This window comes from Helianthus annuus, chromosome 16, assembly GCF_002127325.2.
Source record: "Helianthus annuus cultivar XRQ/B chromosome 16, HanXRQr2.0-SUNRISE, whole genome shotgun sequence".
Lineage (NCBI taxonomy): Eukaryota > Viridiplantae > Streptophyta > Magnoliopsida > Asterales > Asteraceae > Helianthus > Helianthus annuus.
In genome coordinates, this window is record NC_035448.2 from 52,802,067 (window position 1) to 52,874,155 (window position 72,089).

Genomic DNA, 72,089 nt, shown 5'->3' on the forward strand with positions numbered 1-72,089 from the left:
GGGGTCATAGCAGTGATTGTCTTTTACTCGAACGTGATCTTTTCACTCCTTTCTGAATCCTTATGAATCTCGATACTATCGAGTATTACCTGAACATACGTCCGCACGCCTAGCGAAATGCGTAGGGTGTTAGGTCCTTGTACGGATATCCCTGAGTTGAATGCTGCAACGTCAAATGATTGGTTTATACCTCCCTCACTTCTCTCTGTTTGCTGGAACTTAGTGTATTGACGTCATAGATTCTGAAATGCCATCACTTCTGCAACACTCCCGCAACATACTGCGTATTACTCGAACCACTTGCAACATCGATGGGTAGGAAGTTGAGTGTAGTATTTTACCAAGCCTAGTACTTTGACGACCCTTATTACCGGCAACGAACGTCAGCGGATTGATTTCAATCGAGTCCGTAACTCTAGTCAGCGAATTGTGGGAGTGAACTCTTACGAATCAATCGAGGCATAAGTGATGATAATTGACCTTAATGTGGTGTGCGTAACCGCCAGCACAGTGAGTAGCGCTTTAGGACGTGGCTTAGAATGTGAAAAGATGGAATATGAGGGTGAAGAATCGTAGGGCTTTGTTTCGAGCAACGACTTCGGGGGCAGCAGTCACAGCGACAACAAGGTGTTCGTAACCCTAGCCTACAGTAAGGAAATAAAGGTGCCTACAACATGGACTGCTCTTGGAAGGGCATTTAGAATTGGCGTGGGCGACGTCAAGACTTTAACGACTTGGTAGCTAGTATGAGTAGCAATCCGCTTCGTCTCTGTTCCGTTTGACCCTGATGCTCCTAAGAGTTTGAACCTGTTGTGGAATCGGCTGATGGTTAGACAATGGAAACCTCGTATGATCGTTGGGATGCAAACACGACCTTGTGGGACGAGTTTTCGACATCGACCTTTCTGTTGTTATTTTTGATAGATGTACCCTGTGAGGAGACAATTTTACGTATCCCTCTCCTTCGTGGAGGATTAATATCTGTTCTAACGCGACAGAGTGGCGCCATTGTTGGTGTTATTTCAGCAATGAGAGCCAGGAGTGTCTATGGAGGGATTACCCCGCTATGTTAGCAACTGTTATTGACATTAAGGTTAGGAATAAGAGGATCGAGGATCCACCAGTTGTTCGTGACTACCCTCAATGTGCTACCTGAGGAACTTCCAGGATTATCTCCATAACTGCTAGGTAGGATCCCAGTTGACCTCACGCCAGAGGTAGTTCCAGCTACTCGTACTCCTTACCGTTTTGCACCAGGAACGTTGCAGGAGCTGTTTAACCAACTACAGGAACTGTCAGGACATGAGTCTTCGCTTTGAGGAGCCCTCGCTATACCCATGAAGAGAAGCCTTTGCGTATGTGTACTGATTATCGAGAACTCAACAAGGTGACAGTCAAGAACTGTTTGCCTCGACCACGTATTGACAACCCGTCGACCAGTTGCAAGGAACAAGTTTCCATTCGAGGATTTGCTAGTGAACGAACTATCGTCAGATGGAAGTCCAAAGGGAGATTGCTCTTAGAACAGCATGCCGAATGTAATGCAGCCATTTCAATGTTATACACCATGATCATTGAGTTGACCAACACACCAGCAGCTTCAGGGACCACATGAATCGACCGCATTTGTTGATAACGTTCTGAATCCTGGCCAGGAGAATGGAACGCCATGGGCGGCATTTATATCTTATTTTAGAACTCTTGACGGAGGAGCCACTCCGCTCAACGTCTTGTTAAATGTAATTTATGGGTTTGAGAGGTACCTTTTGGATATATAATCAACGAAGTGGGAATGCACGTGGATCTCGCAAAGATCTGTCTTGGTTGGAAACTGATCGACACCAAAGAGTCCCTCGTGGATACAACAATTTCTTGGTCTCCCTTGATACTATCGCAGATAAATAACAGGATTTTCGAAGGTCGCGTAGCTTAAATCTCTCTAGCACAACAAGGTGTTGTGTTCGTGAAAGACAGAACAGGAGGACGTCTTTTCAGCTTTCGAATCCTTATGGTCCGAATCAGTGTCCCGGCTGCACATCGACGCAACACGAGAGAGTGATGACATACGTGATGGAGTTGCAAAGAGGAACTGCGCGACATACACAACTGGCAGTGAAAACCGTGGCTTTGGGACTTTGGATGGAGGCATCACTTGGACGGTACCAGACGCGTTATTTAGACCGATCACAAGGGCCTTTCGTGTATCGTGGTTCAAAAGAGATAAAGCATGCAATGACATCGCTGGATGGAAATTATGAATGAGTACGACTGAGAAACCTAAACACACGCGAGCTCTGCAGCTCGCTATCGACTCTAATTTACCTGATCAGACTCGCTCTGCCCAAACTGGAGAACTGAGTGAAGAGGATTTTCAAGTCAAACCCATACGGGGCTTGGAGAAGCAACCTTTGACCGGTCGGACGATACCCGTTACTTCATGGAACAAATGCGCGTCTCATTACACGACAACGGTAGGGAACTCGTGTTGAGCAAAGCACAACGGCCTCGATATTCTAGTCGTCTTGGTTTCGATGAGGGACGTTAGGATTTATAAACTTTGTGCTGGTAATCGGACATGAAGGCTCACCTAGTTAGGTATGTCAATGATGGATCGACTTGCGGAAAGTCAAGGTGTAGTATCAGCAACCAGCAACACTCACATGGAAATAAAAACAGACTGCCATGGATTTGGTCGATAGTCTACTTACCAACTCGAAACGGAAATAATATCACTTGGATGCTCATTGATTGTCTTGCGTAACCAGCACACTTTCTAGCCATCAAAGAAACGGATATGTTTGCTACACTTGCAGTCATCTACCCGAAAGAAGCAGTTGCTAGGCACGGGGTACAAACCTCCATTACCTCTAATCGCGACCACGATTTGCATCTGATTTGTGGCAAGCGGTGCACAAATCCTTTGGCTAGCGTTTAGACATGAGCACAGCATATCATCAACAAACGGATGGGCAGACTGAACGCACCATCCAAACTCTTGAAGACATGCTTCAAGCACGTGAAATCGACTTTGGCAGCGGTCGGGGAAAACACCTCCCTTTAGTGGAGCTTCCGTATAACAACAGTTACCACACTAACATTCAGACTGCTCCATTCGAGGCAATCGTACGGACGGAAGTGCCAATCATCTCTTTGTTGGGCAGAAGTTGGAAATGGCCAAATCACTGGCCCAAAACTCGTCATAGACACAGTAGAGGAGATTGCTCAGATGCGACAACGAATGGCGGCAGTTCATGACCGCCAGAAAATCTACGTGGATAAGCGCAAGAAACCACTCGAGTTCCAAGTTGGGGATCGAGTACTACCTAAAGTCTCACCTTGGGAAGGTGTACTTCGTTTTGGTATGCGAGACAAAACTCAAACCGCGATATGTTGAACTTTTCGAAATCACGGAGAGAATTAGCAAGGTGGCATACAGATTGAATCTACCCGAAGAACTCAGTGGAGTTCACAACGTATTCCGTGAGTCGAATATGAAGAAGTGTCTGTCAGATGAAACCCTCACAGTTCCTTTCAAGGAGCTCACCATCGATGATCGGTTGCGATTTGTTGAAGAACCAGTAAAAAAAAAAAAAAAAAAAAATCTTGGATCGGGAGGCCAAGATTCTCAAACGCACCAGGATACTTGTTGCTCGAGTTCGTTGGAACTCCCGTCGTGGCCCAGAGTTTACCTGGGAATGAGAAGATCAAATGAAACACAAATATCCCCAGTTGTTCCAGAACAATGAAACCACTACTGAGGCTGAAGCTACTGCGGAATTTCGGGACGAAATTCCAAACCAACGGGGGGATGATGTGACACCCCAGGAAAAACCAGGAAAACCACACAACCTAACTAGCTTCCTCAGTAGCTACGTGCTAAATTTCGGGACGAAATTTCTTTCAAGTTGGGGATGATGTAACAACTCGAACTTTCAAGGGCAGTGTCTCTTAGTCATGTCACTTATAGACACTCGTAACTATATTATATTTGGATGTGACAACTCGAACTTTCAAGGGCAGTGTCTCTTAGTCATGTCACTTATAGACACTCGTAACTATATTATATTTGCTAAATGTAACGTGATTGAGTATGTTTACGTGCGTGGCCTGATTAACTACAATAATACCGTTAAACGTTGTTATGGGTCATTAGTTAATTAAGAGAACCAACCTTTTTTAGGCCACGAGTTACTTGTTTCCTTTCCTCGGCCAAATTACATCGACTTGACTTAGGAGCTCAAAGGTAGCTTAATATATGTGATTTACTAAAGAGTGGGCCGACTAAAGTTATAGTGGGCCGGCTATGTTGGGGTTAGTAAATACGCACACACAGTGAATTATATGTTAACAAAACACATAATCTCAAGCCCAAATCACGCTCACGAAACCCTCCAGTGATCGCACAATTAAAAGAAAACCATATAAATACAAGCATAGCCGTCATGTAAAGAAGGTTGACAATCAAACATTCTTTTCACAAATCCCAAGATCCTCTCTCTCTCCTTAAAACCCTTCCCTCCTCGTGAAGCAGCCTGCAACTATTTTACACTCCGACCAAACCTCCCGGTGTCGCTTTCCATTCCGACTATTCGACGACGGTGCTCCGTCTCTTCATCTCCTCGTAAACCTCCGGCACACACCACCTCATTCCGACGAGTCTCCGACGATCGCTACTCGGAACTTAGAACTCCGTTTCTTCCACTCAACTCACACTCAGTTCCGAAACCGAACATCGAACCAAGGTTAGTGCATCAATATGTTTGAACGAGGATGTATGTGTGTGATAAATGTTATACATGAATAAATGTTAAGATGTAAACACTAGAGAATGATGTTTCGATGTAAAACTTGTTGCCATAACGTTAATATTCAGGTTAATGATTGATGTTGATTCCGTGTAAAACTTGATGTTGATGTTCACTCTGAATCCGAGTAGGAAATCTAGGTTTCCATGTTTGAACAATTGCTTGTTATATGTTTTGAGAATGATGTCACTACTGTTCACTTAAATCACCATAATAGTGTATAGTTTATAAAGAAAACAGGGTTTTCATTTAATGTACAACCATATATGCTGAGCGTACAACCTGGTTAAGCATGCTTAAGTGTTTAACATGGGAATAATGATGTATGTGTGTACATGAGTATATGTTAAAGATGTAGGTGCTATTATGCTCAAAATAAATATTCTTATAAACAACGATCTCATGAAAAGTTTGAATAATGTGTTCTTAAAATATGCTCACTATGGTTGGATTTCGTGTATATGAACGATGATTGAAATTCACTTGTCATAACACGATTACGTTTGCTCGGTGTACAACGATGATGGCTTCTTGATGTGTAAATGGCGATTCAAAAGAAAATGAATTGATAATTGGACTATGCACTATACTGGGTAATAACAAAAAGGGTTATACATTCTTGGACCGGTCAGGTTTGGGCCGAAGGGAACAAAAAGGGTAGCAAGTAGGTTGAATAAATTGGTTGTAAAACTGGATTGGATTACATGATGTGTAAGCACACATTTGATTGGGCTAGGGACCCCTTGGGCCGCACGGTGAACACTAAACATACTCGGGCCCTACTGTACGCTCGGGTTAGGGCATTGGGTCTAGAATAGTGTCTGTTACACATTGATTAAGTTGCATAACCCGATAACTTGTATGGTATTGTTTTGGTGCTACTTGTGGAATGTGGTGTATTATATATGTAAAATGGTTCATGTGTTGGATAAGCAATATGTAAATATGATATGGTTAATACGCGATTCATAGGTGCTATGTGTTATATATTTGTGAATGTGACCATACTTGAATGTGAGCCTAATGTTAAATGGAATAATAATAGGGCGTGGTCGGTTCAATAACTAAAAGACGTAAAACACTCTGCCGAGCAAACCAAAGGTGAGTTCACTACATTCGAGCATGTGTCCCAGTGGTTGGGGACAGTCAGTGGGTATCCCATAGGGGGATAAGTCTTTGGGTAAAAAAACGGGTATATTGGTTAATATTCTCACCTATCATCTTTTGTAAGTCCCTCATCGGGTATTAGTTAGTAGCGCTACTTAGGTTTGGCACCCTCACCCCGTGCCTGTAGAGGACGGAGGTGAACTAATGACCCAGTCTGGCCCAGTACTAGATAGGAGTACGTGGGAAGGGCAGTCGTGTATTTCAGGAGCCGTCATTGTTCGGAATTGAGATATTAACAATATTACTTGCATTGGTTATTGAACTGTTTTACATACAACTGGTAACAAAACGTTTTCTTAAACTGTGAACTCGCCAGCTTTGTCTGATACACTTGTTACATGCTCGCAGGTCGTTAGGTATTTGGATTGGGAACTTGCTGTCTGGAGGAGCAGGAGTGGTCATGGGTCGACTGAAGAGACTCATGTGATTATTTGTTTACTTTTACACATTGGCTTTCGAACAACTTAATTATGGTTTATTATTTGCTTCCGCTGATCATATTGAATTTCGTATAAACTTGTGATGGAATTGTTATTAATAATTGAGAATTTTATTTTTAAACTTATGGATTCAATGTAATTGGTGGCTCATTAATAGTGGTCACACGCCTAATAGGGACACTCCCTAGGTGGTAATTTGAGGGTGTGACAAAAATGATCCTTGCGAGTGGCATCATTGAGTCTGCGATAGTCTATGCAAACTCTCCAACCAGTGATGGTCCGGGTGGGTATCAATTCATTCTTCTCATTGACGACCACAGTCATTCCCCCCTTCTTGGGGACCACCAGGACGGGACTCACCCATGCAGAATCAGATATCGGGTAGATAAGCCCTACATTGAGCAGTTTTATCACATATTTCTTCACAACCTCCTGCATATTAGGGTTTAACCTCCTCTGAGGCTGAACCACCAGCTTGAACTCCTCTTCCATTAGAGTCTTGTGCGTGTAAAACGAAGGGTTAATACCCGTTATATCCATGAGCTTCCACACTATTGCGCCTTTATGCGCCCTCAACACGCTATCAGCTTCTTCTTCTCCTCTTCCGTCAAACTCGAAGAGATGATGACGGGTAACTGAGATCCCTCGCCCAGGAAAACGTACTCCATATGAGACGACAACAACTTAAGGTCTAGGGGATGGGGAACCTCAACTGATGGTTTCTCCTTCGGAATCTCTCTCTCAATAACCTCAAAGATCTCACCACACACAGATTTAGGGGAAGGCTCGCCATCCTGTGACTGCGAGTCCTGCTCAAGGTCAAAAATAGTGACCCCTCTCCCCTGATCATCCACACTCACAAGCTGCGTGTCAGAACAAAACTCGCTGAGGAGGCCACCCATATGTGACATGAGAGTATCGATAAACTAAAGAGTGTCATCATGTTGTCGGGTGTGCCTCATGGAACGCTGGATATAGAAAGTAACTTCATCCTTATCGACACTAAGAGTCAATTTGCCATCATATATGTCAATGACTGCTCGTGCAGCGGCAAGGAATGGAGGGCCTAAGATCAACGGAACCTCAGAGTCCTCATCCATATCGAGAATGACAAAGTCAACTGGAATTACGAACTTGTCGACTTTCACCAATATGTTCACCACGATGCCCCTCGGATACTTAACCGGTCGATCGGCGAGCTCAATACTCATGCGCGTAGGGGACGGCTCTCCTAGGTTAAGCTTAGCAAAGATGGAATTGGGCATGAGATTTATGCTAGCACCTAGGTCAGCAAGCGCATTACTGACAATAAGATTCTCAATCCGACATGGGATGGTGAACTACCAGGATCAGTCATCTTCGTTGGTAGCTTTTTCTTCAAGACAGCAGAACACTCCTCGCTCAGAACCGTTGAAAGATCCTCTAATTTCTTCTTATTGTACTTCGGCATCTTGGCCAAAGCCTCGACGAACGGGATGTTCACATGCAGCTTCTTAAGCATTTCCATGAAACGACCATAGTGTTTCGCGTCCTTACCCTTCGCTAACCTACCTGAGCAAGGGGTGTTGGCTTATACACCCTCGTCGGCTCCTTTGTTGCATCCTTCTTTTCTCCTGAAGACTCGGTGGACTGTGCGGTACTTGCTGGACGCAGCCTAGAGTGCACTTTGCCAGCCGGTGTCTCCATCTCAATCTCCTCATCGACCGGTTCCTCATTAACTACGGATTCGACCTCCACAGCTCCTCGTCCGCTCCTAGTAGTAACAGCCTTCGCAGTGGCATTCAGATTCAGAGTGGTGTTGCTAGGAAGATTACCTTGAGGTCTTTGACTCAACCTCTCCGACATCGCACCTATAGTCCTCTCAAGATTTTGCAAGGTTGTGTTCTGATTCTTCATGAAAGCCTCGTGCTCCATGAAGCTCGACTGATTTTCCTGATGTCGTGTCTCCTCTCTAGTCATGAACTGAGTCAGTAGTTGTGTCTGCTTGACCAGGGTCTTTTGGTTCTGCTTCATCGTCTCCTAATTCTGCCTCAGCATCTCCTCCAATGTGGGGTTCTTATCCCCACCACTCGACCCTGCACCTGTGTCCTAGAACAAGTTTTGACGCGGCTGAAACCCCAGCGGGTTGCTGTTCTTCCAACTGAAGTTCGGGTGGTTCCTCCAACCGGGATTGTAGTTATTTTCGAAGTTATTTTGATTCCGGTTGCCCACATACTCTACCTTCTCCTCAAAGTCCTCGAGAGCAATGGGACACGCAACCGTGTAATGTCTTCCCATGCAGATCTCACATAGTTGCTCCTTCTTTGCTTGCATATCCCTCACCTGCTTTGTCAGTTGGTCAATCTAAGCTTGCATAGCGGTGTTAGAGTCGACTTTGTGTACGCCTCTCTATGCCGTAGTCGTGTCTCTAGAATCAGGAAACTCATAGTTGTTCATTGCTATATCCTCAAACATCTCAGTGCACTCCTCTGGTGTTTTGGCGGTCATTAGATTGCCACCAGCAGTGGTGTTCAGCATATTCCTTGTGGTGGGCGTCACTCCATGATAAAACTTCTCAATTAACGCCCAAGTCTCGAACCCATGATGAGGGCACTTGATCAATAGCTCTTTGAATCGCTCTCACGTCTCGTAAAAAGATTCTCCCTCCTTTTGGCAGAACTCCTGAATCATGCTCCTTAGACTAGCAGTTTTGGCAGGGGGGAAATATTTGCCTAAGAACTTTTCCTGCATCCCGGCCCAAGTGGTAATGGATCCCGCAGGAAGGGATTCCAACCAAGCATGGCTCGGTCAGCAAATGAGAATGGAAACAGGGCAGCTTGCAGGCGTCTTCGTTAATGCCATGCGTCTGGAACGTGTCGCAGATTGCCGAGAATCGGGAAAGATGAACATTCGGGTCTTATAAGGCATCCCGTGGAACTGGATGGTGTTCGTAACCATCGTGATGATCTGTGGCGGAATCTGCCAGCTATTAACACCGATACTGGGTTGGGTAATGCTGGATTGAGCATTGCCCGCGTTTGGCCAGGCGTAGTCCGCGATAACTCTCCTAGCTGGGGCATCACCATCGCCGTTCATGATGAAAGTAGGAAGAGAAAAGTGTACCTTATTAGCTCAGGTAGCGTGAAGACGCTCGTGGAACTCTCGCTCAGGCTCGAAGGATACGAAGAATGAGGGCGGTCCCTATGAACGAGTTTGTGGCATACACAATTACTAAACTAAAATTGAAAAGCAACTAAACCTAAAGGCACAAATTGCAAGCAAAGGCACCTAAAGGCGTAGTGTAGTGCAGATGCAAGACCGGATGTCAATCCGTGGACACTATGGGCGAAATTTGGATACTTAACTTCTATCAAAAACCTAGCTAATTGTAATTGGTTTTGTTTTGAGAAAAATATTTTTAAACTAAAAAGTAATTTAAATAAATAGACGACCAAATATCAGCAAACGCAGACAACTAGAAACTGGACTAAAACTCAAGTATGCGAAAAATAGGTTACCTAGGTAAGAATCCCTAGACTCATGAATAAAATCCTAACCTTGGTTTTAAATGAAGACTCTGCCTAACCCGATAAACCCCCGGAAGGTAAACCGAACCGAGCCGTATGACAACTGATGAAATGCTAAAATGGACTTACTCGAGTTATCGACCACCAAGTCCCACAACTATCAGGTATAAATTATGAAGCAGAAATAACTAAGAACACCGAGACCCTAGGAAACTCTAAACGTGAATAAACAGATGAGCCCGAGTCATCGGCCACCTAAACTGCCAAACAACGCCCAGCTAATAACCTAGCAATTCTAGATTAGATTTCTCACTTCTAGAAGAGATTGCACACTTGAAATAGATTTCTCACTTTCAAGGCCTAGACTGAAAGATTAACAACCTAGACTGACTCCCGGCTCTAAAGTATATTTCTAAGTATCTAGAGCAATGGAACCAACAAACATATTATTAAGCCAATCAATACCAACACACAAATAATTAGAATCGGGTTCAAAAATTATAACTTATAAATCATCACATTCATTCAAAGCCAAAAGTTAAACAATTATCTAGTTCATCAACCCTAGGCAACCATAAAAAGTTTAGCTACTCATAGTAAATAAAAACAAATAAACAATGTTCAATATAACCGCATACATCATGTTTAATAATGAAAAGAACAAAGTTTAGTGTTTAAATCTACCTGGGTTGCGAACTAATATATTCAAAATAAATTAAACCTCCCCTTATATTCTTTTCTTTCTTCTTGTTTCTTGCGCAGCCGTCCAACTGTTTCTCTTTCTTCTTAATTGTCGTATATCCTCCTCTGCGTCTATGCTTCTTTCCTTTTTATATAATTTTTTCAAAACCCTAGCAGGTTTTTAGAGTCAACTTGGTGGGCCCTCTTTTTTTTAATCTCGTTTGGACTTCAACCCTTTTATTTAATTCATGTTGAATATTGTGGCAGTAGATATATATTCCTCCAAAGTCAACTACCAATGTCTGACGATTTGGACTTTCATGCGGACTACGAAACAACACAATAGGCCAGGTCCCTACGATTAATTTGTAAAGCCAACCCCCTTTTTATTGAATCTCGAGACCTGCATAGACATATGAAAATAAAATATCTTTAGTTCATCATTTAATGGCCATCAATTACATTCAATATTATTTAAACCTTTATTATGTTTTTCTTTAAACCTGCATGTCTTCATGACACACTAAAATCATCAACACTTTATTTGGGCTATGTTGGATCTAGTGGACCCCACAAAAGAACAGATGATTGGAAAGCCAAAATTGTCTACAACTTCTGATCTCAAATAATAGTGCTTTGAAGATCTGCTTCTCCCAATGGCAAAGACTTAACATCTGCTACTCAAAAGTCTACTAAAGCCAAAGTTCTGCCTTAGAGAAACTCTGATGAAGACAAATTCTATTGAAGCCAAAGGTCTGCCAAAAAGAACCACTGCTGATGAAGACAAAGTCTGTTGAAGCAAAGGTCTGTTCATCCTATGCTGAGAAGACTAAAGTCTGATGAAGCTAAGGGATGCTGTGGATCAACAGGTGATAGAGTTCAACAAAGGATCTTCAACAATTGATTGATCAACAGAGTTTTCATGTATTATCAATGTAACAGTGCTTAGGCTCTAGCAGATGTTAGGAGTTTGTTAGCCTATTAGATGTCACTGTCTAGGTGACGTCAGCTTAAATGCTTCAGATGTTTCGTTTGTACTATAAATAGAATAATGTCTATATTGTTCTATTCATCATTTTCCTCTTAACATTTTTGCACGAACAAGGGGAAGTTGTAATTCTTCATGCATACGTAAACATTGTAATTGCAATTTTATTAAAGTATGATGATGAAAGCAATCTCTTCATTGTTGTGATTGAAAAGTTAATTATTCCGCTGCATATTTTATCTTTGTTTTATCTTCTTCCATTGTTATCATCTTAACTGTCACAACAATCAAACTCAGATCCTAACAATTGGTATCAGAGCTTAGCCTATCAAATTCAATCTAAACAATCAATTTGATATAAATAGATAAGCTCCTACTACTGATATCGTTTGTTCGTTGGATTGAAAACAGAGTAAAAGTTTATTTACGTTCAAAGTATTTTAAACAAAAGCACTGTTTGTAAACAATAAAAAATGTCTCAAAATTCACAAGATCCACATAACACTGGTACTCTGTACAAACCTCCGATGCTTGTCAGATCGGAATATAATATCTGGCAACGTCGGATGGGTCACATAGTTGCTCAGCAGAACACGGGTTGCTGGAAATCGGTTATCTTTGGACCTTATGTTCCGATGCTGCCAAGTGCTAAAGACCCCAAGGTTCAAGTACCAAAGAAGCTTGAAAACTACTCTGAGCAAGATTTTCAGAAAATCGAGTTAGATGCCAAAGCATTTAGCATTGTTGCTACGGCTCTACCGAATGATATCTACGATGGCCTGTTGCATTGCAACAGTGCTAAGGGGTTGTGGGATGCCTTGAAAGAGTAGTTTGGTGGCATAGAGGAAGTCATTGAAAATAACCGAGAAGTTCTAAACCAACAGTATCAAACATTTTGTCACGTTAAAGGAGAATCATTAACTCAACAATTTGAGAGGTTTAGTTGTCTAATAAGTTAATTAAAACTGGTAAATGTTGATTTTCCTAATTCAACCTTGAATAGCCGATTTCTAAGATCATTACCGGATAAATGGGACACTATTGCCTTTGTAACAAGAAACTCTATTGGTTTCAAAGAGATGAGTTTGACTCAGCTTCATGGTAGGCTCCTAACTTATAAAAGAAAGCTTAACCAGAATTAGAAGCTTCAAGAGTCAGGAAAATTTGCTCTAGTTGCCAATTTTGATAAGAAACATGATGATTTTTGTTTTATGGCACTAGAGACAATATTGGAAGGGGTTGAGTCTGAGGAAGTGGTGTCCAATTCTGATGAGGCTTGTGATAATGGTGAAACAAATGTTCAGAAGAAAAGGTTAGTGAAGAAAGGGTGTAACCTCTGGCAGACCCATGGGAGTCTAGTGTTTGTGAAGGAGAGTGTGATTGTGCCATGATGGTTGCTGCTAAGGTATCGCCTCAACTCCTTAAAGACTTATGTTCTGAAAAATGTGTTATAGCTTTTCCAAACATGGTTTTAACTACCCATTCAGACATCCGACCCATTTCGGATTTTTACCATAAGATCCTTTTTCTTACGTATTTAACTCGTTTTAGCTTACGCCATGGGTATCTTTTTAATCTTAACTTACATTTAGTCGTCACGTGACTAAATTACCATTTTACCCCCTTTTTCCCATTACTAGTTACGCTATAAGGTAACCTTAAAGAAAACTTACTAATTCATAGACAATTCATGTCTAAATTACCATTCTACTCCTTTTTCCATTAATCATGGTTTTGGTCATTTTTATTCGTTCCGACTTATATTGTTTCGTGTCGGAACCCATATTCGGATACAATCCGTTGTCATATTTATCATCTATAAAATAAATACGTACACTTAAATTGGGTGTAAGCTTTACTTACCTCGCGTCCGCGTAAACATTCTTCGCATCCATGATCCGTTTGACCCGTTCATTTCCAAGCTCCCACCTAGCTTGTTTACAGTCAAACTATATCATAACATCCATAAGATGGTTAGATTGGTCATTCTATACAATGGCCATCACCCTATGGACCCCGTTTTTTGCACACTTGTCAATCAAAGCATGCCATATATTCAACAACTAGTTTTATACCATAAATCTTTTCATTCACTAACCGTTTGACCCGTTAGTGAAGTTACTTTTATAAACTAGTTAGTAAGTGATTTTAAACACTTTAAGCATGTCACATAAAGTGCTATTTGTTCCCAAAAATCTATACTTCATGCCAAAAGCAAGTATATACAATCCTATGCCTTTTTCTTAGTTAATAAGAACATTATTAATGTGCAGCGATTTTCTATTTAGCTGCTGTAATTGACCATTTTGACCCATTTAAAATCTGAATTAGATCAACATGTTCAAAGATGGATCGTAGAACTCTCAAATACCTTTCCAAGCATGTATGGTACGTCTTCTAACGATGTTTCTATGATTTATATGATTTTTTACAAAATCAGGACTACAGCTTATTTTTAGCCCAAACAGCATGTTGTCTTTTCGAAATGCAGATTACTCAGAGACCTTTCTAGGCATATAAAAAAAAAAGGGTAGTTGCACGGTACCCCTGACCGCGGAAGGGATCTCCCTTCCCAGTTCACCACCCGACAAGGATCCCTGGCGGCAAATACCCATAGCCATCAAAGAGGGGTAAGAAACATGTTTCGAACCCGAGACCTCGAGTGTCCTCGGTCCGGCTTTAAAGCGGGTGTCGGTGGCCACCAAAGTGGCACTAATGGGAATTGAACTTGGGTCTCCATTGGAGAACCTAAGTCACTCCACCACTAGGCCACTTGTGGTGGTTATTTCTAGGCATATAAAGTACACACCCATACGATTTTTTTTGTAATTTATTGTGAATTTTCAAAACTCAGTTCTGCACCATATTATTTAAGCATTTCATTGAACACTTGGCGGGTTTCACATTCAAGATTACTCTTTAACCTATCTCTTGAACACCTTACCCCAAATTTTACCAACATATCATTAAAATCACACATATGTCACTAAGTTTTAGCATCAAAATCAAGCCCATATGTCTAGTGTACATGAACGACATCAAGAACTTGAATTATAACATCAATTTTTCTCAAACTAACATTCAAATTCATGTGTTCATCACATTGTTATAAAAACCCATTTAACACATATATGGGTGTTCATCAAATTCCTAGTTTTCAACATTAATACATCAAATTTTCAACTAGGGTTTGCTCCTAAACAATCATACTTCACTAATTCGGCCATAGCTTCTACGATTCATACATAAATCAAAACATGGCAATGTAAACCAAATTTCACAACTTCATCAACATCAAAAATTTGACACACCTTACGATCCCCTAGCTTGGGTGATCACGAATTTGTGTTCGTGAATTAAATTGAAGCTAAATTTGACCTTTAATTTGGTGATTTTGAGTGAATTAGGGTTACACCCTTTTTCTTCACCTCTGATGATCGACCGTATACACACACTATGTGTGTGTTATGAGTTAATTTTATGTTTTAAAATACAATCTCACCTCTTAGCAACCTTAGTACCTCAAGTTTAGTTTTAACTAATTATGATCACAACTCCATGTTCTCATTACTTATTTACATATTAAATAACTAGGTAAATTTATTCCTAGTTATTTTGTTTGCGGGTTAACTTTTCCCACCTAAGGTACTTTACTCGTCTTTTAATATTAACGTGTTTGATTACCAAACCCGTTTTCGGGATGTTACAAATCTACCCCCCTTAAAGAGGTTTCGTCCCCGGAACCTTCTTTACGTAGTTCATTTCATTTGTAATGACGCGTGCGTCTTTCATGCGTAAGTCCTCACGGACCGTAACTTTCATCTCGTATTTCTTATCTTTGTCGCCTATCTGACCGAGTTGTCATCTGATCACTCGGTCGTATTAGTCCGTCAACATGTTTACTCCGCGCTAGTCTTATATTGACAAGCGCTTTGTATAAGTCATGACACTATCTTAACTTTCAATAGTTTTACCGGCTAGACTAATTAGTCATCGTCACTTCATGCTCCTCACTCGGGTATACCATATTGCCATCTCCGGCCTTAGGTGTGTTTACTATTTCCTAAACCACCTCATACTACTTGTGTTTGCTAAAACGTTGCTTTTGACTAAAAACTGAATTTTAGTTTAACGTTTTCTCTTTGTCTTACGTCATTTACTCATATCAAGGAATTTTTGTCCAAAGTTTTATTCCTTTCCGTTATTATTTTATACGGGGAATCGTAACCAGTTTTCCACGCTTTACCCAAGTGACCCGTAGGTTATTTCACTTAGCCTCGTAGGCTATTTCTTTAGATTTTCATCTTTTTACCTTTTTAAGGTGAGACCTCAACAGTTCGTTTCTTTATATTTGTGACCCAAGGGTCTTTTTGGTCCCATAGACCTTAACACCACTTATAATCCTGAAGGTTATGATGATCCCGTAGATCATCTTTTACTCGTGTCTTTATTAAAGTGTATATGTATATATATACTTGCATAGCATCAAGGCACCCCTTTTTTATGTTTAGAATTATTTATTTTTGCTTTTGCATTTCATTTCATTTGACCTTGACCGTAGTCTAAGGCTTCATTTGTTTTCTTTCGAATTATCCTTCCGACTCTATGACTTCTTACGTCATTTACGCGTCGGTTTGTTCTTCGCTTACCGTTATCCGGTTCATACTGATATTCTTTTACAGACCGTTACCCGGGTTCTTTTATTTTAACGTTTTTAACTCTCCCGTTGCCTGGTTTGTGTTTTTCCTCTTTTTATTATCAGACATTATTCTTTATTCTACTTGTTTAACCTCCAAATAGTTAAACATAATTATCAAAATTTCTGTTTGCAAAATTTTATCGTTTCTTAGTCATAACTCATGACCTGAATCTTTTGACCTTCTAATCCGCGTTCCCGTCTCTTGGTTTACGCATATACTCAAAATTCTACCCATCTATCGGGTATCTGTACCGAAGTCATCTTCAAAGTAACCATTCTGATAAGGTTTTAGACTTCGTTTTAACTTATTTGGTCATCTTAGCGAAATCCATCGCTTTTATTCAACCAAGTCCTCATTCTTTATTTATTCTGTTTGACTTGTTCGTGTGAATTTCATCACTTATTACAGTCAAACTTTATTCCTATGCCTTAACATTCTTATAAGTTGGTCTGTATTTTTATTTACTTTGATCTTTGTCCCTTATCTCTGGCTCGTTATTCTAATGTAATACGCTTCCGTCATTAGGCTTACATTTACGTTTATTATCAAACATCTTGCTTATCTGATTCATTTGGGTACCTTTTTAGTTCGTCCCATTCACCCCGTCCTTACTGCATCGGACGTAAATGTGCCCGTCATAGGAAGTTCATGGTATCATGTGTTCACTACTTACTTGGCCAGAGTAAGCGATCAACACATGACACACATGTCCTTTTTATAATTTTCGCATCACGCCCTATGTAAGTAACTCCTCTAATAATTTCCATATTCATGGTTTCAGTTGGTAAAACTTTATTTAATTGTTATTTAACAATCATTAGTTTTACCCGTTTTATTCTTGAACATATAAAATGTTTTCCTTTTATCGAACTATTATATAATCACATTCGTTAATGTGATCGCTACTTTTCTCAATAGTATTATGTTGAGAATTATTCACTTGGATAATTACTCCCGTCCAAGTTTCCATATAAACTAATCCTGTTATTGCTTTGTTATTCATCATCGTGAATAACACATGCTTCTATTTAATTTCTCTTGGAAACATCATCCTGAATAGATATCCTTTTCAGGTTTTCCAAGTTTTATCCTACATATGCAACAGTCATTCTCTACGTGTTTGTTGCATATTACTACTTGTGCGATTAAATTTAAAAGAGTGCACCTGGTAATGCTTGCCCTAACGGGCTTTCCATGCCATTAACCTTGTTCGCGATCGTTACGCGGTTTAGGTCCTTGTTGAGCATGCTCTGCTTGTCATACTTTGGACCGTTCCTTCGTCAGATCCGCAATTTGTTAAACTCCCGCTATCTTTGGATGCGACTATCCTTCAACTAAAACATTTATAAAAGTTAGTAATTTCAACATTAATGAATGCCCGTATTATAATACAAGGCTTTTCCACTATACGTGTCAACACACGTAATTTTGTTGACTATATCGATCCTTTATCGATTTAATTGGGGTAATGTGTATTACACGATAACCCTATGTGTTGTTCACAACACTTTAATCATACTAAACCATTAATATACATGTACTTACCGGATTTGCGATCAAGCCTTGAACCGAACACTTTACTCTTTAACCTTGAGCTCTGATTACCAACTTGTAAGACCCTTACTATTAATTGACGGTTTTCGTATAGTTTACGAAAATAAACATGTAATTATGATTACATATACGTTGAAATACGGGTAAATTAAAAATTTTACAATTTAAAAAAATAATACAACATAATGTGATTGGGTTCATCGTTTAAAAATAATGACGAAACAACGTGTGGAAGCCTCGTTTTCATGTGTTCGGTTCTTGTACGTCGCTTGATCTTCATCTGAGTACTCCTGATATTCACCTATGATCAAAACCAACTTAAATGTTAGTTTTGATAACTTAAATAATAGTTTAAACAAGTCTAAGCATCAAACAACAAATAAAATCCTATTTTGTCAGCTGTTGTGTCTCTCGCGGGCCGCGGGAGACTGAGCAAACGTCTTCGTGGGCCGCGACCCGCGTCGCGTGGCGCGGCCGGACCATTTTACTCCCTTGCATGGCGCGAGGGTCCCTGTTTTCCAGCAGGTCCGTTTTCTGGACCTGCATTTTGCCCAGCTCTATTTTTTTTACCAAAATTCAACTTCAAATTGCCATAACTTTTATTCTACAAGTCCGATTTGCGTGATTCTTTTTCCTATACGATCGCAATTTGATTCTCCATCATATGGAGTTATAAACCGACATCTGAAATCATAAAATATTAGATTTCAAGCCCTCGGATTGAAATTAATTTATAAAGACTTTTGACCCGTTCAAGTTTAAAGCCGCCAACTTGTTTCTAAATGATCGAAATACATACACGAATGTATTTGACTCAAAATCTTTAACTCGGATTCATAACTTTGTGAATTACGTGACAAATATCCAAGATATGCGCGTAATCCGTTTTGACCCGTTTAGAGGATTTTTATGCATTTAAGAATCTAACTCGCTCCTCTCATTTCACACTTCGCATTCCCATATTTTAATAACTACTTATATTCCGCCACCACTATTTTTGTGGTGGATTTAACATATTGAACCCATTATCCTAAGTTTTACCCTTCGGTTAGTCATTTTACGCTAATGACCCATTTTTAGGCATTTGACCCACGAAAGTTTATGCCTATAACTCTTATACGTATCTAAGGGTTACAAAATCATAATACAAGTTCCTAAACAACCTCTAGGGGTCGTTTACCCGGTTTACCCATCAAAGGCTTTTTGATCAATTTTAGTCCCTCATTTTACGACGAAGGACTTTCACTAATTATTTGACCAAAATCGCATTTTTAACTGTAAACTTATTTATGCGTACTTGGCTCGGGTCAACGTATAGACCCGTTTTATACCTTACTTTATTTAGCCGCTACTTAATAGCTACGCAATTATCCACTTCTCGTTCACTCCTGTGAACATATGACTTGACAACCAAACGTTAGTCGATTTTGTCAAATGATGTTACCATTTGACCCGTTTGGCCTATATGACCAAACATTTACATTTATAACAAAACATGGTTTTAACTACCCATTCACACATCCGACCCATTTCGGATTTTTACCACAAGATCCTTTTTCTTACGTATTTAACCCGTTTTGGCTTACGCCATGGGTATCTTTTTAATCTCAACTTACATTTAGTCATCACGTGACAAAATTACCATTTTACCCCCTTTTCCCATTACTAGTTACGCTATAAGGTAACCTTAAAGGAAACTTATTAATTCATAGTCAATTCATGTCAAAATTACCATTCTGCCCCTTTTTTCCACTAACCATGGTTTTGATCGTTTTCATTCGTTCCGACTCAAATTGTTTCGTGTCGGAACCCATATTCGTATTCAATCCATTGTCATATTTATCACCTGTAAAATATATACGTACACTTAAATTGGGTGTAAGCTTTACTTACCTCGCGTCCGCGCAAACATTTTTTGCATCCATGATCCGTTTGACCCGTTCCTTTCCAAGCTCCCACCTAGCTTGTTTAGAGTCAAACTATATCATAACATCCATAAGATTGTTAGATTGGTCATTCTATACAATGGCCATCACCCTGGGGACCCCTTTTTTTACACACTTATCAATCAAAGCATGCCATATATTAAACAACTAATTTTATACCATAAATCTTTTCATTCACTAACCGTTTGACCTGTTAGTGAAGTTACTTACACAAACTAGTTAGTAAGTGATTTTAAGCACTTTAAGCATGTCACATAAGGTGCTATTTGTTCCAAAAAATCAATATTTCATGCCTAAAGCAAGTATATACAATCATATGCATTTTTCTTGGTTAATAAGAACATTATTAATGTGCAGTGCTTTTCTATTTAGCTACTGTAATTGGCCATTTTGACCCATTTAAAATCTGAATTAGATCAACATGTTCAAAGATGGATCGTAGAACTCTCAAATACCTTTCCAAGCATGTATGGTATGTCTTCTAACGATGTTTCTATGATTTTATATGATTTTTAGAAAATCAGGACAGCAACTTATTTTTAGCCCAAACAGCATGTTGTCTTTTCGAAATAGCTACTGAATTCGACATTTTTGACCCATTTAACATCTGAACCAAGTCATCATGTTAACTAACGAAATGAAGATTACTCAGAGACCTTTCTAGGAATATAAAGTACACACCCATACGATTTTTCTGTGATTTATTGTGAATTTTCAAAATTCAGGTCTGCACCATATTATTTAAGCATTTCATCGAACACTTGGCAGGTTTCACATTCAAGATTAGTCTCTAACCTATCTCTTGAACATCTTACCCCAAATTTTACCAACATATCATTACAAACACACATATGTCACTAAGTTTTAGCATCAAAATCAAACCCATATGTCTAGTGTACATGAACGACATCAAGAACTTGAATTATAAGATCAATTTTTCTCAAACTAATATTCAAATTCATGTGTTCATCACATTGTTATAAAAACTCATTTAACACATATATGGGTGTTCATCAAATTCCTAGTTTTCAACATTAATACATCAAATTTTCAACTAGGGTTTGCTCCTAAACAATCATACTTCACTAATTCGGCCATAGCTTCTACGATTCATACATAAATCGAAACATGGCAATGTAAACCAAATTTCACAACTTCATCAACATCAAAAATTTGACACACCTTACGATCTCCTAGCTTGGGTAATCACGAATTTGTGTTCGTGCATCAAATTGAAGCTAAATTTGACCTTTAATTTGGTGATTTTGAGTGAATTAGGGTTACACCCTTTTTCTTCACCTCTGATGATCGACCGTATACACACACTATGTGTGTGTTATGAGTTAATTTTATGTTTTAAAACACAAGTTCACCTCTTGGCAACCTTAGTACCTCAAGTTTAGTTTTAATTAATTATGACCACAACTCCATGTTCTCATTACTTATTTACATATTAAATAACTAGGTAAATTTTTTCCTAGTTACTTTGTTTGCGGGTTAACTTTTCCCACCTACGGTACTTTACTCGTCTTTTAATATTAACATGTTTGATTACCAAACCCGTTTTCGGGGTGTTACAAACATGGCCAGATGAATTTTATTCTCGAAAATTTTAAGCCAATTGACTTCTCAACCATTGAGGGTGTGAAAGCACCTAAAGTGAAAATCATTCCCTTAAAAGACCTTCCAGCAGATCTTACAACATCTGTTGACAAAAAGGATGAAAAAGGGAAGAAAAAAGAGAAGATATCAAACTAGTTTTGTGACTTTTGCGAAAAGAAAAACCATGTTACTAAAAACTGTTTTCTCTTAAAAGCATATGACATAAACAAGACTAGTATGATTGTTGTTACACCACCTTGCACTATATGTGGCAGAAAGATCACAAAACTCAAGAGTGTGTATATCTCAAAAACTTTGATGTCAAAAGAAATGAGTATAAATAAAAAACACTTGAGAGTCCACGGGCTAGTACTGAAAGAGAAAAGTCCAAACAGACCCTCATCCCAGTCCAAACATCTGTTACCAAATAGCTGAATGCAACCTCTGCTCCCAGAGAGGTTCAGGTAACAGATGCAGCACCAGCAAACCAATTTCTAAGAGGATATGGCCAACCACTTTATTAAAGAGTACCATATGGTTATGAGGCCTACAAAAGACCTTCAAAACCAAGAGTGAACAACCATCCTCATGGTTACAACCACTTGACAGGAAATGGTCCACGACAGATGTAAAACTCTGGCCATTCTCCTGAACTTGAGGTTGAAATGTCTATGACCCCATCCAAAGCCATTTTGTTTTTGGACACTCACCAAAACTAATCTGTTACTGATGTGCAGGGAGCTTCTACTTGCTTTGATAGTTTATGGTATGTAGATAGTGGAGGCTCCAAGCACATGACAGGATGTAGAGCCATTCTCAAAGATTTTCTAGCACATGGAGGGGGTGATATATCCTTTGGTAACAACTCAAAAGGAAAGGTGTTGGGATCAAGGACAGTCCAAGCAGGGAAACTCAAGTTAGAACATGTCAATCTTATTGACAATCTTAAATTTAACCTTCTTAATGTGTCTTAAATGAGTGACAAAGGCTATGGGTCATTCTTCACTAAGGAAACTTGTAAGATTGTTGGGCCAGATGTGGTGAAAAAGATTGAAAAATCATAGCCGAGAACAAAACACAGCTTGTTGCTCAAAGGGGTGGAAATGTGTATGTGGTTGATATGTTGAAAGATAATCCAATGTCTGATGCTTGTCTGTTCTCAGATGCCTCTACCAAAGAGACAGAACTATGGTATAGAAGACTTGGTCACAAAAATCTTAAAACTATCACCACACTCTCAAAAAAGGTCTTGTAAGAGGGCTTCCACCAAAACTATTCACATGTGATGAACATTGTGTTTCCTGTCTAAAAGGTAAACAACATAAAAGTTCATTCAAATCCATTGATGAGTCCAAAACTAGTCAGTGTTTACAATTGTTACACCTGGACTTGTTTGGCCCTGTTAAAATCATGAGTCTTAAAAAGAAGAGGTATTGTCTTGTCATAATTGATGATTTTTCAAGGTTTACATGGACTTACTTTTTGCACTCCAAAGATGAGACTGCAAGTATTTTGCAGGACTTTGTAAGAAAAGTTGAAAAGCAATTTGATCTGCTAGTAAAAATCTTCAGGAGTGACAATGGAATAGAGTTAAAAAATAAGGAGTTGGATGACTTCTGTGTGTCAAAAGGGATTGTAAGGCAGTACAACATCCCAAGAACACCAGAACAAAATGGGGTGGTTGAAAAAAAAAGAACAGGACCTTAATTGAGGCTGCAAGAACAATGCTTGCAGATTCAGGTTTACCATTGTCTTTTTGGACAGAGGCTGTAAACATTGCTTGCTATGTGCAAAACATAGTTTTAATCAACCCTAGACATCAAAAGATTGCTTATGAAACTCTGTTCAAGATCAAACCATTGATCTCTTATTTTAAAATCTTTGGCTGCCTATGTTACATTTTAAACTTAAAAGAGTCAATTTCAAAATTTACAGCCAAAGTAGATTGTGGTTATTTTCTGGGATACTCAACTACTGTCAAGGTCTACAAAGTGTTTAACACAAGGACTAGATGTGTAGAAGAGACTTTAAATGTAAAGTTTAATGAATTTTCTTCTTTAAAAATCCCAGCAAATCCTGTTGAATTGTTTGATTTAGATAAATTTACATTTGAAGATGTGTCTGTCAAGACTAATAATGCAGGTACACCACAGTCTTCCCATCAAGATAATGGATTTGACATTGTGATCCCACAATATAAAGTTACTTCCATCACCAGAGAAACAGATGTTCAAAACAGCTGTCAAAAACTCTGCCACTACTGCATCAACAATTGTTAATCCTCAAACCTCTGCCGCCTCATCCAGTTAATCAACTGCTGACAAAAGTCCATCTCTGTGGACAAAAGTCAACCCATTTTTGCACCTATTCCACCTATACCTCCACCTCCATTCCAAACATCTGTTGACTCTTCAAAATTGCCAACAGATGTTAGCTCAGATGATTCACATCTACAGCCTTCAACTCTAAATGCCATCATTCCATACAAGGGAGATCTAATCTACCTTAAAAGTAGGGGTGTGCATGGGTCGGTTTGGGTCTATTTTGACCAAAAACCATAACCATAACCGCGATGTTGGTTATTGGATAACCATAACCATAACCGATCGGTTATGGTTATTTGGTTTTGATGGTTATAGTGGGTCGGTTATGGGTGGTTAACCGTGTATTTAGCTTAGCTAAAAATAGCTTAATTTTTTTTAACATGGAATAAGTTGTTATTGCATATTTATATATATTAGCATATTACATAGTATTAAAAAAATATATATAATCTATAATATTAATATCAATTATTATTATTATTGAATATTCAAATAAAGTGATATGATAGATTCCATAAATTCAAATAAACATTCAACCAAAACAACAAAATGATATGAAAAACCCATAAATACTAAAAATCTTCAGTCAAAAACATCAAATATTAAAAATATGGTGAAAAGTCCTAAATCCTACAAAGATTTATTACATGTCGGTTCGGTTCGGTTATGGTGGGTATGGAAAAAATGATAACCATAACCGACCCGCTGACGGCTGGTCCGTTGGACAACCCTTAAATGCTTTAAAAACACTTATTCCTCGCGCATAATCCGGTTAATTTGTGGAATACGATGACTACGGTGTGCTTGGTCTTGCAGGTATTAAAGGGCATAAACAAGGGAATTTATGGTGCTTGGATAGGAGCTCGGACCTTGCGGAAATAAATTGGGGCATTGGAGATTAATCAAGAGAACAAATGAAATAATTTCAGGCACTGCCGTAGCTTACGGCCAGGGCCGTAGGCTACGGTGATAGTTGGTCCTCATGCACATCGTAGGACAGCTTCTATCCACCGTAAGTTTCACATCAGCGCCGTAGCTTACGGCTGGAGCCGTAGGCTACGACGGTCAGCAACGAAAAAAGTGTAACTTACCCATTTAAAGCGGTTTTATGGTGACTTTTCAGAGACAATCATTGTTTTTTGTTTTGGAACTCATGAGAGGCGAATTAGGGGTGTTCTAAGGTGTTCTTGAGTGATCAAAACATGAAGACTTTGTTTTTGATTCCAATGGACAAAGATTTGATTGCGATGATGGTTCATAACACTATGAGCGGCTTGGTTTGCTTGGTGATCGTCTCGGATGTAAGGTTTTATTTGTGACAATTATGTTTGTTCTTTAATTTCTGGAATATTAGACTGTGCATGTGTTGTTAGTTTATTATAATGTTTGATTGGTTGTTTGTAAATTGTTGATGTATGTTTGATTATAGTTCTAAACCATACGTTCTTAGTGCCGTTGGCAATCGAGATATCATGGGAGGGATTAGGGTTGGATATATGTTGATTGGTCATCGGGTAACAACCTCGCGTTCTAGGAATCCAAGTACTTAGTTCCCTTTCATCACAAACAATTGATCTTACATGAGCCATGTCTATGTGGTTCTTTCCAGTTGAACATGAACGTTAGTTGTCACTTAGAACCTGAAACTCGGGATGATCACTATCCTCTTATCTTGTTACAAAACTTAACCTTGATTTGTAATCTAATTTAGTTTTATTTAGTTAATTAAAACCAAACAACCAAATCAGTGAATTTACTTTTCTTGTAATTTAGTTTAACTTAGTTAATTTAGACATACATTTAGATAACATACATTCCACAAACTCCTTGTGTTCGATACCTACTTACCGCTAGCTATCTAGTAGTATTTGGATTAAATTTGATTAAGTCTTCGACCTCACGTCAAATTTTGGCGCTGTTGCAGGGGAGTAGTGCGCAACATGTGTTATCTTGTGTATTAGTTTTGAAAATTAAAAATAAATAAATAAATATAAATAATTAAAAACGCAAAAATATTTTCTTTTATGTTCGTTATTTACACCTTGTAGTTGAGTTGTGTTGTGTTGTGTTGTGTTGTGCAGGATGACAGAGCATTACACAGATTTCAGCTTCTCTACGTGTATATTGTGCGGGGGTCCACGTCATCCATGTATCAGGTGCCATGAGGCCCAATACAGGAGGGCATATGGGAAGCCGGTGTTTTATGTTTCACAGCTTCCACCTCCATCACACTTTGATGATTATGACTTAGAGATGGAGGATGATTATTACTCGGATGGAAATGCTCAGGACGAGGATGCTTATTATGAAACAAGAATGGATGGACTATGTGTCTGTTGCGGTCATGATCATACTTATGATTATGATGTGTGCGCGGTGTATTTGGAAAACCCAAAGTATTGGAATAAAAAAATGATGAATGCGCACATCTTAAGACCGTATCAGGGATATCGACAGTACCATCCCGAGGAATATTATGAGCCCGAGGGTGTTTATACTTATCAGACCGAGCAGGAGAAAGAGCTTGCTATGTTGGAAGTGACTTTGTCCAAACTCGAGCAGTATTTATCAGCACCCAACCTTTCCGATGAAGATCGAATCAGCTGTTTAGTTTCTAAGTTTTAGGAGTTAAAAACGAAGATAGAAATAGTGTTGGTGCATATGTCTGTCGACTTCGTCTTGTATCGAGTCTTGCATTCGTTTAGATAGATCAGGGCACGCAAAACGAGAAATGTAGGTGTGAAGGTATTTCGCACGAAATAGCAAACAACTATTTCGTTCGAAATCACATTGGTATATCGCACGGAATTACTATTTCGTGTGAAACCTGATTTCGCATGAGATGATTTCATACGAAATCACTTGCCCTATATATATGTGTTGTGCCAAGTCATTTGTAACTTTCCGGTTTCAATACCGAACTGCTGCCGAAGTGTCTACTAGCTGTAAAACTTTATCAAATCAATCAAAAGACAGTTTAAAGTGTATATCAAGCTGAATTGACTTGATACATTTGTTTCCGCCTTTCGTATCGAGCAAAAACTCTTCTGATCAACTCATTCGGGTCAGAAAACGATCCTACAAGTGGTATCAGAGCTCAGGAGGAAGAGTTCATACCAATTCAGCTGCAAATTCTGATTTCTACACCTTCTTTTTCAAAATTAACAAATTTTCACGGTCAAAATGTCTTGAATTTCACACATTATACGCGCAATAGTGTTTTAACAAACCCTTGGAAGTTTCAGACTTAAAATTGGACAAAAACCTGATAAATTTTGACAAAAAACAGTTCGAGATGATGACATCATCAGTATTTCGTACGAAATAGGAGTTTTATTTCGCACGAAATAGCATATTCTGGGTGTTTTCGCACGAAATCAGTAAGGTTTTGTTTATTTCGCACGAAATCAAAAGGGTATTTCGTACGAAATCAGTGTTTTCGCACCAAAGGTATTTCGTTTGAGTATTTCGCATGAAATCAGCCATTTCGTTTGAAAGTTTGTTATTTCGCACGAAAACTGTTATTTCGCATCAGTTGGGTATTTCGTTTGAAAAGCTTATTTCGCACCAAAAGTGTATTTCGTTTTAAGTTGATTTCGTTTGAACATTCTGATCTTGTGAAATTTTGAAAACCGAAACATGGAAGAGGAATTTTATAACGCCTTTGCTACTCCGATTAGCATTGCCCAAAACAAAATGTTGGAAAATGAAACGGGCACCATGCAAAAACCGCCTAAACTCATGAATATTGAGGAGTATAAAGGAAATTACTTGGATGCTTGGGAATGTGTTGAAACGCAATATGTTAGACCAATGAATGATAATGAAGAGATTATTGCAATTAAAGATCTTAGTGCTAAAGAGAAAAAGAAATATAAAGATGAGAAAATGATGACTAGTCTTTTACATCAAGTTGTGAAAGAAGATATCTTGGTTTTATTGCAACATAATGGGACTGCATACTCTATCTGGAAAGCATTAAAATCAAAGTTTGTTGGAAGCAAAGAAATGATTAAGAACTTAAAATTACTTTTGAAAAAGGAATTCGATCTATTTCATGGTTTGAGAACTGAAAGCGCCAAGCAGATCATTGAAAGATATTGCAATCTGTTAGTCAACATGAAGAGGGTGCGCATCACAAAAGATAATGAAGAATTGATTGAGAATTTGGCTGATGCGTTGCCACATGAAACTTGGGGCACGTATCTGATGATGTTGAGAAACAAGAAAGATTTTGGGAATCTAACACTGAGTAAGTTCATTGAAAAACTTGAAGCTCAGGAGATGGAACAAAGGAAGATTTCTAGAATGAAGGATTTTGATGGTGAATAAGATATCGGTCTTTATTACAAAGGAGGTATCAGTGACAAGACTAACATGTCACCAAAAGTTGAGACTGCATTCAATGCAAAGAGTTCGTCTGAAGGCTCATCTAAAGGATCAAACAGCAAAACGAGCTTTTCTTCATATCCATCATTTGATCCAAACTTGTCAACAACCAAGAATGGCAAGATGCTTCAATGCAACATTGTATTAAACCTTGAAAATGATCAGAATTTTTCGGAAGAGGTTGCAAAAAGTCACATGTCTTTGTTGGGGACTGTGCTAGAATCATATGGAAGCTTAGTAGCAGGAAGGATCGGGAATCCAATGCTGACAAAAGAGGATTACGATCAAATTGATGCTGAGGAGATGGAATTGATGGATATAAAGTGGTGTTTGGCGAGTGTATTGAGAAGAGCTGAGAAATTTAAACAAATTACGGGAAGAGATGATTTCCGTGATGCAAATGTTTCTACTTTAGGTTTTGATAAGTCTAAAGTTACTTGTATTTGTTGCAGGGAAAAAGGACACTTCAAGAGAGAGTGCACGAATCACGAAGCAAGTGGAGCTCAAAATCCGTTCAACAACAATGACTATTATCGGAAAGCAATCTATCATCAAGTTGCTCAACAATCACATCAACAAGAACCAAAAACTGCTCATGCTAAGAAGGCAATCGAGGAGTCATCAAAGAGAGCTTGTATGGTGAATCAAGATGATAAAAAATCAACAAAAGGATCCAGTTGGGATAAATATATTTCAGCTATTAGCAAAGCATGTCTGATAGATCAAGATGATGAAAGACTACCAAAAGGCTTTAGCTAGGAAAATTTTAGTTGGGATACTTATTGTCCAGATAAAGAGATTTTAGAAGCCAAAGCTTTTGTTGCTAAAGCTGCTGAAGACAGTGATAATGATGATGATTATTATGCAAGAAGAATGGAAGAGCATTTAAGAATGATGGATGAGAGTGACAGTGATGATGGAAAAGTTAAAAAGAAAAAGAAGAAAGTTAAGAAACAAATCAGCAGTGATGATGAAGAAGTTTCTGTGATCAAGAGAAAGGTAAAAGAAGTTCTAGCTTTCAAAGTTGAAGCAGAAGCTGATGCACAAAAGATTCTAGTGAAATGTGAAAATTGTGAAGCAGTGAAGAAGCAAAACAGTACTTTGATTCATAACATGAACAGATTGAAAGAATCGTATGATGTGCTAAATAAAGCAATGAATCAGTACAATCAATCAAGCAGTGAACAAGCAACAGCTATGAAAACACTTCAAGGAGCTTTCATGACAAAGCAGAAAGTCGTCAACAATTACATTGAGAAGTGTGTTGTGCTGGAACAAAAACTGGAAACCCAAAAGATTGAAACAGAAAGAGTAAACAGGTTGTTAAAAAGTTACTCATGCACTTCTTATGTCATTGACAAGATTTATCCAACCGTTGAAGGCATGAAGGCGTTCGAAGAAGAAACATCTGAAGAGAAGAATTCCGAAACAAAGAAGGATATTGAAGTAAAGATTTCTGGTAAGAAACAAGGTATCAGTTACAACAAGTGTCCACCCCCGCTTGAAAATGGATATTCGCCATGAAATCCAAATTCAGAAAGAGTCGAAAAGGCAACCAATTTATAGTGGGAGTCTGAGCCTTCAGATAACTTGCCAGAAAACATTGATGTCGCTTTTACATTATCTGACACTGATCATGAGTCCGAGTTAATAAAGAAAGTGGTCGATCAGGTGTTGGATAAAGATGAAACCGAGGAGTCAAAGTCGGAGTCAAAAATCAGAGTCAAAGTCTGAATCCGACATGTCAAGTTCAAAAGTCAAAAAGGGCAAAAGAGTTTACAATAAAGAATTTATGTTATCAAAATCTAATTTGAATGATGAAACATTCAAAGTGGCATATACTTTGAATGATTCTGACAAATTATATTCTGATGAAGAATTTCTAATAAGAGGTGTCAAAACTGAAATGATAAAAAAAGGTTTTCAAATTAACAGAAATCAATATTTTTGAAATAAAGGATGTAAATCTTACTGATAAACCTAAAAAACACACCTCAAGAGTTCAACAAAGAGAAAACAAGAAAAAAGGTTACAGTTCTGGTTCTGATTATCGAAAGAAACCAAACCATAACGGTAATTTCAAAAAGAAAGGTCTTGGATTTATTCCACCAGAAAATCATAAAAAGGAAAATACATATAAACCAAAAACTGTATTTGTTTCAGGAGCAAGCTCGGAAGAAGAGAAGAACAGTTCATTCTGGAAGCAGACCAAAAGAGAATTTCTTGCGAAGAAGCAAGAAGAAATGAAAAATGAAGTAGTTCAGGAGAAAGAGACAAGAACTTGTTTTCAGTACAAAACAATTGGTCATATTGCCAGGAATTGTCCAAAGGCAATCAAATCAAAACAGGGAGTGTCTCTTAAAATGAAAGAAAAGATGGTTGAAAATGAACCACCAACTAAACCGTTTATAGTTTTCAAAAACTCAAAGTTTGAAGTTGGTGAATGTTCAAAAAGGTTTTATAAAAGAAAAGCAAACCTTGACAACCAAAATGAGTTGTTAAGAAATCTAATGATAGTTCTAGCGACGATTCTGATTCGACAAAATCAGAGGAGTTATTTTCAGGCAATGAATCTGATTCCACAAAGTCAGAAGAGCCACAAGTTGAATCAAAGGTGAAAATCAGTTCCTCCAATGGATGATGCAAATTTTCCACCATCGAGGGCTGAAAATTTTAAACAAAAAGTTGGTAAAGTTGAGATTTCAGATCAATTTTTTTCTGAAAAGAAAGAATTTGATGTTGAAAAAGCCTTTAACCCCAAAGTGAAACATATTTTTGGCAAAATGATTGATGGGAAGGTAAAAGGGGTAAAGGAATATAATGAGAAGAAGATGAAAGGAAAGAAACCGAGTGTTGGTAACTCGGAATCTCCCAAGGGCTGTCAGGCTTGGGAGGATCTCTTTAACTGAAAAACCTGACTTTCCGGAACTCCCAGGTTGGTAATTGGGGAGTAGGAATCGGCATCTTTCTTGAGAAATTCACAGGTTGGTAACTGTGATATTTCGTCTCTCAAGTGGTTAATCAGGGACATTAAGTTGTATTTGATTTTCTACAAGTGGTATTTGTTGGTAGAACTTAAAATTGTTAAAATTTTCAAAGTGGTTAAGAAAACAAAATGATGAATGAATCCCCAACCTACAAGTGGTAAAAATAACAAAACTGATTTACCGGAAAAACCATTTTGATTAAAACAAACTTAAGGTTTTGAAATCATAATGGGAAAATAGTTTGTTGTAAGGGGGAGTTCTGATTGTTTATGTCAAGTGGATGGCGAATTAAAGCATTTCACAACAATTGTCATTTTACTTGTACAGTTTGTTTTCAAATTTGTATTAAATGTTTTCGAATTTTAGGGGGAGTAAAAATTTCAGAAAATCCAAAAACATTAGAAAATTTGAAAAAAAAAATCCAAAAACATCGAAAAATAAAAATGACTTTGTTGTGAAAAAGAGGAAATAATAGTACATGAGTGGACTATCACAACACGCTAAAGAATTGGAAAGTCAAAAATGTGATAAACGATCTCACTACGGATATGCCAGTAGGTTTTTATACATTCAGTAGATTGTTTTCGAGATATAAACCTAAATATATATACTTACTTATTTCATGGGGAACATCTCTTGGATATATGGGTAACCCCCGAAATCTTGTTTGAAAGATTCTATTTCTGACATACTAGGTCTTTGTGCGTGGTGATATCTGGGGTATTATACCTGGACTTCTGATTTTGCGAAAGCAATAGCCTAGTCCTCGTATAATGCTTTGCATATGCTTTAATCTTAAAGCCAGCCCTCAGTACAAAAAATGATGAAACATTGAAAAATGCTAGTCATGTGTTGTTGAAGAAAAGATCCCCAAACGGGACACACCTAAAGTCGAACCGTCATCTCTTTGTACGAACGGAAGTTTTAGCCTGAGCTCTCACGGTTTCGCATTTACCCGTTTACAGATATCATTAGTGTACATTCACCTGTAAGACTGAATATGGAAGTCTGGATACGGGAGTATATTCTGAGGTGGGACACGCGAATAAGTTTAAGTCATTAAATCATTAATCTCGTATCTCGAACAGTTGAACTTTGTGTGAAAATTTAAGTGGATCTGTATACTGACTATCTAGGTGAATTGTTTAGAACTTAAAATGTTTAAAGCTTAACGGTGTTAGTGATTTATCTCATGAACTGATATGATCCTCGTACACAAACTCACAAAATTATTGTATGTAAATATTTCTTTATTTCATCTTGTTAAAAACAAAAATTCAAAAAGATTTTAAGTGTGTTTTAGCATAAATTTTTTAAAAAATACAAAAAGATTTTCGACAACTGATGTTGACAAGCTGATTTTCAAAATTCCGAGTGCTAAACATGATGGACATTTTGTGAGGGGGAATCTTTGTATAATGAAAAAAGATTTGAATGTTTTGTCTTCGTGATCATCAGAAGTTTTTAAATGATTAAATCATTTAATCTCTACAAGTGGTTCATCAGAGATTAAAACTGTAAAATCATTCGTTGATTGATAGATACCTGCAAGTGATTTTAAATCATTTCTTGAATTCGTTTTTCTATAAGTGGTAAGCAGAGAACATAAATTTGTCAAATTTTAAATTTGTGAAATTTATTGTGAGGTAGAGGATGTGCAGGTAAGCCAGGTTTCTATCCTAAGCAGGATGTAAGCCAGGTCACGATCTTGAACCTGTGAAAGCCAGTCTACGATCTCAAGCACAACTTAAGGGGGAGTCTGAACTTGTGTAGAGCCAGGTTTTGATTCTGAAGTTGTATTCACGCTAGCTGATGATGCTAATGAACTTAAGGAATCGAGAGATCTGATCAAGAGAATTAGAGTGAGGTAATAGCCAGATCGAGATCCTGGAAATAAAGAAAAGAGCAGAGTTTGAGGATGCTTTACATTGTTAGATACTTTGGAAGAGTTTGAGAAGACTGATAAAGACTGAAGATTGAAGACTCGACATCGAAGACTTCATCAACATCCGAGGGGGAGTCTGTTGGTGCATACGTCTGTCGACTTCGTCTTGTATCGAGTCTTGTATTCGTTTAGATAGATCAGGGCACGCAAAACGAGAAATGTAGGTGTGAAGGTATTTCGCACGAAATAGCAAACAGCTATTTCGTACGAAATCACATGGGTATTTCGCACGAAATTACTATTTCGTGTGAAATCTGATTTCGCATGAGATGATTTCGTATGAAATCACTTGCCCTATATATATGTGTTGTGCCAAGTCATTTGTAACTTTCCGGTTTCAGTACCGAACTACTGCCGAAGTGTCAACTCGCTGTAAAACTTTGTCAAATCAATCAAAAGATAGTTTAAAGTGTATATCAAGCTGAATTGACTTGATACGTCTGTTTCCGCCTTTCGTATCGAGCTCGACTCATTCGGGTTAGAAAACGATCCTACAAATAGAACAACGCCTCTCACCATTACTTGATGATATTAGAGATTATTCTCACATGAAGGAGGAGGTTGTGGAAGATAATACTACACCAATGAGTCCTTTATCTGATGAAGAGTCACTAGTGGATCAGATGGTGTGTGCAGATGATGAGGCAGAGCAGTCTGATGGGATGAATGTGTGTACCGAACCTCTTCCCATATCAATCATTCAAATTAACAAGTGTGGGGAAGAGGGTTCGAGGAAAAAGATGAGAAGGGCGAAGCTACAAGACATCACGGTAAATCTCATCAAGTGGATTAGCGAAACCCGCAGGTGCTGTCTAAACATGCCAATTATACCGACGAGCTTATGAGATGGCATGTAAATTTCCGGGCATTCATTGGAAATACATTGGGTAAGTGTGCATTGAGACCACCGTAACGCATATCAGGTACAATTTGGCTGAAGATCTAAAACCTAGCGCTCTCGGGAGGCAACCCGAGGATGTAGAGTTGTTTATTGTTTGGTTTTGTTTTGGTGTTGTGTTTGTGTTTTGGCAGGTTACTACATTTCAATCCTCGCAGATGCAATGATTCAAGTGTGGGGATGTTTGGCAACATACCCGATGAGATACGAGCGAATCCAAGAGATGTTTACGTCCCTGTCCGATCACCACAGCTGCATCACTGCCGACACTGTTGATTTACTGATCAGGTCGTGTTTTGCTCCATTTTGTACATTTTTTGTATATATTTGTGTTTTATGTTTATGGTTGGGCGGTTGGGTGGTGTTATGAAGTGTTGAGGTTAACGGGTTGTGAAAGTTGGTGGTGTTTTTAGTAATTTGCATTTAAAAAAAACAAAAAGAAATTTGGGGTTTGAGTGGAAAAACAAAAATTGATGTTGTGATGATTTAGCGATCTTTCCCTTCAAAGCCATACATTAGGGATAATGTATCCCAAGTGTGGGGATGGGGGAAGTTTTTAACACTTATGAAAATTCAGAAATCAAGCGAAAAATGGTCCAAAATTTGAACACTTAAAGTACTAAGCCGCATGACACACCGGCAACCCATATTCCCTTTTTCTTGGTGAGAGTTTGAGCCACTTCTTGGAATTATTAGAATATATCTTTCTTGATGAGAGTGGCAATGGATGGTGGTATGTTAGAACTTGTGCTTGAATGCGGTTTAAGGCCTTAGCTTGATATGCATGTGAAGATGATAAGGGCAATTAGGTAGCCTCGTCTTGGTGTGTGCGAGTGTGGGATTTGGGGGGTTGGACCTCATAAATTATATATATGAGCATGGTAGCGAGAGGGGTGGGGGTTTGGACTTTAGTAGCCCATGTGAGCTTTGAGCCGATCTTTTGTTAACCCGTGCCTACTTTCTCTTAAAAATTTAACTCATATTTGACCCGGTCTATTAGTATAATCATCTTGTTCTAGTATGCTTGTTAAATCGAAAGAAAAAATATATATATGAAAAAGAAAAGAAAAAAAAAGAGAAAAAGCAATGAAAAATGAAAGAAAAAAAAAAGAATGAGATAGTTTATATATAGTTGTTTATGTTTTGTTTTCGTTAGAAATAAAAGACCGGGTTGAATCATTAGCTACTTTTCATATATATTTCCATTTCCTACCCATTTGCCTTGCTACGTTTCAACCTTTAAGTCCCTTTGATTCATGTGCATGTTTAAGCAAATAATTTAGGCGAAGGACCGATTCAACTACAAGCTTATTGTCGTGCAACCACCCGTGTGCTTTAAGTGTGATCTAGCTTATCTTAGCTAGTTATTACTTGCCACCGAGAGGAGAGTTATTATCAGGGGTGTGTTATGTGTGGTTTTATGAAAGAGTTAGTAAATGAGGACATTTTGTTGGTGCACTACGTCTATTGACTTCGTCTTGTATCGTGTAATAGGATAGAATAGGTTAGAATAACCAGTGCACGAGGTTCGAGAAACGAGAAATGGTGAATTAGCATTGAGGTCCGCTTTTATGGACATTGTCCATAAAAGCGAACCACACTATCATCACAGTTCGCTTTTAAGGAGTCCATATCAGCGAACCAGGAACATTATAAATAGGTGCATTGGTTAGTTCATTTGTAACGGCTCGGAACTTGTAACGAAGTGCTGCCGATTTGCTTCCAGGTTGTAAACATTGTCAGAATTAATACAAGAAGCATTATATTTAGTTTGAGCGTCTGATTCATCGATTCCGCCTTTGAATTAGATAAACGACTCTTCTGATCGACTCATTCAGGGTCAACGACGATCCAACAAGTGGTATCAGAGCACAGGAGGAAGAGTTCAGCTCAAATTTGATCCGTTTTCTGTCTTCTACACCTTCTTTTTCTGTTCGGACAAGTTTCCACGGTTAAAATCGGACAAATTTTTTACAGGACATGTATTATTGAACATAGACAAACCCTTGAAAGTTTTAGACTCAAATTCGGCCTAAAAGTGGTTAAAAACTGAGATCCGCTTTTACGGACATCGCGAGATTCGCTTTCAAAATTCATGTTCAGTTCGCTTTTACGGACATAGTTTGGTCCGCTTTTAGTTACATTTCTGGTCCGCTTGTATAAACGATTGCTGGTCCGCTTTTAGTGACATCATCCGGTCCGCTTATTCGAACAGTTATCGGTCCGCTCGAACGAACATAGTAAGGTCCGCTCGAACGGACATCACTTGGTTCGCTTATACAAACAATTTTGGTTCACTCGAACAGACTGTAGGTTCGCTCATCCAGACATAATCTGGCCCATTTATTTGTCATCAAGGATTCGCTTATTTGGTCCAACAAGGTTCGATTATTGGTAACTGATTTGGTCCGCTCATTTATCAAAGAGTTGGTTCGCTCATTCAGTCAAGTTGATGGTCCGCTTATCTGTCCAATAGGGAATTCGCTTATTTGTCAAGTCTGAGTTTCGTTCATTCGTTCAGTCTGGTTTTTGTTCAAGTGTCAAGATTATTTCACGACAATCGAGTATTAGTGTATTTCAAAATTACTTGATATTGTTTAAACTGATTAAGTGTGTTTGTTTGCTTCCAGGTTATTGACTTTCAGGTAATCAAAAATGTCGAACAACGGTGAAGAATTCTACAATACATTCTACAACGCGTTCACTTCCGAATCGTCAGATAGAAGATCTGAGTTGAAAGAATATTCAAAAGAGATTTCGGATAATCTGAAGTTCGAAAACATGTACGGAAGCCAACAGAAGCCACCAAAGTTGATGAAAGTCGAAGATTATAATTGGTGGAAAAACAGATTTGAGGGATGGGTGAAAGCTTTTGCTTCTGAGAGCTGGTTAAAGTTAGTAACTGAATATCAAGCACCAGAGAAAGCAGGAGGAGAGTTAATCGAGGAGAAAGATTTTTCAGAAAAAGACGTAAAGAATGTTGTTGCTGAATACAGAATAATAACGTTGATCAAACAGTCAGTGAGAGAGGATATTATTTCATTGCTTGAACAAGAAAAAACGTCAAAGAAATTGTGGGAAGCATTGGAGAGAAAGTGTGTTGGGAGTAACGAGATTGTCAAAAACAAGAAGAAATTGTTGCGTAAAGAGTTTGAAGTGTTCAATTGCATGAAAAATGAATCTGTTTGTAAGATGTTAGAGAGATTTGGACATCTGAAAATGGAGTTGGTTAGATATAACATTGACTATTCTGAAGAATTGATGGTGGATAAATTGTTTGATGCGTTGCCCAATGATCAAGATTGGAAATATTTCGCTCTTATGCTGAAGAATACAATCAAGCCAGATGAGTTAAAGATTGATTTGCTGATTGAAAGGCTTGAAAGTCATGAATTGGAGTTAAAGAGATCTAAAGTCAACAGTCCAGGGTATCAGCAGAATGTGGAACTTTATTACAGAGGAAATATACCAAATGCTGGTTCTCCAAAAACAGCATTTTCTGCATAAAGTTCGAACTCAGTCAATAATGAAAGTCTTCACAGTGGTTTTCATAGTGGTTCTTCTTCAAACACTTCAGACCAATCTGCTTCAAAGAATGTATTTCAGTGTAATATCGCAATCGATTTGAAGAATGGGCAGAACTTCAGTGAAGAATCAGCTAAACAACAGATGGTTTTCTTAGCATCTGTACTGGAATCGTATGAAGGTCTCGTCGCAGGGAAGATTGGAAATACCAATTTGACAAAAGAAGAGTATGATCAAATAGATCCCGAGGAGATGGAACTGATGGATATCAGATGGTGCATGGCCAGTGCAGTTCGTCGAGCACAGCGGTTCATGGAGATTACGGGGAGGAAGTCAATTGGAGGGCCATCTACCAAACTGGGTTTTGATAAATCCAAAGTGACATGTTTCAAATGCAAACAAAAAGGTCACTTCAAGCGCGAGTGTAGAAATTCGTATGTGGCTGATGATTCTGAATACTTGTTCAACGAAGATTATTACAAGAAAGCGATTTACCATCAAAATAAGTCTGAACCACCAAGGTTGAAACAACAGGAAGAAAAATCAAGGGCTCTTGCAGTCATTTATGATGATGAAGGTTATGACTGGAGCAAAGAAGTTCTTCCAGAACAAGATGCTGTTGGTTATGCATTCGTTGCAAAAGATGATCATGATACCTGGTGGAGAAGAGACAGTGCAAGATGGGAGATTGGCAAGCTGTATGAACCATTTCAAGAAGCACAGAGAGCTAAGAGATGGAATGAAGAGTTGGAGTGTTACTTAGACCCACAGGGTAATCCAGTGGTAGATCCGTCAAAAGTTGATTTTGATGTTGTAACCAATGTGTTTCCAAGTGAGCGTACTTTCAACACAAAAAGGCTTTCTAATAAAAGCTATCTGCCAGAGTTGATGAACAAGTTGAGAGAAGTCTTTGAAGCAAGTCTACCGAAGGTGGTAGAGATGAAGAAGAGAAAAGAAGAAGAGTTGAAGAAGATGATTGAAGAGGTAAAGACTGTTGCAAAGCTTGCTGATGAAGAGGATCAAAAAGCTGAGGAAGAACAGAAGCTGAAAGAGATGGAAGAAAAAGTTGAGAAGATACAGGAGACAAAGGCAGCTGAGCACGCCGAGGTGTCAATCACTGAGGTAATAAAATCTTCTGAACTATCAATTGTTGAATTGGTTGTTGAAAAAGAAAACAAGTGCATGAATTGCATTGAAAAGTGCAAAGCTTGTACTAAAAAAAGAAGAAATAATAAAAACAAAAGATAATGAAATTAATAAACTTGAAAATGCTTTAAAATTGAAATGTAAAGAAAGGATTGACACAGAGCAAAGTTTAAAATTAAAAGTTGAGAAATTAACTCAGAAATGTCATGATTTTGAAAAAGAAAATAGGGTTTTGAAAGAAAAATGTGACACAAAGTGTGTTGATTGCGTTGAGAAAGAATCTAATTTTCTAGAGTTACAAAAACAGTATGATTCTTTAAAATGGTCGAGTCAGAGAGTACAAGAAGCTTATAATACTTTGAAGAGCCAAGTCAAAAGTTTTGATCAAAGATTATCTGAAACTTTAACAACTAAAGAAATGTATGAAAGACAGTTTAAAGAAAAGCAAATTGAATTAAACAAGCGTGTTGATGAAATTGCTAATCTTAAACAAGTCTTGGCTGAAAAAGAAAAGATTGTTACAAAACTTCAAAGTTATCATAATTCTTCGTACATTCTCGAACGTATTTTCAATATCACACCAGATCACAAAGATACTAATGATTGTAAAAAGGGTATTGGTTCAGAATATCATCAGGTACCACCACCATTGAGAGACAATTATACTTTTTATGATGAGGAAAAGGTGGCAAAGGGGTTGAACATAGCTGACCAATTACCTGAAAGTATCGATGTGATTTACACCAAAACTGATGATGCTAATGATTCAGAGGTGGTGAGTAAGGTGGTTGATAGTGTTTTGAAAGATGAGACTACAAAAGGTAAGTCTGAATCACAGGATGAAGATGAAGGAAATCTTTATGATGGATATCTGAAAGATACAAAATCCGAGAAGAATTTGAAAGATGATTCAAAAGGATTGGTTTATACCATGATTGGATCGGACAAACTCTTCTTAGATGTTGTTTTCCCGATTTAGAATGTGATTTCAGAGAAAATTGACAAAGTTTTCAAGATGGTTGAAATTGAGAAGTCTGAAATGTTGAAGTTTGCTGGTAAAGGTTTCAAAGGGTCTTATAACAAACCTGGTTCGAAGAAGAAAAATATGAAGTCTGGTTTGGGGTATAAGAAGAAACATAATCGAAACAGAACTGAAAGGTCAAATTTTCAGATAAAAATGACTTTTGTTCAAGGAAAAAGTTTTACCGAAGAAGAAAAACTCAAAATTGGAAAACAATCTAATGCAGAGTTTGAGGCCATGAAAAAGAAACAACATCAGGCAAAGGATGTTTCAAAGAAAGTTTGTTTTAAATGTGATAAAATTGGACATGTTGCACGAAAGTGTCCAAATCCAAAGCCTGTTGATGTTGAGACACAGACATCTGAGAGTGTGAAACCAAGGTCAACCAGATTTGATTCGAGACAAACTTGGAGGTATAATACAACAAGTTTGTTTCAAATCAAAATTGGAAATCAAATCCGAACAGGTTCAATTCTAGACAGACCTGGAATTCTCACACACCCAGATTGAGAACGACACAGAGTCAGAGAACATCGGTTGGTGTGACAAAACCTCAAGAGATTTGGAAACCTAAAAAAGTTGTTCAAACTCAAAAGATTCAGAGAGAAACAAATTTTTACAAAAGAGGTACTTTGGGAGGTCAAGTGTGGTCGGTTAAGAAACGTGTCGATTTGATAAAAGATGAGAAACAGAAACCAATTTGGAAACCAAAAACTGAAACAATAAGTTCAACTTCTGAGATGAAAATGTCTGAGGATTCAGTTTTGGTTGCCTATGATGCAAATTTTCCACTGCTCAAGGCTGAAAACTTTAAAATTCAGGTTGCTAGAATCAAGGTTACACCTAAGGCTGTTGAGGCCTGGGTGGACACCATGTTTGATTAAGCGGTTGGATTTGCCGGAGCTTCCTTTATCGCGAAGCATGAATCGGCATCTTTATTGATTGAAATTTTTTTTGTCAAATTGTTTGAGTATTTGATAAAGTTTGAATGTGCAGGTGCTGAATGCTGATGAAGATTGTGAGAGTGTTGCACAGGAAGAGGTTGAAGATCCCTGGTTTTGGTCAGACAGGGAGTTTGTTTGTTGTTTTGTATAAATTTGAATTGTGTTTGTTTGTTGGTTGTTTGTTTGTTTGGTTGATGATTGTGATGTTTGATGGTAGTTTACTTTGAATAAGTGGTGATGGACTACGCCGAAACCCTCACGGCTGAACAAGCATGATTACTGTCACAGGTTGAAGAACGGTTTTCTAACTGTCAAAATCAATGGGTTGTAAATCATGGGGGTATGGTATATTTTCTGCAAAACAGAGCATGAGATGCAGAAAATGGATGGCGAGACAAAGCTATCAGTATCGGTTTGTCAAATTTCTTTAATGATTTTGCATTTTAGGGGGAGAAAAATTGTCAGAAAATACAAAAACATTAGAAAATTTGAAAAAGTCAAAAACATGATAAAATTCAAAAATTTGAGTTTTGCGTAAAAAGAGGAAATGATAGTACATCAGTAGATAGTTACAGTATGCTAAAGAATTGTAAAGAATTAATAGCGTTAAACAGTCTCACTGATGATATGTCGATAGGTTTTTATACACTTAGTAAACTTTTTCGGGATATAAACCTAAATTCAAACTTGCTTATTTCGTGGGGAACACTACTTGGATATATAGGTAACCCCTGAAATCTCGTTTGAAAGGTCCCATATTCTGAGATACTAGGTCTTTATACTCAGTGATATCTGGGGTATTATTCCGGGACTTCTGCTGTATGGAAGTACTGGCCTAGTCCCCGAATAATACTTTCTGCATAATGCTTGAAACATAGCATCGCCCTTGTTATGGGTCATTTTCTAAGCATGCATATCCTGACAATATCCTGCCTTAGTTTGTTCGCTTGTGACCAGGATGCTGGAAGAGGATATTACTGACATCTTGGGTAATATCCTAAGATTCGTTAATTGACCACGTGCAGGTTGAAGACTAAGACTTACCAACGGTCGAAATGACTTCTTCTCCTCAAGACTCGGAAGAAGTTGTTGAAGAAGAGACGTTGGGCCCGAGAGACCAGGTCTACAACGTTCGATGAGGGAATATCCGGTGGATCCCGCAAGTTTAGGGTAATTAGTTGGTTTATCTTTACTATAAATAGATGTGGTGGATCAGTTTAAGGCACACACTTTTACACGAACACTTCCATACACTCTTGCTCTCTAGCTAACAGCAATCACTACACTTGTACTCAGATCGCATTGTAACACTTAGTTGATCCGCACCACATCCTGCACTGTATCCTGATATTTGAAGCAATAAGAAGAACAAGGCAGCTGCGATTGTCAGCTCCCGAGGTTTTATGCCGGCGATCTAGATTGATCAAGGGCTTTCCTCGTACATCTAGTGTTATTTACTTTACTTTTTGCTCATTGTTTGATCAATAATACAGCTCGATATCTTGAGCCGTATCCCAAACACTGTTTTCATAAACAACTCAACAAGCACATTTTTAACAACAATTTCTAGCACACTACCTCACTTAACTAATTTGATCATTAAATTGCTTAGGTAATTTTTGACCAAAACAATTTGGCGCCCACCGTGGGGCAAGTGGTGCTCTCTTTACTAAAAATCTTTATCAAATCGCTAATCAGTTTTCTGTTTTCAAAACTTTTTACCACATTGTCCATAATGGCCTCAAGATCAAACATGAGTTCCTCTACTGTGTCTGCTATGACTTCTGCTACTACTGGTCCAGTGCTTCCACCACCTCCTCCAAGGATGCAATCTTCTTCGCAACCTCAGGACGTGATCCCTACCCGGACTGTTCAGGGATCTGCTCCGATTTAGGCTTCTAATGATGAAATCCTAACCTTATTTGGGAGTGTGCAGGAACAAATGAGGCAGCAACAAGAAACAAACCAGATGCTGTTAAGGGAGATACAACTCCTGAAGTCCGGCTCAAGCAGACCTGCTGAGGATATCGTCACTCCATTACAGCCCAGAGCTTTTAACTTTAGTTCAGCCGTGTTTACTGAGGATAATAGGGGGAATATTGTGCCCAGCCTCCCTCAGAATCCTACTCCTGAAATACCCTCCTCGGTTAGGATGTCTACCGTGAGGAGCTCAGGATATGTTTCGGGATATGGGCAGAATCCTCCGACTGGTAACGTATCTAATAATAATAATGCTATTACCACTAACAGTGTTGGATCTTTGCAGGATACAACTGTAACGTCAGAATTATCCAGGGAGCTTCAGAAATTAAAGGATATGATATCCAGTGTACCTGGAGTGGTGCAGCCAATTCCTGAAGTATCCCAAGATAGCCACAGGATATCTCGGTTTGTGCATCCTATATGTGATGCTGAAATCCCAAAAAGATTTCAGACTCCGAATATGAAGCTTTACGACGGAACCACGGATCCTGAAGAGCATATTGCTCAGTATAGGGAAAGGATGGAGATCAACCCTATCCCTCCGGATCTCAAGGAAGCTTGCCTGTGCAAGGGTTTCGGTTCTACTCTGACAGGATCAGCCTTAAAATGGCTGTTAAATGTTCCTCCGCATTCGATTACATCATTTGCCCACTTAGTCAATTTATTTAATAGTCAATTTTCTTGCAGCCGGAATTTTGAAAAACTAACCAGTGATCTTTACAGGGTAACTCAAGGACCTCAGGAATCCTTGAGGGATTATGTGAACAAATTCAGTCGAGAATCCTTGGATATCCCACATCTTGATGTTGCAACAGCTGTGCAAGCCTTTAAGATGGGATTGCAAAAGGACTCTCAGTTTTATCAGGATCTTGTAATGAATCCCTGCAGGAATCTTGATGAGGCTCGTAACAGGGCTCTGAGATATATTAGATTGGAGGATGACAAGAAAATGCAAGAGAGGATGAATGCATCCTCATCGTACGAATCGACTAACAGGAAATCAGAATCCTCATATAAGCCATATCGCTCCAAGCCGTATAGCAGAAATGATAACAAGAGAGTGAATGTTGTTGAAGATGAGGATCCTGAAGAATATCCTGAATTATCTGAATATTGTTTTTCTGTTAATATACCTGAACTAATGTATGCTATGCAGGGTTTAGGAGATAAAGCCAGGTGGCCTCGGAAGAATCAACAAAAAGCTGACTGGTAGGATAAATCCAAATGGTGTGCCTTCCATGAAGATTTCGGACATGTTACGGAGGATTGCATCGCCTTGAGGAAGGAAATAAGCTATCTTCTGAGCAAAGGATATCTGAAGGACTTGCTAGGAAGGAAGAAGAATAAAGGCCAGGATCCCGAGAAGGATCCTGAAAAAGCACCCTCACCTCCTGCGGATGCCAAGATAATCAACTTCATTTCGGGAGGATCCGATATTTGCGGGACTTCGTACTCAGCGGCGAAGAGACATGCAAAAGAAGCTAAGGCTGAGAGGGGGGATAAACCTGTCAAAATGACTACCCTCACAACTGACAAAATGATCACGTTTGACGCTGATGACAGGGATACTGTCCAGGATCCTCACCATGATGCTCTGGTAATAACGTTATATGTGGCTAACCATTTTGTACGCAGGATATTGGTTGATAATGGCAGTTCCGTCAACATAATCCAACTGGAGACTCTGAAGAGAATGAATGTGTCTCCAATGGATATCACTTCGAAGTCTACCGTGCTCGTTGGTTTCAGTGGAGAAGCTAGGAACACAGTGGGAGAAATAAAGTTGCCCGTATATGTTGAAGGAGTCAATAAGATGCAACGTTTCTGTGTGATGGATTCTCTATCCTGCTATAACATCATCCTCGGGAGACCATGGATTCATGATATGAAGGCCGTTCCATCAACATACCACCAATGCATCAAGATCCCTACCCCTTGGGGAGTTGTCAAAATCGATAGGGATCAGCAGGAAGCGAAAGAATGCTACTCATCCTCAATGAAATCCTCGGCCAAACCGAGTCCAGCATAGCAATTAAAGATGCGGGCCTAGGATATCATGGAGAATTCGGAGCAGGATGTGAAAAAAGTTATCTTGGACCAGGATAATCCTGATATCTCGGTGCTCGTAGGGACCAATATCCCTAAGGATATTGAAGAACAATTAACTAACTTTCTGAAATGTAGGATGTCTACATTCGCATGGAAGCATGAGGATATGACAGGCATATCGAAAGACATTATTACTCACAAGCTTGGAATTGACAGGTCATACAAACCTATACAACAAAAGAGAAGGAAATTCGCCCCTAAGCGGAATGCAATTATCCAAGAGGAGGTTGAAAGATTATTGAAGTCTAGAATGATTAGAGAAGTCAAATTCCCTAGGTGGCTAGCAAATGTGGTAGTGGTTCAAAAGAAGAATGGGAAGTGGAGAGTTTGTGTAGACTACACAGACCTGAACAAAGCTTGTCCAAAAGACCCATTCCCTCTGCCTCATATAGACTCGATGGTAGATGCCACTGCCGGCCATGAAATGTTAACCTTCATGGATGCATCCTCAGGATTCCAGCAGATTCAAATGGAACCTTCAGACCAGGAGGATACTGCTTTCATGACACCAACACGTATTTACTGTTATACTGCTATGCCTTTTGGTTTAAAAAATGCAGGTGCAACGTATCAAAGATTGGTGAACATGATGTTCAAAGAGAAACTGGGGGACACCATGGAAGTATATATTGATGATATGGTGGTGAAATCTAAAAAGGCTGAGGATCACCTCCAGGATATAAAGAGAGCATTTGATATCCTGGATCAATACAACATGAAGCTGAATCCTGCTAAATGCCATTTCGGAGTGGGGGCAGGAAAGTTTCTTGGATACATGGTGACAAAAAGAGGGATAGAGATGAGCCCGGAGCAGATTAAAGCTATCTTGAATATAAAGTCACCCTCGAACATGAAGGATGTTCAGCGGTTAACAGGACGTGTGGCAGCCCTGAATAGGTTCATTTCAAGATCCTCGGAAAAGTGTAAAGAATTCTATGATATCCTGAAAAAGAATAAGAAATTTGAATGGGGCGAGAAGCATGAAGCAGCCCTACAGGATTTGAAGCAGTATCTCTCAACCGCGCCTCTATTGATGAAGCCTGAAGATGGCGAACCATTATCCCTGTATCCTGCAGTATCAGGGAATGCAGTAAGTGCGGTACTCGTAAAGGATCATGAAGGTCAGCAGTATCCTGTTTATTATGTTAGCAAAAGTTTGTTAAATGCTGAAACTAGATATTCTCACCTAGAAAAACTAATATTGGCTCTAGTAATGGCATCAACAAAGCTTAGACATTATTTTGAAACACATAGGATTCATGTTAAAACTAATTATCCTATTAAGAATGTGCTTAGGAAACCGGAGATGTCGGGTAGAATGGCTAAGTGGTCGGTAAAATTAAGTGCCTATGATTTAGTATATGAACCTAGAAATGCAATAAAGTCTCAGGCTCTAGCAGACTTTGTGGCTGATTTCAGTAGTGATATTCAAAATGAAGTAGACCTAGAAGTGCAACAACTAGGAGAGAACTTAGAATCCTGGATATTATATACTGATGGTGCATCTAATGTAAGGGGTGTAGGTTTAGGTATACTACTAAAATCGCCACAGGGGGACATAATACCCCAGGCTGTTAGATGTGAATTCCCTGCTACTAACAATGAGGCAGAATATGAAGCTTTAATCGCAGGATTAGAATTGGCTAAGAATATGAATATCAAGAATTTGCAAGTATATGTTGATTCCTTGTTAATTACTAATCATTTTAATGGATCCTATGCAGTCAAGGGTGAGAAACTAATTGAATACCTCGGTATTCCTAAAAAATTAGCAGGATATTTCGATATTTTTACACTTGAACAGGTACCAAGAGAGGATAACGCCGAAGCAGACGCATTGGCAAACTTGGGATCATCAATCAGGATACCAGAAGGGACCCCGATACCGATATTACATATCCTGTATCCTGCAACGGATCCTCAGCATAAGGGAGTAGCTAGTATTCAAAATCCTGGAGTGGTGTATCCTGAAGGGGATCCTAAGTCCTGGACAACTCCAATTATGAGATATCTAAAGGAAGGACATATCCCCGAAGATGAAAATCCTAAAGCATTTAGGATGAAGGTATCACGATTCACTATTATAAATAATATTTTATATAAGAAATCTCTTGCAGGACCATACTTGAGATGCTTGGAGGATACTGAAGCCAAAGAAGTACTTCGGGATATACATGAAGGGGATTGTGGTAACCATACTAGGGGCAGGTCATTATTTTCGAAAGTATTAAGGACAGGATATTATTGGCCAACAATGAGAAAAGATGCCACAGAGTATGCTCGAAGATGTGATGCGTGCCAAAGACATAGTAACATATTGCATCAGCCTGCTGAACCGGTATATCCTATTGTTTCCCCTTGGCCATTTATGAAGTGGGGGATGGATATAGTAGGAAAATTACCAAAGGCCCCGGGAGGAAAAGTCTTTATGCTAGCAATGACGGATTATTTCTCTAAATGGGTTGAAGCTGAAGCCTTTGTCCAAGTTAGAGACCAAGAAGTAGTATCCTTCATAAAAAGGAATATCCTGACCAGGTTCGGGGTACCAGCTGAAATCATTTGTGATAATGGGTCCCAGTTTATAAGCAAGAGGACCACTGATTTCTGCAAGAGTTGGGGGATCAAAATGATAACATCTACTCCAGTACATCCTCAAGCGAATGGGCAGGCAGAATCATCAAACAAGATAATTGTCAACAATCTGAAAAAGAGACTTGGGGCTAAGAAGGGAAGATGGGCAGAAGAACTACCATTTGTCCTATGGGCTGACAGGACAACTGTGAAGAATGCTACTGGGCAAACTCCATTTTCCTTAGTATTTGGAGTAGAGGCAGTAATCCCGACAGAAATGACAATACCCACTGTAAGATCAACCCTAAGTGATCCTGAGCAGAATCCTGAAGCCTTGTGTCAAGATTTAGACACTATAGATGAGAAAAGAGATGCGGCAAGGCTAAGGATGGCAGCATATCAACAGAGAATATCCAGGGCACATAACAAGAACATTAGGACCAGAAGGTTTAAGGTTGGAGATTGGGTACTAAGAAAGGCTTTTCAGAATACTACCAATCCTGCCGATGGCAAGCTAGCCCCAAAATGGGAAGGACCATACGAGGTTGAATCAGAAGCAGGAAAAGGAGCATACAAACTCAAGAATATGGAGGGGGATATGCTACCAAGGTCCTGGAATGCTATACGCCTTAAGCTCTATTTCAAGTGAGTTTAGAATTTAATTTCTAACTCAGGATGGTATGAATTCTACCTTTTTTAAATATGTTTGGTTTAATTTATTCTTTGAAACCCAATACTGACTTAAGCATCGGAGGGGTGTTAGCCAAGCTAACACCCACCTTAGTTTACAATTGTTTTGCAAGATATGTTTCAGGATGTAGCTCCAGGATATGTGCTCAGGATAACTCGAAAGACTAGAGGATTGGCCCCCTCTCTCACGTTTAAGGGATACTGATCCCTTCACAGGTTTAAAGGTATTCACCTTTCTTCCGAATTGGGTTTAAACACCCCGCCTGGAGCGCAAGCTATTCAGGGATAGTTCAAGGTGGCGGGACCAGTCCATGTAAAAGTGGCTGACAATTTCGTCACTATTGGCTATATCCTGAATCCTAAAGGTATATGAGGATTGATCACCCTCTCTCACGAAAGGGTATTTTCATACTCTCTAAGGTTTAAAGGTGTTCACCTTTCTAAGTCTTGGAGTTTATACACTCCCGCCTGTAGCGCATGAAAATTTGGGATTTTCCCCAGGATATAAGGATTTTATCTCCAGTACACCTTTGGGTTTTGCCCCTGGGACATAAAAAATTGCCTAAACGATGAAAACTAACATTCAGAAGATTTCTAAAGTATTTGAAGGCATTGTACACAGGGGACATTCCCATTAAGGTGATGGTGCAAAAGCTAAAAAGATAGGATTTGGAACTAATGCACTAAGTACCTTGCACAGGGGACACCTTTATGGGAAGAATTGCAAAGGGATTGGAGTTTGGTAATAGGTTTATATCCTATTTCTGGTATGATCTTTCCTTTGCGAACATCGTTTAAATTTTAATGACATTATGTTTTATAAAAAGGACAAATATCCTGATATATTCTCAAAGTCTTTTTCAGAATAATTGATTAGGATGTTTGAAACTAGTAATAGTTTGGGATTTTGATCATTTAAAAGTAGTTATTAATCAAACACTTTCTACGAAGCTGAGGTGGTGTTTGTAAGTTCTATCTAATAAAGAGTTTTACGATATATTACTGAGCATACTGATCAGGATATTTTGTGAGATAACAGGATGGAATTTTTTGAAAAATTTATGCTTGGAAAGAGATGAAATAATTATTCCTTGATAACCGAAGGTTTCATCCTGAAACCCAGGATCCATCCACCTTCGGCTATCGAATTGTTCAAATACGGAAATACAAATTGTTCTTAGAAACATAAAATTGTTCGAAAAATTTAAAGGAAATAAGTTCTAGGGGTAGCGCCTTCTTGGTCCATAGTGGTTTCAGCAACATCCATCTTGGAATCCGCCCCAGCATCCTTCTCAGCATTGGTTGCTTTTTCGGCTGCCTTGGAAGATTCATCGGCATTTGATTTGGAGAAGGTGCCGCCGAGGTTCTTCAGCTTGGTCTCCCAAGCAGCAACATCCCAGGAAGGACAATCAAAGCCTAGTGTTTTGGCTTCGTGAGCCATCTTCAACCTGGCTTGAAGGAGAGAAATTACGACGGAACTTTTGAGGCTCTCCCGGTAGCTGACCATATCCCGTTCGTATTGCACATGGGCGGCTTCTAGATCGGCCTGGGCTTGAAGAGTGGCTTGGTTGAGAGCAGCTTGGTGTCCTTGGGTCATAGCTTTGTATTTCTCCTCATAATGACGAGATTTGGCGGCCGCAATCATACCTTGGTCAGAGATCGTGACTTCTGCTTCCTTTAATTTAGATTCGAGTGTCTTGTTGAGCTTGCAGGATTCTTGATATAAGTTAACCAAACGCTCGAGACCCTACAAAAGTAAAAAGATAGATATTAATAAACCTTTGATAGTAGTATAAATTGCAGGATATGGTATGAGAATACTGACTTGATTAAGAAAAGAAGTCATAAACCCGCTAGCTTCAATGAACCCGTGCTTCTCGTAAGGAAATATGTCAGAAATGACAGGGGAATCAGGTTCTTTCCTTTTGCGGGAACTTGAACTTCGGGGTTTGGTGGCCGGTGAAGGTTTAGGTAAGACGATGGCTTTGGAGCTGCTGGGTTTGGACGTGGCTGTAGCTTTAGGGTTAGGCTCTTTCTTGACCTGGATCTGATCGGAGTAGCTGTCCAATTCGTCAAGGTCAAAGACTTCAGGAATCTTGGCTGGTGCTGCATAAAAGGGAAAAGTTTTAGTCTTTATTTTTATCTTTATACTATTGTGACTAACTATTCTGAAAGAAATTCTTACCAGACATCTCAGATGACGAGTATTGGCTGGAACTCGGGACGTGCGTGGTGAAAGTTCTATCTATTGCAGGTAACCGGTAAATGGTATTGATTCTCACTTCTGAATCAGCGCCAGGAGGAGCCACTTCCTTAAAGTTCACTACATAAAGATCAAAAAGAAGGGTATTAGTGGAGGACAGCAATTAAATGGTTTATGAGGATGTTTATGATCCTACCGGTGGTTAACCACTCCACCGGAAGGTTGGCACCCTCGGCAATGGAATCTCGTTTGACAAAGAAAAATTTGCGTTGCCATCCGTCTTCGTTTTTGGTGGCTTTAAGAATCAAGGGTTTGCTGGATGTCGAGAAAAGCAAAAATCGGCTGGAGCCGTGGGATCGGAGACGATAAGCGATAGGCAAGTCCTCGATGCGAAGGTCAGAACACTGGAGATTTTTTATTTGATTGAGTACAATCAATACTCTCCAAACCATGGGCATGGTTTGGGCAAAAGAGATGCCGGTGGTTCGAAAGAATTGCATCATGAATTCAGGAAAAGGGTACCGAAGACCTAGTGAAAAGGGATATGCCGGAAAACTAATCCATTCGTAGAAGAAACGTCCGATCGGACTGACCGATCGAATGGTCTGAAGCTTGTGCCGTCGGGAAAGGCACCAGAAGCTCTTAAAGCTGCGATGTCCGCATTGTCAAAAGCGCAGACCTCCTTCTCGGGATTTTTAAGGAGATTCTACTGGGTGAAGACCTTGGTATCCATTGCAAGCGAAATGAAGTAAATTGACAGGAAGAAAATTTGAAGTGAAGAAATTACCTGAAGTTTCTGTTGGAGATATCTGCTTTTCAAACAAGAAGAGAGAAGATATAGGGGCATCGTAAATCTTCATTGAGTAAAAAAACGCGTTGGAAGTTACGATGTGATCTTGACCGTCGCTTTATTTTAAATGCCATCAGTTATGGGATAAGATTTTCGAAATATATCCGTTGGATTGGTACACCAACAGATATATTTGGGGACAATTGTTATGGTTCATTTTCTAAGCATGCATATCCTGACCAATATCCTGCCTTAGTTTGTTCGCTTGTGACCAGGATGCTGGAAGAGGATATTACTGACATCTTGGGTAATATACTGATATTCGTTAATTGACCACGTGCAGGTTGAAGACTAAGACTTACCAACGGTCGAAATGACTTCTTCTCCTCAAGACTCGGAAGAAGTTGTTGAAGAAGAGACGTTGGGCCCGAGAGACCAGGTCTACAACGTTCGATGAGGGAATATCCGGTGGATCCCGCAAGTTTAGGGTAGTTAGTTGGTTTATCTTTACTATAAATAGATGTGGTGGATCAGTTTAAGGCACACACTTTTACACGAACACTTCCATACACTCTTGCTCTCTAGCTAACAGCAATCACTACACTTGTACTCAGATCGCATTGTAACACTTAGTTGATCCGCACCACATCCTGCACTGTATCCTGATATTTGAAGCAATAAGAAGAACAAGGCAGCTGCGATTGTCAGCTCCCGAGGTTTTATACCGGCGATCTAGATTGATCAAGGGCTTTCCTCGTACATCTCGTGTTATTTACTTTACTTTTTGCTCATTGTTTGATCAATAATACAGCTCGATATCTTGAGCCGTATCCCAAACACTGTTTTCATAAACAACTCAACAAGCACATTTTTAACAACAATTTCTAGCACACTACCTCACTTAACTAATTTGATCATTAAATTGCTTAGGTAATTTTTGACCAAAACAATTTGGCGCCCACCGTGGGGCAAGTGGTGCTCTCTTTACTAAAAATCTTTATCAAATCGCTAATCAGTTTTCTGTTTTCAAAACTTTTTACCACATTGTCCATAATGGCCTCAAGATCAAACATGAGTTCCTCTAATGTGTCTGCTATGACTTCTGGTACTACTGGTCCAGTGCTTCCACCACCTCCTCCAAGGATGCAATCTTCTTCGCAACCTCAGGACGTGATCCCTACCCGGACTGTTCAGGGATCTGCTCCGATTTTGGCTTCTAATGATGAAATCCTAACCTTATTTGGGAGTGTGCAGGAACAAATGAGGCAGCAACAAGAAACAAACCAGATGCTGTTAAGGGAGATACAACTCCTGAAGTCCGGCTCAAGCAGACCTGCTGAGGATATCGTCACTCCATTACAGCCCAGAGCTTTTAACTTTAGTTCAGCCGTGTTTACTGAGGATAATAGGGGGAATATTGTGCCCAGCCTCCCTCAGAATCCTACTCCTGAAATACCCTCCTCGGTTAGGATGTCTACCGTGAGGAGCTCAGGATATGTTTCGGGATATGGGCAGAATCCTCCGACTGGTAACGTATCTAATAATAATAATGCTATTACCACTAACAGTGTTGGATCTTTGCAGGATACAACTGTAACGTTAGAATTATCTAGGGAGCTTCAGAAATTAAAGGATATGATATCCAGTGTACCTGGAGTGGTGCAGCCAATTCCTGAAGTATCCCAAGATAGCCACAGGATATCTCGGTTTGTGCATCCTATATGTGATGCTGAAATCCCAAAAAGATTTCAGACTCCGAATATGAAGCTTTACGACGGAACCACGGATCCTGAAGAGCATATTGCCCAGTATAGGGAAAGGATGGAGATCAACCCTATCCCTCCGGATCTCAAGGAAGCTTGCCTGTGCAAGGGTTTCGGTTCTACTCTGACAGGATCAGCCTTAAAATGGCTGTTAAATGTTCCTCCGCATTCGATTACATCATTTGCCCACTTAGTCAATTTATTTAATAGTCAATTTTCTTGCAGCCAGAATTTTGAAAAACTAACCAGTGATCTTTACAGGGTAACTCAAGGACCTCAGGAATCCTTGAGGGATTATGTGAACAAATTCAGTCGAGAATCCTTGGATATCCCACATCTTGATGTTGCAACAGCTGTGCAAGCCTTTAAGATGGGATTGCAAAAGGACTCTCAGTTTTATCGGGATCTTGTAATGAATCCCTGCAGGAATCTTGATGAGGCTCGTAACAGGGCTCTGAGATATATTAGATTGGAGGATGACAAGAAAATGCAAGAGAGGATGAATGCATCCTCATCATACGAATCGACTAACAGGAAATCAGAATCCTCATATAAGCCATATCGCTCCAAGCCGTATAGCAGAAATGATAACAAGAGAGTGAATGTTGTTGAAGACGAGGATCCTGAAGAATATCCTGAATTATCTGAATATTGTTTTTCTGTTAATATACCTGAACTAATGTATGCTATGCAGGGTTTAGGAGATAAAGCCAGGTGGCCTCGGAAGAATCAACAAAAAGCTGACTGGAAGGATAAATCCAAATGGTGTGCCTTCCATGAAGATTTCGGACATGTTACGGAGGATTGCATTGCCTTGAGGAAGGAAATAAGCTATCTTCTGAGCAAAGGATATCTGAAGGACTTGCTAGGAAGGAAGAAGAATAAAGGCCGGGATCCCGAGAAGGATCCTGAAAAAGCACCCTCACCTCCCGCGGATGCCAAGATAATCAACTTCATTTCGGGAGGATCCGATATTTGCGGGACTTCGTACTTAGCGGCGAAGAGACATGCAAACGAAGCTAAGGCTGAGAGGGGGGATAAACCTGTCAAAATGACTACCCTCACAACTGACAAAATGATCACGTTTGACGCTGATGACAGGGATACTGTCCAGGATCCTCACCATGATGCTCTGGTAATAACGTTATATATGGCTAACCATTTTGTACGCAGGATATTGGTTGATAATGGCAGTTCCGTCAACATAATCCAACTGGAGACTCTGAAGAGAATGAATGTGTCTCCAATGGATATCACTTCGAAGTCTACCGTGCTCGTTGGTTTCAGTGGAGAAGCTAGGAACACAGTGGGAGAAATAAAGTTGCCCGTATATGTTGAAGGAGTCAATAAGATGCAACGTTTCTGTGTGATGGATTCTCTATCCTGCTATAACATCATCCTCGGGAGACCATGGATTCATGATATGAAGGCCGTTCCATCAACATACCACCAATGCATCAAGATCCCTACCCCTTGGGGAGTTGTCAAAATCGATAGTGATCAGCAGGAAGCGAAAGAATGCTACTCATCCTCAATGAAATCCTCGGCCAAACCGAGTCCAGCATAGCAATTAAAGATGCGGGCCTAGGATATCATGGAGAATTCGGAGCAGGATGTGAAAAAAGTTATCTTGGACCAGGATAATCCTGATATCTCGGTGCTCGTAGGGACCAATATCCCTAAGGATATTGAAGAACAATTAACTAACTTTCAGAAATGTAGGATGTCTACATTCGCATGGAAGCATGAGGATATGACAGGCATATCGAAAGACATTATTACTCACAAGCTTGGAATTGACAGGTCATACAAACCTATACAACAAAAGAGAAGGAAATTCACCCCTGAGCGGAATGCAATTATCCAAGAGGAGGTTGAAAGATTATTGAAGTCTAGAATGATTAGAGAAGTCAAATTCCCTAGGTGGCTAGCAAATGTGGTAGTGGTTCAAAAGAAGAATGGGAAGTGGAGAGTTTGTGTAGACTACACAGACCTGAACAAAGCTTGTCCAAAAGACCCATTCCCTCTGCCTCATATAGACTCGATGGTAGATGCCACTGCCGGCCATGAAATGTTAACCTTCATGGATGCATCCTCAGGATTCCAGCAGATTCAAATGGAACCTTCAGACCAGGAGGATACTGCTTTCATGACACCAACAGGTATTTACTGTTATACTGCTATGCCTTTTGGTTTAAAAAATGCAGGTGCAACGTATCAAAGATTGGTGAACATGATGTTCAAAGAGAAACTGGGGGACACCGTGGAAGTATATATTGATGATATGGTGGTGAAATCTAAAAAGGCTGAGGATCACCTCCAGGATATAAAGGGAGCATTTGATATCCTGGATCAATACAACATGAAGCTGAATCCTGCTAAATGCCATTTCGGAGTGGGGGCAGGAAAGTTTCTTGGATACATGGTGACAAAAAGAGGGATAGAGGCGAGCCCGGAGCAGATTAAAGCTATCTTGAATATAAAGTCACCCTCGAACATGAAGGATGTTCAGCGGTTAACAGGACGTGTGGCAGCCCTGAATAGATTCATTTCAAGATCCTCGGAAAAGTGTAAAGAATTCTATGATATCCTGAAAAAGAATAAGAAATTTGAATGGGGCGAGAAGCATGAAGCAGCCCTACAGGATTTGAAGCAGTATCTCTCAACCACGCCTCTATTGATGAAGCCTGAAGATGGCGAACCATTATCCCTGTATCCTGCAGTATCAGGGAATGCAGTAAGTGTGGTACTCGTAAAGGATCATGAAGGTCAGCAGTATCCTGTTTATTATGTTAGCAAAAGTTTGTTAAATGCTGAAACTAGATATTCTCACCTAGAAAAACTAATATTGGCTCTAGTAATGGCATCAACAAAGCTTAGACATTATTTTGAAACACATAGGATTCATGTTAAAACTAATTATCCTATTAAGAATGTGCTTAGGAAACCGGAGATGTCGGGTAGAATGGCTAAGTGGTCGGTAAAATTAAGTGCCTATGATTTAGTATATGAACCTAGAAATGCAATAAAGTCTCAGGCTCTAGCAGACTTTGTGGCTGATTTCAGTAGTGATATTCAAAATGAAGTAGACCTAGAAGTGCAACAACTAGGAGAGAACTTAGAATCCTGGATATTATATACTGATGGTGCATCTAATGTAAGGGGTGTAGGTTTAGGTATACTACTAAAATCGCCACAGGGGGACATAATACCCCAGGCTGTTAGATGTGAATTCCCTGCTACTAACAATGAGGCAGAATATGAAGCTTTAATCGCAGGATTAGAATTGGCTAAGAATATGAATATCAAGAATTTGCAAGTATATGTTGATTCCTTGTTAATTACTAATCATTTTAATGGATCCTATGCAGTCAAGGGTGAGAAACTAATTGAATACCTCGGTATTCCTAAAAAATTAGCAGGATATTTCGATATTTTTACACTTGAACAGGTACCAAGAGAGGATAACGCCGAAGCAGACGCATTGGCAAACTTGGGATCATCAATCAGGATACCAGAAGGGACCCCGATACCGATATTACATATCCTGTATCCTGCAACGGATCCTCAGCATAAGGGAGTAGCTAGTATTCAAAATCCTGGAGTGGTGTATCCTGAAGGGGATCCTAAGTCCTGGACAACTCCAATTATGAGATATCTAAAGGAAGGACATATCCCCGAAGATGAAAATCCTAAAGCATTTAGGATGAAGGTATCACGATTCACTATTATAAATAATATTTTATATAAGAAATCTCTTGCAGGACCATACTTGAGATGCTTGGAGGATACTGAAGCCAAAGAAGTACTTCGGGATATACATGAAGGGGATTGTGGTAACCATACTAGGGGCAGGTCATTATTTTCGAAAGTATTAAGGACAGGATATTATTGGCCAACAATGAGAAAAGATGCCACAGAGTATGCTCGAAGATGTGATGCGTGCCAAAGACATAGTAACATATTGCATCAGCCTGCTGAACCGTTATATCCTATTGTTTCCCCTTGGCCATTTATGAAGTGGGGGATGGATATAGTAGGAAAATTACCAAAGGCCCCGGGAGGAAAAGTCTTTATGCTAGCAATGACGGATTATTTCTCTAAATGGGTTGAAGCTGAAGCCTTTGTCCAAGTTAGAGACCAAGAAGTAGTATCCTTCATAAAAAGGAATATCCTGACCAGGTTCGGGGTACCAGCTGAAATCATTTGTGATAATGGGTCCCAGTTTATAAGCAAGAGGACCACTGATTTCTGCAAGAGTTGGGGGATCAAAATGATAACATCTACTCCAGTACATCCTCAAGCGAATGGGCAGGCAGAATCATCAAACAAGATAATTGTCAACAATCTGAAAAAGAGACTTGGGGCTAAGAAGGGAAGATGGGCAGAAGAACTACCATTTGTCCTATGGGCTGACAGGACAACTGTGAAGAATGCTACTGGGCAAACTCCATTTTCCTTAGTATTTGGAGCAGAGGCAGTAATCCCGACAGAAATGACAATACCCACTGTAAGATCAACCCTAAGTGATCCTGAGCAGAATCCTGAAGCCTTGTGTCAAGATTTAGACACTATAGATGAGAAAAGAGATGCGGCAAGGCTAAGGATGGCAGCATATCAACAGAGAATATCCAGGGCATATAACAAGAACATTAGGACCAGAAGGTTTAAGGTTGGAGATTGGGTACTAAGAAAGGCTTTTCAGAATACTACCAATCCTGCCGATGGCAAGCTAGCCCCAAAATGGGAAGGACCATACGAGGTTGAATCAGAAGCAGGAAAAGGAGCATACAAACTCAAGAATATGGAGGGGGATATGCTACCAAGGTCCTGGAATGCTATACGCCTCAAGCTCTATTTCAAGTGAGTTTAGAATTTAATTTCTAACTCAGGATGCTATGAATTCTACCTTTTTTAAATATGTTTGGTTTAATTTATTCTTTGAAACCCAATACTGACTTAAGCATCGGAGGGGTGTTAGCCAAGCTAACACCCACCTTAGTTTACAATTGTTTTGCAAGATATGTTTCAGGATGTAGCTCCAGGATATGTGCTCAGGATAACTCGAAAGACTAGAGGATTGGCCCCCTCTCTCACGTTTAAGGGATACTGATCCCTTCACAGGTTTAAAGGTATTCACCTTTCTTCCGAATTGGGTTTAAACACCCCGCCTGGAGCACAAGCTATTCAGGGATAGTTCAAGGTGGCGGGACCAGTCCATGTAAAAGTGGCTGACAATTTCGTCACTATTGGCTATATCCTGAATCCTAAAGGTATATGAGGATTGATCACCCTCTCTCACGAAAGGGTATTTTCATACTCTCTAAGGTTTAAAGGTGTTCACCTTTCTAAGTCTTGGAGTTTATACACTCCCGCCTGTAGCGCATGAAAATTTGGGATTTTCCCCAGGATATAAGGATTTTATCTCCAGTACACCTTTGGGTTTTGCCCCTGGGACATAAAAAATTGCCTAACCGATGAAAACTAACATTCAGAAGATTTCTAAAGTATTTGAAGGCATTGTACACAGGGGACATTCCCATTAAGGTGATGGTGAAAAAGCTAAAAAGATAGGATTTGGAACTAATGCACTAAGTACCTTGCACAGGGGACACCTTTATGGGAAGAATTGCAAAGGGATTGGAGTTTGGTAATAGGTTTATATCCTATTTCTGGTATGATCTTTCCTTTGCGAACATCGTTTAAATTTTAATGACATTATGTTTTATAAAAAGGACAAATATCCTGATATATTCTCAAAGTCTTTTTCAGAATAATTGATTAGGATGTTTGAAACTAGTAATAGTTTGGGATTTTGATCATTTAAAAGTAGTTATTAATCAAACACTTTCTACGAAGCTGAGGTGGTGTTTGTAAGTTCTATCTAATAAAGAGTTTTACGATATATTACTGAGCATACTGATCAGGATATTTTGTGAGATAACAGGATGGAATTTTTTGAAAAATTTATGCTTGGAAAGAGATGAAATAATTATTCCTTGATAACCGAAGGTTTCATCCTGAAACCCAGGATCCATCCACCTTCGGCTATCGAATTGTTCAAATACGGAAATACAAATTGTTCTTAGAAACATAAAATTGTTCGAAAAATTTAAAGGAAATAAGTTCTAGGGGGTAGCGCCTTCTTGGTCCATAGTGGTTTCAGCAACATCCATCTTGGAATCCGCCCCAGCATCCTTCTCAGCATTGGTTGCTTTTTCGGCTGCCTTGGAAGATTCATCGGCATTTGATTTGGAGAAGGTGCCGCCGAGGTTCTTCAGCTTGGTCTCCCAAGCAGCAACATCCCAGGAAGGACAATCAAAGCCTAGTGTTTTGGCTTCGTGAGCCATCTTCAACCTGGCTTGAAGGAGAGAAATTACGACGGAACTTTTGAGGCTCTCCCGGTAGCTGACCATATCCCGTTCGTATTGCACATGGGCGGCTTCTAGATCGGCCTGGGCTTGAAGAGTGGCTTGGTTGAGAGCAGCTTGGTGTCCTTGGGTCATAGCTTTGTATTTCTCCTCATAATGACGAGATTTGGCGGCCGAAATCATACCTTGGTCAGAGATCGTGACTTCTGCTTCCTTTAATTTAGATTCGAGTGTCTTGTTGAGCTTGCAGGATTCTTGATATAAGTTAACCAAACGCTCGAGACCCTACAAAAGTAAAAAGATAGATATTAATAAACCTTTGATAGTAGTATAAATTGCAGGATATGGTATGAGAATACTGACTTGATTAAGAAAAGAAGTCATAAACCCGCTAGCTTCAATGAACCCGTGCTTCTCGTAAGGAAATATGTTAGAAATGACAGGGGAATCAGGTTCTTTCCTTTTGCGGGAACTTGAACTTCGGGGTTTGGTGGCCGGTGAAGGTTTAGGTAAGACGATGGCTTTGGAGCTGCTGGGTTTGGACGTGGCTGTAGCTTTAGGGTTAGGCTCTTTCTTGACCTGGATCTGATCGGAGTAGCTGTCCAATTCGTCAAGGTCAAAGACTTCAGGAATCTTGGCTGGTGCTGCATAAAAGGGAAAAGTTTTAGTCTTTATTTTTATCTCTATACTATTGTGACTAACTATTCTGAAAGAAATTCTTACCAGACATCTCAGATGACGAGTATTGGCTGGAACTCGGGACGTGCGTGGTGAAAGTTCTATCTATTGCAGGTAACCGGTAAATGGTATTGATTCTCTCTTCTGAATCAGCGCCAGGAGGAGCCACTTCCTTAAAGTTCACTGCATAAAGATCAAAAAGAAGGGTATTAGTGGAGGACAACAATTAAATGGTTTATGAGGATGTTTATGATCCTACCGGTGGTTAACCACTCCACCGGAAGGTTGGCACCCTCGGCAATGGAATCTCGTTTGACAAAGAAAAATTTGCGTTGCCATCCGTCTTCGTTTTTGGTGGCTTTAAGAATCAAGGGTTTGCTGGATGTCGAGAAAAGCAAAAATCGGCTGGAGCCGTGGGATCGGAGACGATAAGCGATAGGCAAGTCCTCGATGCGAAGGTCAGAACACTGGAGATTTTTGATTTGATTGAGTACAATCAATACTCTCCAAACCATGGGCATGGTTTGGGCAAAAGAGATGTCGGTGGTTCGAAAGAATTGCATCATGAATTCAGGAAAAGGGTACCGAAGACCTAGTGAAAAGGGATATGCCGGAAAACTAATCCATTCGGTAGAAGAAACGTCCGATCGGACTGACCGATCGAATGGTCTGAAGCTTGTGTCGTCGGGAAAGGCACCGGAAGCTCTTAAACCTGCGATGTCCGCATTGTCAAAAGCGCAGACCACCTTCTCGGGATTTTTAAGGAGATTCTGCTGGGTGAAGACCTTGGTATCCATTGCAAGCGAAATGAAGTAAATTGACAGGAAGAAAATTTGAAGTGAAGAAATTACCTGAAGTTTCTGTTGGAGATATCTGCTTTTCAAACAAGAAGAGAGAAGATATAGGGGCATCGTAAATCTTCATTGAGTAAAAAAACGCGTTGGAAGTTACGATGTGATCTTGACCGTCGCTTTATTTTAAATGCCATGAGTTATGGGATAAGATTTTCGAAATATATCCGTTGGATTGGTACACCAACAGATATATTTGGGGACAATTGTTATGGTTCATTTTCTAAGCATGCATATCCTGACCAATATCCTGCCTTAGTTTGTTCGCTTGTGACCAGGATGCTGGAAGAGGATATTACTGACATCTTGGGTAATATCCTGATATTCGTTAATTGACCACGTGCAGGTTGAAGACTAAGACTTACCAACGGTCGAAATGACTTCTTCTCCTCAAGACTCGGAAGAAGTTGTTGAAGAAGAGACGTTGGGCCCGAGAGACCAGGTCTACAACGTTCGATGAGGGAATATCCGGTGGATCCCGCAAGTTTAGGGTAGTTAGTTGGTTTATCTTTACTATAAATAGATGTGGTGGATCAGTTTAAGGCACACACTTTTACACGAACACTTCCATACACTCTTGCTCTCTAGCTAACAGCAATCACTACACTTGTACTCAGATCGCATTGTAACACTTAGTTGATCCGCACCACATCCTGCACTGTATCCTGATATTTGAAGCAATAAGAAGAACAAGGCAGCTGCGATTGTCAGCTCCCGAGGTTTTATGCCGGCGATCTAGATTGATCAAGGGCTTTCCTCGTACATCTCGTGTTATTTACTTTACTTTTTGCTCATTGTTTGATCAATAATACAGCTCGATATCTTGAGCCGTATCCCAAACACTGTTTTCATAAACAACTCAACAAGCACATTTTTAACAAAAATTTCTAGCACACTACCTCACTTAACTAATTTGATCATTAAATTGCTTAGGTAATTTTTGACCAAAACAGCCCTCAGCAAGCTGATGAAACAATAAAATTGATAGTCGCTGCTGTTGTAATTAAAAGATCCTCTAAAGGGGACACACCAAAAGTCGAGCCGTCATCTCTCTGCTGAACGGAAGTTCTGACCTGAGCTCTCACGGTTTCGCATCTAACCCCTTACAGATATCATCTGTGGTATATTCACCTGTAAGACTGAATATCTGGGATTTGGATACGGGAGTATATTCAAGAGGTGGGACACATGAATGAGTTTAAGTTCTTAAAACATCTAAATCGTATCCTGAATCAGTTGAAATTTGTATGAAAATTTAAATGGATCAGTATATCGACAATCTAAGTGAATTGTTTAATTCTTAATGTGAATTTAAGCTCAACGGTACTTGTGACTTGTCAAAAACTGATATGATCCTCTGTCGCATACTCAAACAAAAATATTATCTGTAAATATGTTTGTATATATTTCTTTACTGCTTTATATTTTCAGAAAATACAAAAAGATTTTGATTTCTGCTTTATTTTCGATAAACCGATGTCTGAGTTGCTGAGTTTCAAAATCTAAGTAAGCTGATTGTGTTTCTGAAAATAAAACAAGTTCATTAATTTGAAACTTGAAATTTCTAGATAAGTTCAAAAACAGTTTGTGAATATCTCCAAGGTCATTAATTTGGACTTGGATGATAAACTGTGAGGAAGTTGGATTCTTTAATGCTGCCATATCTGTTAGGTTAATTGACAGGGGGAGTGTATTAGAGTTTCTGGTTAATGGTTTTTAAAATGTTAAATTCTTATCATTTGTATGAGCAATTGCAGGAAAAATCCAGACTACGATCCCGGGAGCAGAGACTAAGGGGGAGTCTGAAGACAAGCTGAAAGTGAGGAAAAGCTTGTAGTTGGAAAGCTAGGTGTTGATCTCTAAAAGCACGGAAGCTAGCTAAAGATGATCAAAGAGAAAGATTGAAGGATACTTATATTGTTACAATCTGTACAAGTTGGCAAAGATGATCAAGACCGAAGAGGTGGCATAACAGAGAATGTTCACTGAAGACTTCGTCAATATCCGAGGGGGGATCTGTTGGTGCACTACGTCTATTGACTTCGTCTTGTATCGTGTAATAGGATAGAATAGGTTAGAATAACCAGTGCACGAGGTTCGAGAAACGAGAAATGGTGAATTAGCATTGAGGTCCGCTTTTATGGACATTGTCCATAAAAGCGAACCACACTATCATCACAGTTCGCTTTTAAGGAGTCCATATCAGTGAACCAGGAACATTATAAATAGGTGCATTGGTTAGTTCATTTGTACCGGCTCAGAACTTGTAACGAAGTGCTGCCGATTTGCTTCCAGGTTGTAAACATTGTCAGAATTAATACAAGAAGCATTATATTTAGTTTGAGCGTCTGATTCATCGATTCCGCCTTTGAATTAGATAAACGACTCTTCTGATCGACTCATTCAGGGTCAACGATGATCCAACACATTTGTTTGCTTGGTTTGTACTTGATCGCTTGAATAAATTGTGTTTTGTTGAGTGGGTTGCTTCGGACAAGTAACAGTTAAGTGTGGGGATGTGACGGGTGGTCCATTGGACAACCCTTAAATGCTTTAAAAACATTTATTCCTCACGCTTAATCCGGTTAATTTGTGGAATACGATGACTACGGTGTGCTTGGTCTTGCAGGTATTAAAGGGCGTAAACAAGGAGTTTTATGGTGCTTGGATAGGAGCTCGGACCTTGCGGAAACAAATTGGGGCATTGGAGATTAATCAAGAGAACAAATGAAATAATTTCAGGCACTGCCGTAGCTTACGGCCAGGGCCGTAGGCTATGGTGATAGCTGGTCCTCATGCACGCCGTAGAACAGCTTCTTTCCACCGTAAGCTTCCCATCAGCGCCGTAGCTTACGGCTGGAGCGGTAGGCTATGGTGGTCAGTAGCGAAAATAGTGTAACTTACCCATTTAAAGCGGTTTTATGGTGACTTTTCAGAGACAATCATTGTTTTTCATTTTGTAACTCATGAGAGGCGAATTAGGGGTGTTCTAAGGTGTTCTTGAGTGATCGAAACATGAAGTCTTTGTTTTTGATTCCAATGGACAAAGATTTCATTGTGATGATGGTTCATAACACTATGAGCGGCTAGGTTTGCTTGGTGATCGTCTCGGATGTAAGGTTTTATTTGTGGCAATTACGTTTGTTCTTTAATTTCTGGAATATTAAACTATGCATGTGTTGTTTGTTTATTATGGTGTTTGATTGGTTTTTTGTAAATTGTTGACGTATGTTTGATCATAGTTCTAAACCATACGTTCTTGGTGTCGTTGGCTATCGAGATATCATGGGAAGGATTAGGGTTGGATATATGTTGATTGGTCATTGGGTAACAACCTCGCGTTCTAGGAATCCGAGTACTTAGTTCCCTTTCATCACAAACAATTGATCTTACATGAGCCATGTCTATGTGGTTCTTTCCAGTTGAACATGAATGTTAGTTGTCACTTAAAACCTGAAACTCGGGATGATCACTATCCTCTTATCTTGTTAAAAAACTTAACCTTGATTTGTAATCTAATTTAGTTTAATTTAGTTAATTAAAACCAAACAACCAAATCAGTGAATTTACTTTTCTTGCAATTTAGTTTAACTTAGTTAATTTAGACATACATTAGATAACATACATTCCACAAACTCCCTGTGTTCGATACCCACTTACCGCTAGTTATCTAGTAGTATTTGGATTAAATTTGATTGAGTCTTCGACCTCACGTCACCCGCTACTTTTGGTTTTCAAAAAAACCATTAACCGACCCACCTGTTTTTTATTTGGTTCGGTTTTTTCGATTCGGTTTTGTCGGTTAATTCGGTTATGGTTCGGTTAATTCGGTTTTTTGCACACCCCTACTTAAAAGTCATCCACCATACCAAGTTATTGGCAACATCAATGAAGGGGTACTCACAAGAAGTCAATCCTAAAACATTTGTTGGTGCATACGTCTGTCGACTTCGTCTTATATCGAGTCTAGTATTAGAATTGTTAGATCAGGGCGCGTTGTACAAGAAAATAGGAGGTTTTAGGGTGTAATTGATCTGATTTCGCTTGAGTGGGTGATTCCGCTTGAAAATGACATGTGACACTTTCAAGCGAAATCAGAACATTAGTGATTTCGCTTGAACTGACATATGTCACTTTCAAGCGAAATCAGATCTCTATACATAGTCACCCAAGCGGAATCATATGTAACTTTCTTGTTTTCCGGTACCGAACTGCTGCCGACGCGTCGTTTGATCTGTAAAGCTGTGATATTAATAAAACAAGACGTTTAATAGTGAAACAAGCTGTTTTTGAAGTTTGTTTCTTAGTTTCCGCATCTGAAACAGACAAGAGCTCTTCCGATTGACTCGTTCGGGTCTCGAATCGATCCTATAAGTGGTATTAGAGCTCAGGAAGAAGAGTTCTTGCCAATAAACAGCCATATTTCTGTTTTCTACACCTTCTTCACAAAATTAACTAGTTTTCACGGTTAAAATCGGATAAATTTCTCATATATTGTGTAAAACATCATTTTAACAAACCCTTGAAAGTTTCAGAACAAAATTCGACTTAAAAATGGTAAAAATTGATCTAAGATGTGATTCTGCTCGAACGAACATGCTTGATTCCGCTTGAAATTGTCGTTATTCCGCTTCAGTGTGCTATTCCGCTTGAAAGTTCAGGTGAAATCAGAGATTCCGCTCCAAAATTGTGCTGATTCCGCTCCAAGTTGAAATTTCGCTTGAAACTGTTTGTTGGGTATTTCGCTTGAAAACGTTATTTCAGGGTATTCCGCTTGAAATTAGATTATTTCACTTCAAGGAGTTATTCCGCTTGAAGTGTTATCTCGCTTGAATTGGTATTCCGCTTGAATTTGTGATTTTGTGAGAAATTTTCCAAAACATGACTGAGGAATTCTACAATACGTTCGCTACACCCGTTGCACCCGTTACAACTGCTGAAACTTTATACAGTGAGAACGAGACGGGAACTTACCAAAAACCACCAAAGCTGATGTATATTGAAGATTTTAAAGGGTGGCAGAATCGGTTTGAGAATTGGGTACAGGCATACAAGTTTGATGCATGGTGTGCTTTAAACAAAGACTATGAGAGACCGAAAAATGAACGTGGGCTTGAAAAAGCTTTTTGTGATTTTTCAAAAAGTGATAAATTGAAGTATACAAGCTAGAAAATGATGATTAGTCTTTTACAACAAGCAGTAAAGGAAGACATCTTTGTTTTACTTCAACATGATGGTACTGCTAGATCAATTTGGAATGCACTAATTCAAAAATTCAAAGGAAGCGCAGATATGATCAAAAATAAAAAGGCGTTATTAAATAAATCGTTTGATATGTTTGTAGCTTTCGATCATGAATCAACAAAACAAACCATTGACAGATATTGTCATCTTGTTTTGGAAATGGGAAGAATGGAAATTGTGAAGGATGATGAAGAATGGGTGGATAAACTTGCTGAAGCGCTACCGCAGCAAAAGTGGGGAACTTATTTGATGATCTTGAAACACATGAGGAAGTCTCAGGATATGAATTTGGCACAATTTATTCAGAGAATTGAGGAGCATGAGCTGGATATCCCGAAAACGGCTATCATGACAAATCCAAATGCTAAACAGGATGTCAGTCTGTATTACCGAGGGAACAAGTTTGAGGCAACCCCCAGCCAAAGTTCAAAGATTAGTACTGCTTTTAGTGCTGATGGATCATCTAGTCCGAATGTTAGCACTACAACTCATAGTGGTGGATATTCTTCATCATTTTCAAGTTTTGATCCAACCAGCACAACATCAAGTCCTCAACAACAGAATTCTACAAATCTGCAGTGCAATGGTACTTTAAACATTCAAAATGGTCACAACTTGTCGCCTGAAATTGCTAAGCAACACATGGCATCACTCGTTGCTATGTTGGAATCATACAAAAATTTGATTGCTGGCAAAATTGGAAATCCGATGCTTACAAAAGAAGATTATGACCAAATTGATGCAGAGGAACTTGAGTTGATGGATGTAAAATTGTGCATGGCCAGTGCTGTTAGAAGAGCTGAAAAATTCCAGCAAATCACCTACAGAGATGAGTTTCAGGGACTGGCTACTTCTCCGTTAGGTTTTGACAAGTCTAAAGTTACCTGTTTTCATTGCAGAGGAAAAGGATACTTTAAACGAGAGTGTAAAAACCAAGAAGCAACCAATGGTCAAGATAAGAACAATTATTATCATAAATCAATTTTTCATCAGATTGAGCAACAACCATCATCATCTCGTGCCATTGACGATGGAAAGAAGAAAGCTTTGATTATTCATCAAGATGATGAAAAAGTTGCCGAAGGTTTTAGTTGGGACAAATACATACCTGGAACAGCTCTTGTTGCTAAAATTCTGGGTGAAAAGGAGGGTAATCAGAAAAGAATCCATATTTTTCCAGATCTAGGAAGTGATGTTGATACTGAAGATGAGGAAGAATATCTTAACAAATGTAGAAAAAGCATTGATCCTGACAGCTTTAATTTTTTCTATGCAGATAAAGTTGAGATGCTGGAAGCAGCAAAGGTACTCGCGGATGAAAAGACAAAGACAGAAGCTGGAGAAACAAAAAGTTGAAGCAGTGACTGAGAATGTAATAGAAAAACTTGTTGAAGTGGAGAAAGTGGTAGAGAAAATAGTTGAAGTTGAAAAAGTCGTCGAAGTAGAGAAGATTGTTGAAATAGAAAAAATTGTTGAAGTTGAGAAACTCGTTGAAATTGAAAAGACTGTCGAAGTTGAAAAGTTAGTTGAAAAAGTGGTTGAAGTTGAAAAACCATGTTTGAAATGTTCAGAATCTTGCAAAGTTTGTGAGGAAAAAGATAAGAGGATTGCTGAATTAGAGAAGATTAAAGAAGATTTATTGTCTGATGTGAAGTATGTGAAGGAGTCGTACGATGTGCTAAACAGGACAGTTGATAGTCTGAAAAAGACGAATTCAGAAATTGAAAAAGCAATGGAAAAAATGAGTGCAACATTAATGACAAAGCAGAGTGTCATCAAGGAGTATATTGAAGACTGTGCTAAGCTGAAGCAGGAGTTGGAACTTGAGAAGATTGAGAGTGAAAGGATTAAACGATTACTGTTGAGTTATACTACTTGTGATTATTTGATTGATCGTGTTTATCCTACTGTTGCAGGTCTTGAGGCTTTCAAGAAAGAAAAGACTGAAGATACTAATATTGGTAAGAAACCAAGTGTCAAGTATAACAGATGTCCGCCCCCAATCTTTGAAAGTTATTCTCCCAGAAAACCAAATGAGGAACGTGTTAATAAGGCTCTCAACATCAAGTTAAAGTCTGAAATAATTGATGAATTACCAGACAATATTGATGTTACATTCACAGCGTCTGACACTGATCATGAGTCTGAGTTAGTCAAGAAAGTTGTCGATCAGGTGTTGGATATGGATGAAGGGTCAAAGTCAGAGTCTAAGTCTGATAGTTCGAGTTCGTCTAAGAAGAGTCCGAGTTCACCGGTTAAAAGGGTTTACAATAAAGAATTCTTGTTATCACAGAATAATTTGAATGATGAAATGTTTAAGGTTGCTGTTTTGGTCAAAAATTACCGAAGTAATTAAGTGATCAAATTAGTTAAGTGAGGTAGTGTGCTAGAAATATGTGTGAAAAATATGTTAGCCAAGTTAATTACAAAAACAGTTTCAGGACACGGCTCAGGATAGAGAGCTGTATCTATGATCAAACAATGAGCAAAAAAAGTAAAGGTTGACACGTGATGTACGAGGAAAGCCCTTGATCAATCTAGATCGCCGGCACAAAACCTCGGGAGCTGACAATCGCAGCTGCCTTATTCTTCTATTACTTCAAACGTCAGGATATAGTGCAGGATGTGGTGCGGATCAACTAAGTGTTTACAAGGTAATTCGAATACAAGTGTTTGTGTATGGTGTTTGCAATGAGCTAGAGAGCAAAAGTGTTCGAGAGTATGTGTGAAAGATTACGTGCCTTAATCTGATCCGCCCCCATCTATTTATAGTAAAAGAAATGCAACAAACTATCCTAAATAATCGGGATCCGGCGAATATTCCCCACCCGAACGTTGTAGACCTGGTCTTTCGGGTTCAACGTCTCTCACATAACAGATACGCCCGAGTCTTGAGGAGAAGAAGTCCATCTGACCGTTAGTGACTTATAGCCTCTTACCTGCACGTGAATTATTAAGTTAACACCAGGATATCGCCCGGGATGTTACCAATATCCCGATTCAATATCCTGATCACAAACAAACAGTCAAAAGTAAGATATTAGTCAGGATATATATATAGCTCAGAAAATGGCCCATAACAATTGTCCCCAAATATATCTGTTGGTATACCAATCCAACAGATATATTTCAAAAACTTTTTCTCGTAAATCAAGGCAATTAAATCGAGACGATGGTCAAGATCACATCATAACTTTCAACGCGCTTTTAACTCGATGGAGATCTACAATGCTCCTATATCTTCTCTCTTTTTGTTTGAAAAGCAGATATCTCCATCGAAGTCTCCAGGTAATTCCTTTCTTCTCATTCATCTTCTATCAATCTTTCCTTCTTTATCTGTAATGGCCACTAGAACTTGTTCCCAAACCGGTGAATCATCCGACACCTTCATTCAGCAGAATCTTCTCAAAAATCCCGAGAAGGAAGTCTGTGCCTTTGATAACGCAGACATTGCGGCTTTGAGAGCCTCCGGTGCTTTCCCTGATAACACGGTCTTTAGACCGTTCGATCGATCAATTCGATCGGATGTTTCTTCTACTGATTGGGTCTGTTTCCCAGCATACCCTTTCTCGCTAGGTCTTCGATACCCTTTTCCCGAATTTATGATGCAATTCTTCCGGACCACCGGTATCTCCTTTGCTCAGACTATGCCCATGGTCTGGAGGGTATTAATCGTACTCAACCAAATCAAAAATCTTCACTGTCCCGACCTTTGTATCGAAGATCTGCCAATCGCTTACCGTCTTCGATCTCATGGTTCTAGCCGGTTTTTGCTTTTTTCGACTTCCAACAAACCCCTTACTCTTAAAGCAACCAAAAACGAAGACGGATGGCAACGCAAGTTCTTCTTTGTCAAACGAGACTCCATTGATGAGGGTGCTAGCCTTCCGGTGGAGTGGTTAACCACCGGTAGGACCATGAATGTTCCCATGTACGTTCAGACTTCTGTCTTTTGCTAATATCCTCCTTTTTGATCCTTTTGCAGCAAATTTCAGGGAAGTAGCTCCCCCTACTGCAGAATCGGACAAGAGAATTGAAACAGTTTATCAATTACCTGCAAGTGACAGAAGTTTTACCACACATATCCCGAGCTCCAGTCAATACTCATCTTCCGAAAGGTCTGGTAAGGACCACCTTTGAAAGAATTAATTAGCGCAATATAATATAATAAAATGAAGGATAACAAAGATATGAAATTTTTTCCCTTTATGCAGCACCAGCCAAGATCCCTGAAGTCTTCGACCTTGACGAGCTGGATAGTTATTCTGATCAGGTCCAGATCAAGAAGGAACCTAGTCCCAAGGCCACTGCTTCATCCAAGCCCAGCCATTCCAAGGCTATCATTCTTTCCAAACCTTCACCAGCCACCAAGCCCCGAAGCTCAAGCTCTCAAAAAAGGAAGGAGCCCGATTCCCCTATTATCTCTGATACATTCCCCTACGAAAAGCACGGGTTCATCGAAGCAAGCGGGTATATGACTTCTTTTCTCAACCAGGTTAGTATCCTTGAATCATATTCTGCATCTTATACTACTTATAAGTATTTACCAATACATGTCCTCCTATTTTTGCAGGGTCTTGAACGTCTGGTCCATCTATATCAAGAGTCCTGTGGGCTCAACAAGACGCTCGAGTCCAAACTAAAGAAAGCCGAGGTTACTATCTCTGATCAGGGCATGATTGCAACCGCCAAGTCTCGGCACTATGAGGAGAAGTTCAAGGCTATGTCTCAAGAATACCAAACCGCTCTTAACAAAGCCGCTCTCCAGGCTCAAGCCGATCTTGATACTGCCCATGCTCAACATAAACAGGATATGGTCAGCTACCGGGAAAGCCTTAAAAGTCCCGTCGTCATTTCTCTCCTCCAGGCCAGGCTAAAGATGGCCTACGAAGCCAAAACACTAGGCTTCGAATGCCCTTCTTGGGACATCAGTGCTTGGGAAACAAAGCTAAAGAACCTTGGCGGTACTTCTACCAAACCTGCTGCTGAAGAATCTTCAAAAGCAGTTGAAAAATCAACCGGTGCTGAGAAGGATGCTGAGGCGGATCCCGAGACGGATGCTGCTGAAACTACTATGAATGAAGGAGGTGCTGCTTCCTAAAACTTATTTTCTTTAAATTTGAATATTATGATTTCATTTGAACAATTTTATTTCTTATCCTATGAACAGTTTCTATTTCGGTATTAAGACAATGTGATAGCCGGAGGTGGATGGGTCCTAGGTTTTAGGATGAAACCTTCCGTTATCAACCGGTATTGCTTATCTCCAATAAATTCGTCTTTCAATTGACTTGTTATTGTTTTCTGTATCCCTCAGTATAGATTTTAGCTTTGCAAGATTTTGTATAACTATCGTTTGAAAATATCCTGATCAATATACTCAGTGATATATTATGAAAAACTTTTATAGAATTTCTAAAAACTCAATCAACTTTAGAGAAAACTTCTAAAAGATAGTCCACTTTCCAAAACCTGTTTTGACAATACTTGTTTGATCAAGGTTTTAATGTCAAACTAGTATTACTTTCAAATATTTTAATCAAATATCCTGAAACATATTTTGAAAATACATTTTGAGAATATATCCCGATAATTTACTCTAATCAGGACGCTTAAGCTTTTGTCAAACATAGTTTCAAAAACTCAAATGATTTAAATAACATCTACAAAGGAAAGATCATACCAGGAATAGAGTGTAACCCTATTCTCAAACTTCAATCCTTTTGCAACTTTTCCAACGAAGATGTCCCCTGTCTGAGACACTTAGTGTACTAGGTCCAAGCTTTATCCTTTGAGCTTTATACAATTGCCTCAGTAGGAATGTCCCCTGTGTATAATGTCCTTGAATACTTAGAAATTTTCTGGAAAATCAGCTCCAATTGTATAGACAATTTATTGTGTTACAGGGGTAAAACCCAAAGGTATACTAGAGATAAATCCTTAGTATCCTGGGGAAAATCCCAAATTTTTATGCGCTATAGGCGGGAGTGTATAAACTCCAAGACTTAGAAAGGTGAAAACCTTTAAACCTTAGAGAGTATGAAAATACCCTTTCACGAGAGAGGGTGATCAATCCTCATATACCTTAAGGATCCAGGGCATAGCCAACGGTAACGAAATTGTCAGCCACTTTTACATGAACTGGTCCCGCCACCTTGAACTATCCCTGGATAACTTGCGCTCCAGGCGGGGTGTTTAAACCCAATTCGTGAGAAAGGTGAATACCTTTAAACCTGTGAAGGGATCAGGATCCCTTAAACGTGAGAGA

General features: G+C 39.2%; 1 protein-coding gene, 1 long non-coding RNA gene and 1 other non-coding gene across 3 annotated transcripts; 1 reads left to right on the forward strand and 2 right to left on the reverse strand.

Moving 5' to 3' along the window:
- Positions 1-7,338: 7,338 nt before the first annotated feature.
- Positions 7,339-7,919, reverse strand: LOC110896227. The gene is made up of 2 exons (XM_022143691.1): positions 7,757-7,919; positions 7,339-7,694 (listed from the first exon to the last, which is right to left on the reverse strand). Exons 1-2 carry the CDS (start codon positions 7,917-7,919, stop codon positions 7,339-7,341), a joined length of 519 nt encoding a protein of 172 aa, XP_021999383.1.
- Positions 7,920-8,987: 1,068 nt separating this feature from the next.
- LOC118488761 lies at positions 8,988-9,094 on the forward strand. Its single transcript, XR_004885296.1, has one exon. It is a non-coding gene; the product is annotated as a small nucleolar RNA R71 (small nucleolar RNA).
- An 8,930-nt stretch (positions 9,095-18,024) lies between these two features.
- On the reverse strand, positions 18,025-21,091 carry LOC110896274. Its single transcript, XR_002567797.1, has 3 exons — positions 20,970-21,091; positions 19,735-19,820; positions 18,025-18,142 (listed from the first exon to the last, which is right to left on the reverse strand). It is a non-coding gene; the product is annotated as an uncharacterized LOC110896274 (long non-coding RNA).
- Positions 21,092-72,089: the final 50,998 nt, after the last annotated feature.

Excerpts from the sequence above, each read along its gene's own strand:
- LOC110896227 (XM_022143691.1), bottom strand. The coding sequence starts at position 7,919 with ATGGAAATGCTTAAGAAGCTGCATGTGAACATCCCGTTCGTCGAGGCT. Across the intron at positions 7,695-7,756 it reads AACGAAGATGACTGATCCTG|GTGCTAGCATAAATCTCATG; the intron begins GTAGTTCACCAT and ends TTGCTGACCTAG.